Source organism: Parus major, chromosome 1A (assembly GCF_001522545.3).
Source record: "Parus major isolate Abel chromosome 1A, Parus_major1.1, whole genome shotgun sequence".
In the NCBI taxonomy this organism is placed as follows: Eukaryota; Metazoa; Chordata; class Aves; order Passeriformes; family Paridae; genus Parus; species Parus major.
Window position 1 is genome coordinate 33,296,513 of NC_031773.1, and position 61,448 is coordinate 33,357,960.

Genomic DNA, 61,448 nt, shown 5'->3' on the forward strand with positions numbered 1-61,448 from the left:
GAGGATGGCATACTCTCAAGGGCAGAAGACCCTCAGTAAGGCTAGAGTGCTTTAGCAAATAGTAAGGTGTGGTTTTATATGCAAAACCCTAGAATATTGTTGTGTGGTACAGGGATAATGAGGAGCTTGTGCAGGAGGCCAGTTTGGGTCTGACTTGAGGCTGCCTGCCAGTTTGGCCAGCAAACTGGGTTGCTTTTTTATGGTCATGAAGATTTGACCACGTGTTGTCAAATTCCCTGATACTCTGATCAGCTTTGCATTTTTAGACTTCGGAGTTTTTTCCCACATGTGCTCATGTATGTAGTTAAACAGTAAAAACTTTTATTATACACATGTATGTATATAAAAATCTTTCTGGTCAGAAAGAGGATGCAAAAGAATATAAGGGTATCATATTTTAATGCTGTGGTATAGATGCTTGCTTTGTTTATACTCTTAATGAGTAAACTTGGATAGTTGCATTGTGAATATGTCTAAACTTGCCTGTAGTAAATAATACCTATTTTGGTATTTAAATGCTAACAAATTAGGGATGAAAGAATTTTAACTTTGCATTTTGTAGCTGGATAATAAAGCTGATTTAGATGGAAAAAACAGTTAAGAGACTAGTTATCTGAAAACTACAGTATCTTAGAAATGTGTTAGTTACTGTCTTCAGATCTGTAACACAAAGGAAATTTTTTTTGTATGTGATAAATAATAAAAGCTAGCTTTTAGTGGCTACTTAAGGCCAGTTATTAAAAACAGCCTTTATATTGAAAAGACAGGTGTCTTATCATGGGAGGGGATGGACACGTGGTATTAATTTCTGCTCAGTAGGGCTGTCCTGGTCAGAAAAAACATAACCTGCATCTATTATAAAGTATGTCCACAATACCTGACAGCATTTTGCCAGTTCTGCTGTAAGGGGTCCTGGGAAAACATAACTTCTGTATATTGGTAAATATCAAACTCCAGAAAAACTTCAGGCCTTCTTATCTCACATCTCTTTAATGTGAACAGTGATACTGTGTATGTTTGTTTTTGTTTGTATTTTTTTACTACTTGTGAATTTTTAGTTATTTTTTGTAACTCTGTAATTACTCTGTAATTTTTAGTTACAAGGGATCATGTTGCTTAAATTTTAGTGCTGTGCCAGTTGTAGTGCCAAGAGCATTTGGGCCTGTAGAGTAAATGTGAATCCTGTGGTGAAAGAAACTTGTCCAATTCTGCCATAGGCAGTTTGCTATCTTAGAAGTATCAAAGTCTGCCTTTTTTGTTAATGTTCCAGTTTGTATGTTCAGACAGTTAATCAAGACCAGAAAGATTCTTGTTTGTTATTCTTCAATTCTACAAATTTATTAAGTGAGGATACTAAAATGTGCTTAGAGTTTTTTGGCCACAAATATGGTAACTTGAGTGAAAAAAAAACCCACTAAGAGGGAAGCTGGATAGTTTAGTTTTTTTTGTGGGTTTTTTTTTTTTCCCCAGAAGCAACAGTAAATGTTTTTCATGAAACTTTATTTACCTAACTGATTTTTTAAAATGTGTTTTTGGAAGTGTAAGTTAGTGTTTAACTCTTAAATTGGACAAAGTTTTGCAGAAAAAGCAAGTCTAACAGATGTGTGAAGAGCTTTAAGAAATTTTGCTTAACAACAACAAAAGGCATTTTCAAAACAACACTTGTAAAGGAAGTAAGTGGTTCTCTGCAGCTCAGAGGAGTATGACCATTAAGTTCCAAAAAAAGAAATAACATGTTAAGCTTGTCCCTTCTGGACATGAAGTTCCTTAAGTTCCTTTCATATGGGAATGTTTCACCCAATTTCACCTTTTAGCACAGAATGTGGAATTTCAGTCCTGATTTTATGATAAAAATATTTCAGACTTTATCAGCATTTATTCAGTATTTTCAGGTCTAGTTAAAATGTAGACTTTGGAAATGCATTGCTGTCTGATTTGGTTTTGGAGGGGGCCAGAACAACGGCGCTTACTTTATTTCTTAGCACATTTATCTGGAAGATTGGGAGTTACAGTAATTCAGAAAAAATAATTTCTCTTTATGCTTAATGTCCTTCCTGTAACTAAGGAAGCTGGAAGAGGTCGAAGCTGGTTCCTGATACCGGCAGAGCTGAGACTAGAGAAGTAACACTTCCTGTACTTTTTTTACTCTTCTGCATCTAGGAAGGAAGGGTGTTTTTAGGTACATTTCCACAGAACATGTATGAAGGAGAAAGGGTTGTTGGATCTTGTGCAACATCCACCAGGACACCTCTCTTCTGTCTACACTTGGAGTTGCTGGTTCAGATCATTCTTAATCATCTAAGCACACACCTTGCTGACAGATCAGTAACTGAATGAATTTCATGCTGGATGCAATACCAGCACGATGGGAGAAGAAAGTCTAGTAAACAACATCAGGTTTTCTCTTGTGTCTTTATTTATTTAAATTAAAACACTGATGCTATTGGGCCTGCCCTGCCCCCTCTCAATTATATGCAGACTCTGCTGCCTTAATAATTCTCTCCACTGATGAAGATCTGAAAGCCTGTATGATACAAACAATCTATTTCAAAGGAGTTTGTTGTCGCTATGGGAGCGCAGCAGAGCTGTGGACTGCTGCCCTCTCTGGTGTTTTGGCAATGCTGGCCTCAGAGAGATATGTTAGTGTACATACATCTGCTGTAAGTTTGGTGATTGTGTTCTTGCATCTGTCTACCAAGACTAGATTCTACTTCCCTGAAGTCATCATTCATATACTCAGATGACTAGAGTTACTGCACATTTAGCAGAGGACTTCCTTAATTGCCTTGTGGCATCAACCTTAATCCAGCTGTAAGATGTCATGTTTAGGCCTGTCTCAGCCAGTTCTGTGTGCCTGATTTCATTAGTTATGGTGATAGGAGGACTCAAACTGAGAACAGGGTAGATGAGGTGAAATATGAAACCCTTAATTTAATTGTGATAAGCTTGCCTTTGGAGAGAGATTTTTCTATTGAAGTTTATTGGGACAGTTCAGTTTACTAGGGATTAAATGTACTTGATTGACAATGACAAAACTCAGTTTACCTGTTTGTTGTTTTGTTTTTTTTAACATTATTTGTTTTAGTTACACTTTCACTGTATGAGCAGTAGTTGATAATATTTTTATATTTCCAAGACAGTGGATTTTTTGATCATGATTGCAGCTATCTTGGGTTAGCAAGCAAAACTCCACAAACAGGCTGCCAGCTTTGCAGCCTGTTTGTGGAGTCCAGCTTGGTTCTCTCTGGCTGCCATATATAGTTCCTTGAACTATTCTGTGTGGGATGCTTCTGTGAGTTTCTGGATACAAATTCATAGTAGATGCTGAAATATCTCTGATACCAAAACCTGGCAAAGCAGTTTCTGTTCTGGACCAGGGTGTGAGAGTCCAGTAAAGTGGGGAAAGTTGGCTCAGAGGGATGATTGCTGCTTGTGGATAGACTGGGCATTGCTCAGCAGGTGGTGAGCATCAGTGGTTACGCATCACTTGACTCGTGCATTATTTCATCTCTTTCTGTTGTCTTCTTTTTCATTATCACCATTATTATTTTTATATTTTACTCTTATTTCAGTTATTAAACTGTTCCAGTCTCAACCCACAGGTTTTACCTTTTCACCAATTCTCTTCCTCTGTTCCACAGGGTTTGGGGGGTGGAGTGAGCAAATACTTGTGTGGTACTTAGTTACCAGCTGGAGTTAAGCCACAATAGCCCTTTTTTTGTCACCCATCCTGGGGCTTGACAGGTCTAGAAAAAAACAACTCTGACTACAACATGCTAGAACAAAATCGTTACAAGCATTTGTTTTATATATTTGTTATTTGTTAATAGTCATTGGACACAATGTTGTTTTCATGCTCTCAGTTATTCTCCATGTTCTCAGAGCTCCATCATTTAACTCCTTACTTCCAGTGTGTCCTCCCTCTTGTGCTGTTTATCACCTGTGGGAACTGGACTGAGGTTGTTGTGTTGTGTTTTAACATAAGCAATCTGGTCTAGTGGAAGATATTCCTGCCCACAGCAGGGGGCTTGGAACTTTAAGGTTTCTTCTAACCCAAGGCATTCTGTGCATCAACCCATGAACCTGTGAGCACTGGCATGTAACAACAGAATTGCTGGTTGTGAAACTAATCTGTTACTTGTACTCAGCTCTGCTTTTGTCTTTGTACTTTGTAAGTGATCTGCTGGAAACTATCAATGATTACACCTTTTACCTTTCATCCTCTGAGTTAACCTATGGAGGAGACATGATCCCACATCTTTGCCTTCTCTGCCTGGCTAATGACAGTAGCTCTTGAAATTTTTTTTATATCCTTGGGATGTTGAAGCAAGCATGGCCCTATTGCCAGGAATCATGATTGTATGTCAGGTCTTGTTTAGAGTTAGACAACTATTTGCAGCTACTCATACCTTGTGACTGGCACTGTGGCTACTCAGACCTTGGTGGCAGGTCCTGGAGGTGCTCAGGCCCTTGCAATGGATGATGCACCTAAACCAGAGCACCAACCCCTGCCAGTGTCGGTGACCCCTTTCCACCAGAAGAAATGGACACAAGAGATTGTTTAGTAAAGGAGAACAAAGCAGGGCCATCCCAAGAATAGGAGGAAGAGGCAGAACAAGAGGGAACGACTCAATCCCTATCCTTGAGAGAGCTGTGGGATATGCAAAAAGATTTCAGCCATCACCCAGGTGATCACCTGACTGCTTGGATGCTGGGCTGATGACAGGGCTATGAGCCTGGAATGAGGGGGCAGGGGAACCAAGCAGCTGGGATCACCTTCTAAGGAAGGAGGCAGTGACAAGGCGATTGGCAAAGGGCCACAAGTCCTCAGCCTTTGGGAGCTGACTCCTGTGGAGTGTGAAGGAAAGACATCCCTTTGAGGAAGATTTTCCATGTCACCCAGAGCCACCACAGAGGTATCTAGTGCCTTTGTTATGATCCAGACGGTGTGCAGTCACCCACAGACCCAGAAGAATTCTAGTGCATGTGATCCTTGTGGCAGAAACTTGTCCAGAGTATGCCATTTCCATGTGCTGGGTTTGCAGGACTGTATGGATCCTGTGGCCTGGCATGTCAGGCCCACAGGAGTAGAAGGCTCTGGTGCTCAGGGTACCCCAATGCCATCCAGCTCTGCAGGAGCAGAACCTATTTCCATTTCTGGAGAAAGAAAAGGGGAACCCAGCAGCTGATTGAACTGGAGGCTGAAGTGAGCCTGACTGGTAAAGTGTGGCAAAAACACCCCCTATAGACATAGGCCCAGAGTCTCTGTGCATCCCTGGCATAGAGTATCTTAGCAGAAGGTATTTCAAGGACCCAAAAGGTGTGAGTTCAGTACCACTGCCTTGGAGGTGGAGGAAGCCTGCCTTGCCTGTTCTCTCAGAGGACTCTCCTGTTGGGCTTGCTGAAGGTCAGAGAACAGGTGCTGGTCACTACCACGGTGTTGCACTGAGACTCCATGGTTCCCATTCACAAGCTGATTTATCAACTGGAGAGTCAAGCAGTGATCAGCAGGATCATATGGCCAGTGTGGAAGTATAATGGAGAGTGGAGTCTGACAGTGAACTATGGCAGCCTGAATGAAGTCACACTGTGGCTGTGTGCAGCTGTACTGGACTCATTGATACGAGCTGCAGTCCAGAGTTGCCAAGTGCTTGGCCACAATTGACATTGCTAATGTGTTTCAATACCTCTGACAGCCCACAATTCTATTTCACTTAAAGGAATATCCAGTAGATCTGGAATCCAGCACCCCAGGGGTGGAAACATAGTGCTAATTCTATGGACTGATCCAGACTGCATTGGAATGGGATGAAGCTCTGGAATACCTGCAATACATTGATAATAACATCATGTGGGGCTATACAGTAGCTGAAGTTTTAGAGAAAGGGAAGAAAATAGTTCTAATTATTCCAAAAGCTGATTTTGCCATAAAACATAGTGAGGTCAAGGGACTTGCATGGAAGATTGAATTTTTAGGAGTAAAATGGCAAGATGGATGTTGTCAGATGCCTATGGATGTGATGAACAAAACAGCAGCAATGTCTCCACCAACTAACGAGCTTTCTTAGGTAATGTGGGTTTTTGGAGAACACACATATTCCAGATTGCAATCTAATTGTAAGTCTTCTTTGTCAAATGACCTGGAAGAAGAATGATCTCAAATGAGGCCTTGAGCAACAACAAGGTTTTGAGCAAATTAAATGGAACCTAGTTCATGCAACATCCCCCAGGCCAGTCTGGGTAGGGTAAGATGTAAAAATATGCTTTATACTGCAGCCAGGGCAAATGGCCCTACAGGCAGTGCCTGGCAGAAAGCACCAGGGGAGACTCTGGTCCTCTCTTTTGGAACTGGGAACACAGAGTATCTGAGGCCTCCTATACTCCAGCTGAAAGAGATACTGGAGTCTAATCAAGGGACTTGAGCTGCTTTGGAAGGGATTGGTGCTGAAGCACAGCTCCTCCAGCTCCCCAGCGACTGCCAGTGCTAGGCTGGATGTTCAAATGGAGGGTCTTCTCTACACATCATGCAGCTGGTGCTACATGAAATAAGTGGGTTGCTGTGACCTCAAACAGGAAGTCCCGGTTGCCCAAGAATCTTAGAAATTATCATGGACTATCTAGAACACAGAGATTTCAGAATATCACCATGGGAGGAGATAACATGTGCTAACAGGGCCTCATTGTATAATAAACTACCAGAAAATGAGATGCAATATACCTAGTTTATTGATGTGTCCTGCTATGTTATAGGAAAGCATCAGATGGAAGAGCATCATGCCCAATACATAAACTTGTGGAAGCTGGATGGAAGGGGCTGATCACTACTCAGGGACTGGCATTTGATTGCAGTTTTTTAACTATACTTATCCCACTGGTGTTACCTTTTTCTGATTTTTCTCACCCATCCCATGGAGTGGTTGAGGAGGCAGAAGTGAGTGAGCAACTTTGTGGTACTTAGTTGCAATGTGGGATTAAACTGTGATACTTATACGTTCTAATGTATTCAATTCTGGGAGTAGGGTTTGTAGATTTTTTTTATTTCTGCTTATATTGCAAGGGCAAAAGTATTGGAATGGAAAACAGTGGCCAGAAGTATTTTTTCCGCATAAGTTTAGAATATAATAAGAGTCATAAGACTTTTATAATGTTTGGATGTAGATGAAACTGGCACTTAGCTTTTCAGCAAGGATGTTGTGTAGGTGGTCAGTCAGACTTATCACAAATTCTGCTTCAATAGGTTCTAAATGTAATATTAATTATAATCAAGATATCTTTTTTATTTTAGGAGGCTGAATATGGTGGGCATGATCAGATTGATTTGTATGATGATGTAATTTCTCCATCTGCAAATAATGGAGATGCTCCAGAGGATCGTGATTACATGGATTCTCTTCCACCATCTGTTGGGGATGATGTAGGTAAAGGAGCTGCACCAAATGTTGTCTATACATATACTGGAAAGAGAATTGCCTTGTACATTGGAAATCTCACTTGGGTAAGTATCTTAATTGCTGTTTAGTTGTAGACGGGAATTTTAGTTATAAACCTAATTATTTGTAAAATTTTTTTGTTTTAAAATGTTTTATATGAAGTATTATGTTTTATATGAAGTATTATGAGTATCAAAAACCATTGATTTTGATAAAAATTGATTTTGTTTTTGTTGTTGGTTTGATTTTCTTTAATTTTTATTTGTGATTGTGGGGTCATTTTTCTTTTTACCTGAAATTTGGAGAACCTGTCATGATGTCTTAAAAATCAAGAAAGTCTTCAGTAAATATAAACTTTAGAGTATCTGTCATGTTTTAAATGTTATGAAAGAATATTTGTCCTACTATGTTCTTAAGGTTTTCAGAGAACCAAATGAAAGGAGTACAAGTTTAAACTATTAAATACTTCATACCTGTAAATACTTCAAGGTTACAAACAAAATTTTTAGTCAACTCTTGCTAAAGGTTTTAGTTTAAAAGGAGGTTGAAGGTTCTCTGGGATTTTCTTGAAATTACTTTTCACATTTTTCCAGGGCCTTTTCCTTCGGCAGTGACTCTTTCAGCATAACTCTTTTCAGGTATTTGTCTTGAGGCTTATTTCTCCATCCAAGAAGAACAGCTTTATGATAATTCACTGAACTGCAGTCGCCCTTAGGACAATTACCTGTATAGAACTAAAGCATTTTAAAATTGCAGCTAAGCAAACAGTGCAAAAGCTGGTCAGTAGCTGAATTAAATGGAGCTTTTATCTGTTTACATGAAATCAAGTTCTTCAGGGCCCACATATGCAAAATTCTGTTTTAAAAGATAAATAAGCATATGAGTTTTCATTTCTGATAATTTCTTACTGTAGGTGGCTTTTTTATTAGTTATTACAGTATTTCAGGAGCTAATAGGTAAGTAAAGGACCTGACTCTTATGTTGTCCCATTTTGAAGTACATGAATGGAATCAGTAAAACATGAATGAATTAGCTGAACTAATTGTTGAATTGTAAAATAAAAATGACTACTCCAAAAGTCAGAATATATTGACAGCCTGAGTAAAGTATTCCTCTGGATCAATTTCACACACACACACACACTTAAAAATCCATGGAAAATTTAGTTGCCCTTTGCCTGGTGTTTTAGATAAGCTCTCATAGTTAAATATTAAAAATATTTTTCAGTGGACAACAGATGAAGACTTAACTGAAGCAGTTCATTCATTGGGGGTAAATGACATTTTGGAGATAAAATTTTTTGAAAATCGTGCTAATGGCCAGTCTAAAGGGTAAGAACTTGTAATTTGTTTTTTCTGTATGTGGACTGAAATTTGGGAGGGGAAGGAATTCTCAGTTTTCATAATTGTCAGTCTTTGAACTGCTTATCTTAGCTTATTGATCCAGAAATGATTTGGCATATAATTTAATACTAATGACTTTAATTTCAGGTATAAGTTTTTGTGATGGTATTGTGTGTCTCATTATTTTGTGAGTTAAATCTTGCTGGTCATTTTCATTTAAGACTATTCCTAGATTTTTAATTGGCGTGGTAGTGATGCTTGTTTTTCTTCAGTGTAAATGCTGTTCCCCCAGCCTTCATTATTAAATCTTTCTTTACATCTGTATTGTCCATTAGCTGTTTAAATTAAGTGCCTGAGCCCATTTTTCAGTGACAACCTAAATTTCACTGCGTGAATGTGGCAGAAAGTCTCTCTAGCAGCAACGAGCATACAATGTATGCTTAATAACTTGGTCACATGAATTCATTATCTACTCTGTTGATACTTCACCAAAAAGCTGCCTTGTTATGATAAATTTTGATACGTCTTGTACTTGCTCTTTTGTTTCCTTCTTTTGTGTCATCCTAGGATAAGTTACTTTATCTGTTCTGAAAACTGGACTAAAACCTGTGAGACATTTTCTGTGTCTAGCTTGTCAAGTATCCTTTTGCATACTGTGTGTAATCTTTTTCCTGAGGTGTCAGGATGTCAGAAAATGAACAAATTGTGTAACTTTTTTTGTTTCCTCTCAGGTTTGCCCTTGTGGGTGTGGGATCGGAAGCATCCTCCAAAAAGTTGATGGATTTGTTGCCTAAAAGAGAATTGCATGGGCAGAATCCAGTTGTAACTCCGTGTAATAAACAGTTTCTGAGTCAATTTGAAATGCAGTCAAGGAAAAGTAAGCTTTACTTAAGTGCTGTCTTGGAAAAGCAGAAAAAGTAGAGTGGCAGTTTTTTAGTGCAGTGTCTTACAATTTCTACACAGTTTAAAATAGCCATAAAGTACTTAGAGTCCAGATGAATGAAGTTGTTATCTTTGTTTAATTAAACCACTTCATACACTGAAGAGTTGCTGCATTCTGAAAGAAGGTTGCAGCTTCATGCAGTTCTTGTCTTAACACGCTGGAGATGCTTTCTCAATTTCTTGTGGATGTAATTTAAAAAAAAAAAAAGCACCAAGAGCATTTAGAAATTTAACATTTGTAAACAAACTGGACTAAATTCTAATGTGTGGATGGTCTGTATTTATGATAGAATAGGGAAGAGAAGGTTCCATGTTGTAGCCTTTTGTGAGGTTCCATTTTAGCACGTCTTTTATTTCCCAGTGTGGCCTTGGACTTGTTTGAATGAAGGACTGGCAGTCTCTCCAGATCCTCTCCTTTAGTAAAGGGCATAATATTTTAGCAAAGAATGTTTTCCTCCCCAAATGCATTGGGTTTGGGTAAGGGGAGCAAGTTGGGGCTCATAAGGTCATGCTTTAGCACTGCATAAAACTTCAGATCAAGTGTTGAAGTAACTTAACCTGTTTTCATCTATGTAATGACACTTTTGCTTTTCCATTGCAGCCACACAGTCTGGCCAGATGTCTGGGGAAGGTAAAGCTGGTCCCCCAGGAGGAAGCTCACGAGCAGCATTTCCACCTAGTAATAGAGGTCGGGGCCGTTTTCCAGGTGCCATTCCAGGTGGAGACAGATTTCCTGGACCGGCAGGGCCAGGAGGGCCACCACCGCCTTTCCCAGGTAAAATTATGCATATATGGAGTTCCAGTCTTGTGTTTCAATGTGGCATACTTATTTGGGAAATGATAAAGATCAAGGCAATTCTTGATAATAAGCCACAATCAGTGTTCACAGCTAGACTGTAGAATTTGACTGTTCCTTTGTGGATATTCTACAGGGAGTTGTACCTAAGTAAATTTGGTAGCAAGACAAGAGCTTTTTTAAATACATTCTTTATACTATGTCAATATACATATTTAAGTATGAAAAAAATAAAAATAGATCATGTTAGCAGGTAAATTTGGCTTTAGTATAGTGTAGTTGAGATTTTCTGATTTGCTATATGTGCTGAGAATGCCTGTGTTGCAGTATAAAGTAACTAATTTCCTTATTGTACAAGTTTGCATGTGATGAGAAATTCAGCTTTGATTCATGCCCACTGACAGGTCAGTTAGTAGGCACTTTAAAACAGCAGAAAGTTGAAGAGGAGGTCTTCATGTTTAGTTAGGTATCTGATATAGAAAAAAATCTATTAAACAGTTAGGTTTGCACTGCAATGAAGTTGTTTTTAGAGCTGACATATTTTTTAGTAAATGTCATTCAGTAATAGATTGTCTACCAACAGTCCAGGGGATGTAGTCAAATTGGTAAAACAGTACCGAGAATCTAAAAGAAGGTTTCAATACAGCATCTACATTACTTTCTCTAATACAGCTTCTCCCATATTTTTAATATGTATTTTATCTTAAGCCCCTATGAAAAACTAGCTGCAGTAAGATGCAATGTTTTCTGGCTTTTGTAATCTTCTTGTGGGTTTTGGAAACAACAGCAGGTGATTAAGTGATTCGAGGAGGGCAGTTGTCAGTGTTAAAGATAATGTTGTTCTTTTTAGATATCTCTAGATATCTAGTATCAATAGATACAGATAAGTTAAAAATTTTCTAGTCTGCTGGACCCAAAGCAGGAACACTCATGTCTTGTACATGTTGCACGGTGTTCAGGGAGGGAGGGTTGGTTTATTTTGTCATTGTTTATAAGGACAAAAAAAAAAGAAGAATTTTGAATAATTTTGTTTCTTTGCATTTATTCACTCAATTTTATTTATTTGTTTTTTTGTTTCTTTTGTTTTTTTGCTTTTTTTGTTTGTTTTTGTTGTTTTTTATTTTTATTTTAGCTGGACAAACTCCCCCACGTCCACCCTTAGGTCCTCCTGGCCCACCAGGCCCACCAGGCCCTCCACCGCCTGGTCAGGTCCTCCCACCTCCATTAGCTGGACCTCCTAATCGTGGTGATCGTCCACCACCACCAGTTCTGTTTCCAGGACAGCCTTTTGGTCAGCCTCCACTTGGGCCACTTCCTCCAGGCCCTCCACCACCAGTTCCAGGCTATGGGCCACCACCAGGTCCACCACCACCTCAGCAGGGTCCACCTCCACCTCCGGGTCCATTTCCCCCTCGTCCGCCTGGCCCTCTCGGGCCACCCCTGACTCTTGCTCCTCCTCCACATCTCCCTGGGCCACCGCCAGGTGCTCCACCACCAGCACCACATGTGAATCCAGCTTTCTTCCCCCCACCTGCCAATAGTGGCATACCCACTTCAGACAGCCGTGGCCCACCTCCGACAGATCCATATGGCCGACCTCCACCATATGACAGAGGTGACTATGGGCCACCTGGAAGGTGAGTTCTTTTAGTCTAATGTGTTTGGGTAGCAGATTTTACTCCTCTTGTTGGAAGCATTTGATTTTTCCCTTTTAATGAAAATGTTAGGAACAATTAGAAGTAGGGCCAGAAAGGATCCCTCCAATCTTGTCATTTGCCCCTCTTAACTTCTCCAAGGGAATAAATCTGAGAAACATGTTTGCTGCAGGAAGAAAATCCTGAAATGCAACACCAGTAATCTCACTTCCCTTTTCAGCTCTGAACTGTTTGTCTTTTCTGTATTTGGCAGTGTCATCATTTCATGTGTTCTACATGTAAACTTATATATCACTTCTTATGCAGCAGCTTCTGGTTGTGCTTCTGTCTTAACTTGAAATTCTGACTTTTATCTGTATCATCGTGCTTTGCAGGCTGCCTTTTAAGAATGCTCTGGAGTTTTCTTTTTCAAATATGTGCATATGTTGAGGTCATACCAAGCTCATACCATATTCATCTTTCAGCAGCATTGCTTGTCCCTTTTTTTCTTCAGGATTTAATTAAAACTTAGTATTTGTCTTAAAAGCCAGATGTAAATTTACTGCAAGACTTTTATGTTCCTTTCCTATCAAGATGTTTCTGCTCATTTGGTGCAATCTTGCTGTGTTTGTAGCAGTGGCTTTTCCTGTGGTTAATCCTCTCTGCGACAGAGTTCTTAAGTCCCTGACTTGACTTGTCAAGTTTTTCACATCTTGTTTGAAACATCTTTTTCATCTGTGATTTCAAGCATCCCTGTCTTGCTGCTGTTTCTTGATTTTCACCATACTTGTATTTGTCAAAAATTTTGGCATAAATTGTAAGAGAGACGGTTTTACATAGTTAGATTTGTATTTTTTCAGTAGTAATTGTACTGCTAGCATAAGACACACTTTCCTGGCTTAAAATGTTTCCTGCAAAGATGCTGTGCTTTGGTTCTTTTTTTACCACAAAGTTTAATGCCCCCCAAGCATTTGTACATGTGATGTTCATACGAAAATAACTATAGAAATTCAAGCATTTGGCTTAATTGCCTGAAATATAAGACTAGAAGGTGTTGGGTGTTTTTTGATGGACAAAATCAAGGTTGTCTGCAGTTTATAGAATGTCTGGGGAGGGAAGGAGTGGGAATAGGACAGTATAACTTACTGTCCAGTATTTTCATTAATAATGTTGAAGCTATCATCCATAACTATTTAAATTGTCATTAATTATATATCATAGGCGTTTCACTGGAAATAACATGTCCATAAGAGAAAAATTACATATTCCATTCTATGGGAGGCACACGAAAAATAATACTCAAAACTCAGGGAGGTATGAATTTTTAGACATTTCCTCTTATGCTAAACTGGCTATAGGATCTTGTTCCACTTCTTGCAATTAAGAGGATAGCATTGCTTATTATTCTGCATTTTCTTTCTACCAGAAGAACTAACACTGTTCTAGAAATATCAAGCAGTGGGCCAGTTTGACAGTCTCAGCATTTTTCTCTTAACACATTTCTCCAAATTTTCTATGTGGCACAGAGACTGCCTAATAGGACACTGCAAAACTTTTGGGAAAATTTAGGTTTACTTCTGTTACTTTGCAAACCCTCTATAGGTAGCTGATAATTGAAGTGTAATGAGTATGAGGATTCTGCTTTATTGCTTCCTCCTTACTGTGACTAGTAGGGAGATTAAATTGGAGTACCTTGAACTTGACCAGAAATTTAAAAAAAAACCAAACAAAATTGCTGTAAAATGATGACATATCATTCAAAAAATTGAGTGTTTTAAAGATAACTACTACTATTTGTTTTTCAAAAGTTACAGCATTCTGGTCTTAGTTAAGATCTGGGAAACAGGATCATATAGTTCTGATTCCAGTACTGTTATGAAAATTTTCTCTAATTTTGCTCAAAGCTGCATTGCCTATGTACATGAATTTCCACATCCATTCAGCTGGGAATATCTATTTATGTACCTTCAAGGATTTTATAAAAATTGTAAATATTTGTCAAGCACAATATTAAGTGCTGCTGAATGTTTGAAATAGATGGGATGAAAAAAAAAAAGTCTGCTTATACAGCAATGTCTTAATTGTTTTTTTGGGATTTTTTTGTTTGGTTGGTTTGTTGGGATTTTCTGTTTGGTGTTTTTTTTTTAAGCTTTCAGGATTTTATACTGTAACGATGGTCCTTAACAAAAACCAAAACCAAACCCAGATCCTGCTTTCTTTTCTGTTTGTCACTGCTTAAAGTTGCAAACTTGGATTGTTGAAATTGCAATGATAGCTTCTGAGGTTTTCCTTAACCTTTTAAATACTAGTTTTATTGCTTGCAGAGAAATGGATGCTGCGAGGACACCTCTAAGTGAAGCAGAGTTTGAAGAAATCATGAATAGAAATAGAGCAATCTCAAGCAGTGCCATTTCAAGAGCTGTATCAGATGCCAGTGCTGGTTAGTAAAACTCAAATGTGTTTGCTATTCTACCCATCTGAAAAGAATTTATAGGTTTGTTTTTAAAGTAGGAATCTGAAAGGCCTTAAGCCACATTTTCCTGATAGGGTGCTGAATTTAGGTACAACTTATGACTGATCTTGTACTGTACTTCAGTTTCTAGGAAAACTTTCTGAGTACTGATCTGGACAGTATTTCAATATTTGATGCTACAGTAAATTATCTAGATGGGTGTTTAAGAGAAGATACTCAAAACAGTAATACTGTTACAGATAAAAATCTGTGTTTTAATTTGCATAATTTTCTGATCCTGGTCTTACATCGTTTTCAGGGGACTATGGAAGTGCTATAGAGACCTTGGTAACTGCAATTTCCTTAATCAAACAGTCCAAAGTATCTGCAGATGATCGCTGCAAAGTACTTATTAGCTCTCTTCAGGACTGCCTTCATGGAATTGAGTCCAAGTCTTATGGTTCTGGATCCAGGTAAAACTTTCCTCTTCCATCTGCTCTTACTTAAAAAAGAGAAGGTGTAGTACAGGACTAATTTAGACAGAAGAAACTAAAGCATGTAAGAAGTTAGTGATTTGCTTAGTTGCACAAGAAATATGTGGAGAAACCAAATAAGTCTTTCCTGAGCCTAGGAAAGCTGCCTTTTAATTAACCTTCTTTTCAAAATTGATCTGACTAGCTTCAGTTTAACTCTTGGTTTTATTTAGTGGTTTTGGCATACATTTCCCATATTCAGAATAGCAGCCATGGTGTAGTGATCATTTGACATGTGGTGCATTTCTCCCAGCTGATTTCAGTCATCCTCCATTCTGAGTACATGCTTCAACTTTTCCTTGCTACATTAGAAAGTGGGTGCCCCATACCACCTGTAACTGAGTTCTTAGCCACCACTGTTTGTACCAGGTATCTTTAATGCTATAAACAAAAATACAGATGAATCACAATGAACAGATCTTTCCCTCATATGTGTTTTGGGTCAAATTTATATTCATAAGTAGACTACAAAACTGGCATGAGGATGACAAGTGTTTTGAAGAAAAAATTAATGAAGTAATTTCTTTTAGAAGACGTGAGCGATCCAGAGAGAGGGACCACAGTAGGTCACGAGAAAAAAGTAGGCGCCACAAATCACGTAGTAGAGATCGTCATGATGACTATTACCGGGAAAGAAGCCGTGAGAGAGAGAGGCATCGTGATCGTGACAGAGATCGTGACAGAGAACGAGACAGAGAGAGGGAATATCGTCACCGTTAAAGAAGGTGAGCATTTCTCTCATGTTCTTCAACTTTACTCACTTACTAAAAGTAACCGTTCTAGGTATGAGATTATTTATACCATTCATGTCTGTATTTAAATGATCCTGCAGTATGTACTGAATCACTTTCTTCTTGCAGCACCTGACATGAACACAGGTAAGTAACAACAGGTAATTCACTGGTCTTGGGAGGGCGCAAGTATTTGTACAATTATATTCTACATTCAGCATGCCACCTCTTGTTTTGGCTGATAATAATGTTTCCAGTTTTTATGAAATGTGATTGAACCACTTCTTAAAAAGGCAGTAAGTCAGACTGTTCTCTTTGATCTTAAAAGATTATATTAATTTTATGGTTTTATTTCTTAATTGTATTTTAAAATACTAGTTCTGTAATTTAAAATATACTCGTGTAAGGACTACAGCATTTAGCCCTCCATAGATTGTGTTTGGATTATTTCAATGTCCACACAGTTATTGTCCATGCACAGGTACGGTGGTGATTTTGTGGGTTTTGGTATTTGTGGGTTTTGTTGTTTTGTTTTGTGTTGTTTTTGTTTTGTTGGTTTTAGGTTTTTTTTTCCCCTGGTGAGTTTTAGTCAAATTCAGGAAATATAACCAGATTTTTCTCTTTATTTTATGAAATGTGACCTGTCAGTATCTTCTGCCTTCTAGCTAAATCCAGGTATTAACCTTCAGTAAAATTTATTATCAGTTGTTGCCCACCACCCTGATTTTTCAGTCTGTCCCCCTTTTGGTAGTAAAGTAATTTTCTGAAGACTAGTAAACAAATACATGACACTAGTATTGATTCTTTTCTGGTTGTTCAATATCTAACACTCTCTTTTATTTCATGTATCTGAAGTCTTCTATGCATCAAATGTCTAGACAGCTAGAGTAGCATGCTAAACAATAATTCTTTTCAATGTACTGCTTTAAAATACATAGAAATGTTTACATTATATCATGTAGCATTTTGAGGGTTGGGAATTAAAGCCGCCCATAATTCCTTGTTTGACAACTGAAGAGAAACCAACCCTACCTAATAGTGATTCCCTAGTGGTCTTTTCCCTTTTTGAAAGAACTTCCACTACATCTACACTGAAATTGAAGCTTGTAGACGTGCCTGTCTGCCCAGCTTCCATTTCTTATATTTAACCTCAGATTTAGTTTCCAGATTTGCATGTGTTTTTTTATTCATGGAAGTTCATTTATAAATGTTACAGAGCAAAACTTATAGAAGTCAAATAAAATGTAGTATAGTTTTAAGTGAAAATACAGTTCTGTTTGTGTTAAATGTCAGTTTTTCAGTCAGGCTTTTTGTGTCACTGACACTCCTCTGGGAAAGAGCAAATTATGGTAGTACATGCTCTAGTGTGTTGTGAATTAAGTGGGATGTTGTCTCAGGTTCTTATACTAGCAGGGGACACAAAAAGAAGTAACTGACCTAGAGAAGGGGAGTCAAAAGCTTAAATAGGAAAGTAAAACATGGCAGCTGAAATAAAGTTGGCAGTGTATTTCTGTTAATGCCACTTTTTGCCATTAAAAATAGATTGAAATAAATATTTCTGGAATTTAGTAAAAATATCAACTCTGGTTCTTAATTGTAAGAAAGAGAACATAAAAGGACATATATAATAAAAGTAAATGTTATTTCTTTTGTTGAACTCGGTTTTTACCTTTTATAATAACTGCATATTTTTGATATTTGCAAATAGTTGTTACTAATAGAGGTAACCATTGAGCTGAGTAATGGATGCATTTCCAAAGTGATTTCCTTCTGGTGGAGATGAGCAAACCACACTAAAGATGGTTAATAGCCTGGATTGAAAGATAATTTTTTTAACCCCTGACATAGTGTTACTAATCCAGTTTTAATTTTTGTGCGTTTAGTGTTGTGCACATAGATACAGATTTACTGTGCCAACTACAGATTTCCTACTCTCTTACCCCAAGAACATATATCAAACAGCATTAGGTTGCATTTTATAATTTCTGAAGCACAATTTACACTGAGGCTGTGATTTCAGTCTCAGTTCAGGTGGGATTTATATTTGCAAGATCCTTCAGCTTTGTTGTGTGCTGGGACTTCTCTTTTCTTTCAAAAGGGTGTCTTGGTAAGATTCCCTTGTGTGAAGAAAATAGGTCCTAAGAACTTGATTTAAATGGCAAATTTAGTATACTACATGTGAATGAAAGCACTTGGTATTTTTTTAAGTTGTAAACATTGTGTCTTGTTGCTGTCTTAATGAAGAAGAGCTTTATTGTAGTTTTGTTTTTTATATATTGATACACGCACACACATAAAAGAAATGTAGTTATCTCCTGGTTTGTATGTTTCATTTTCACTAAGATGTATGTTCCCATACATTTTTTGTTTCATTTTTTACATTGAATAATAATCATAAACTGATTTAACACTCAGTCATTTAATAAATATCAACAGTGCTGAAACGAGTTATTCCCCATATTACTGTGTTTTGCCAGAAAACATGAAGTTGCTTCTGTGCCTACACCCTGTGAATGGCACCTATATTTCTCCTTATTGTGTATCTATAGTCATGACTGTGATACTGTACTGGCATTTTTTCCAAAGTGTTACACGTCTAGTTCAGAAGGATTCTAAGGGTCCATTGTGAAAACTTTTGTAAACAGTGAAATTCAGTTTGTACTGTATTATATTTATAGAGATGGGTTAAATTGGAATAACTTACAAAATATGTTTATAACAGTAAAACTCTAAAAAGTTTAGTTGTACCATATCAGGTGTTTACACTTCTGTTTGTACACTTCACAAGTTAAAATTAAATTGTTGCAAGATTTCTGTGCCTTCACTTGAGTAAGATTTCATGTACATTGACAGTCCATTCCCTTGAATTACTATACACTGAATGCTTCCTTGGAACATCTTGCCTTTGCTCATAGAAAGCCTGTAAATATAAAAGATAACAATGGATTTAAGACAAATGTCTAACCTGTATTACTCAAAAAAACTGAGAACCCAATAGAATGACATTTAGAAGAATTAACAGCAAAATTAACGTGTACAAACAGAATAGTAATGTAACTTCATCAGCATGAATCCTGACTTATTAGGCAGAATTTTTTAACTGATAATCAATAATGTATTTCTAGCTGATACATTGTCCCAATCTTAATCTGTCTGAATTTCTATAACTGCTGAATGTTAAGCTTTTCATTTTCTGTTTTTGTTACTGGGTTAATTGATTATTTCCTATTTAAACTGGATTTGGATTGAATTGCAAAGACAAAACCACAACATTGTAACAGTTGATATGTATGTAGACTTTGTATTCCATATTCCATGTTTATTCTCTGATTTTTCTGCTCTCAAACCACTGTAAGCAAAATAATTTGAAGTCTGAGACTCATATTCTTCAAAAGCTGCTCTCAGATCACTCTGAAATTACTTTCAGCTTTCAAGTGATTCAATGGTTGGAATTTTTTGTGTCAGTAGGAGGGGAAATGGTACTGATGGCTTACATAGTATTCATTATATTTTGCTTTTCTAAGTTGGAACGGTCCTGTAACTGTGCTAATAACCACTTAAACATCAAGTGAGGTATGAAATTAATTAGCCTTTTAAGAAACCTTGTAATGAATTGGCAAATGGCTATTTTTAATAGGCTATTTTAATAATAAGTTTCTAGTTAATAATAAGTAAATCATGTGGTAACATTGTTCAAGACCTGGGTATATACCTGTCTAGAATTACATCAGATATTAGTCTTAAGCTATTATGAATATTGTTTACCTAATCTCTCTTTTTTTTTTTTTAAACTGTGTTTTATGTGGGGCTGGCACTATTCTTCTGTATTTAGCAGATGCTTTGTGCATCTGACTCATTATTTGAAATCCAGAATATCATGATAGAGGCAAGGAGTGCCACTGGTTTATGTGCTTCTTAAAGTCTATTTTACCATTACTCTGGTGCTTTGCAGAAACATAGAGTTTGTCTAATAATGTTCAGAGTTGAATCTGATTTTCCTGAGGGTGAAACAAGGATTTAAAAAATAAACAGAATATCTTTTGCTACTTATTTTCAAATGCATAACTTTAATTACCTTTTTCCCTTGAATATGTTTCTGTAATTTTATTGACTTCTGAGGTGTCCTTAGACACACTTATATTTTTTTTTCCTCATATCCTGGGCTTTTTTATTTGTGAATTCATTAGTTTTGACAAATTTGATCTGTGTAAAAATTCCCCAAGAAACTTATAGGTGTATGAAACACAGAAGTGAAAATGTTGGTTTGATGCAGTGTTTTTCAAAGAATGAACAAAATTCACTTTTTTCTTTTGCTCATTGTGGTTTGAGAACTAAGATTTCTTTTTACAAAAAAAAGGAGACACGTGAGAGATCTTCATTTTTTTTTTCCTGTGGGAGTTCAATCTACCTTTTTGTCTCTTCCTCATATATTAATGTGAAGAATACTTTCCAGTAATTCATATCTTTTTAATTTGTAAACTCAAGATTGAATTTTCTTACCGCACCTCTCTGTTCATCAGTTAGTTTTGGTGAATAGACAGGCTGGGATAATAGAAGAAAGATACCTGACAAATGAAATTAGTTTAGGAGGATTTTCCCCCATGTAAAATTATTTATACAGTCATGAAATTGTTGGTGTGTTGATCTTAAATTATACACTAAGATTGAACAAAGACAGCAGGTAAGTACACTCTTAATAGGAGGGGGCAACAGTCAGCAAATGTGAGAAGGTGTTAGTGCCGATGAAATAGTCTGTACGTGTATGCAAAACAGAACAGAACCACATGTGTATCTCTGCTGATCTCTGATGCTGAAAGACAAATAGTTAAGCTTGAAATTCCTTCTTTTTCACTATGTTATAGCTCAAGCATCAGAATATTTGGGGTATTTTGTGATATTCTGGAATGTAGGTTAAACTAAAAAGAAATTTTTGGCTTTTAAGCTGATACTTCCTGTGGGATTTTTGCTTTGTGTGTTTTTCTTCATGTATAGAATAAAATAAAGGAGAATTACATGAAGTAATTCATAGGAGCTTCTAGGATATAATAACAAATGTATATTGTGCATTTTACTGAAATGTGAACATGTGAGATTGAAATTCAATCTCTGAAAATGAACTACTATAACAAAACTTGATGGGTATATGTATATACAGCTTTAAAATTGCTGTAGAATTTTCAAAATTTTAAAGGCTGTTTAAAGCTTTTATGTGAATATTTCGATAATTGGAATTAAAGGGAAAAAAATAGAGGTGCTATTGCAAGATGCTTTTGAGATGCATATATATATATAAGAAATCTATTGGGGTTTTGTTGTAAGAGTGTGTCTTTGTGGGGAAAAAAATGCTCAAGTTGCATCTTGCATAAATACGGAAATGTTTGATCACTCAAGTACGGAGATTTCATTCGTGAAATGTTCTGGCATAAACCCTGAACTTTTAAACCACAAAATTTCTATTCAACACCTAAGTCTGAAATTTGGATAGATTTGGTAAATTTTGGTAGAAATGCTGAGAAACTCATTGGTGTCTGGTGTTAAATTGTACAAGTCTAACACGTGCTTGGGACAGATAGCTTATGTATGAGCTTGAGGCAGATGGAAAGATGCCAAGAAATACTGACTAGAGATTTAATTTTTAAAAAGTTTTCTGTTGCTTCAATATTCTACTTGCTTGTAGAATACTGAAAAGGGGCTGAACACACAGGTATAATCCATACAGTTTTATTTCTTTTTGGAACCATAAGGATTTCCAGTTTTGCCAAGATACAGTGGCAGAATACTTGGAACCAAAATGTACGCCACTTTGGATTTTAGTTGGCCATGTTTCTAAAAATGAAGGCTCAGTGTGGTTCTGACCATCTTAAGAGCCCTATACCAAAAAGCATTAATCCTAAATTCACTTTATTGTGCATTCTTTAGAGTTCCTGTAGTTCTTTAAGTACCTTTACAAATATAGCAAATTGTTGCCAGGAACTGAAGATGGTAGTATCATATATCTATATAGGGCGCTTTGGATCTGTTAACTGTTGCTATAGACATAATTGAGATCCATAATCCTGGCTGCAGCAATTGTATGATGAGAGCAGCAAATTCTGATGTGCAGTCTCACAGCTGTCAGGTACTGACTTTTTCCACTAGAAAACTGAGATTCTCTCCTGTCTGTTTTTGCTCACTTAGCTCACAACTTTAAAACAATATTTTTCTTGTGGAAGTAGCACTTTGTCAGTCTCTCTGCTACTAATTAATTTCAAAAGTAACCTAACTCCTATGGAAACATTGGCCTCTGGGGAAGGAGCTTCCCCAAAAGTAGTTACTTGTTGATGCATTCCAGATCTGGGAACAAAATCTGTGAATAAGAGAAGAAATTTCACTCACTGATTTGGATTAGTTCATATGCATACTGTAGTGTATAGGGTCTACTTGGTTATACTTGGGATTTTTTTTAAGTTCTTGTTGACAGTCATTTTGAGGAAATGAAGAAGAAAAATTGCATATTTAGTTTTCCCAGCTTTTAAATTTTTGTACTAGTTGAAGAATATTTGACAGCTGTGTACTGTTGCACGTTTGTGAAATTGCTTCTCTAAATGTCTTGGTTTTCAAATGAATAATTTAATGTGTTGGGTTTTAAAAATAATTTGATTGAAACTACTTTGAAATTATTGAATGTTGAAATTGTGAATTATTAATGAAATTAAGATAGCTAATTGTTTTGTAATGGAATTCAACTGAAATCCAGTGTATGGAATTATACCATCCCAAGCATTTTGTGAACTCTTACAGTAATTACCTTTGAATTGTGTGGTTCCCTGATTTGCCAAAATAGATGAGAATAGGAAGTAGGGCTTGGGGGTTTTTCCAAGGGCAAGAAGGTGAGGAAACCTGCAAATCTACATTGTATTCACTGAAAAGTGGGTTCTTGTGCATAACTGCAAGTGTGTATTTTTTAGATGTGAACCCCATCCAGCTTGCCCCACTAGTCTTTTGAAGTACTGGTGCCAGATTCTGTGTACTTTTAAATGTTACTGAGCTCTGAGCCATCCACTTCATTATACTATCAATTAATTATTTAAATGTCAAACCAGCTTAAAACTTATGTAAGTGGGCAGGTAAAAATGTAAAAATCTAATTGTGGTAAAATTACTTTAAATTCTTGTTCAGTTACTCTTGCAGAATGCATACTTTAGGATGTGTTCTATATAAATTTTGCAGTCAGTCATAGAAGCAGTAGTTATTTTTTTTTATCATCAGTACTTTAACTGTGAAGTTTATATTCTTTCAACTTGGTTGTACAACAACATTAATCTTATTTTTAATTACTGTATTATAAAACAATGAGTACAAATGAATAGCTACTGCTTCTGGGTGTTTTGTGTTAGTTAACATCATGGTGAAGTAGATGCACGAGTTGTGTATGTATAGATAAGCCAACAATTTTCTGTGTGTTTTGGGGACTAGCAAAATCTACATCACAAATTTTGACACATTACAGCTGAAGGAAGAGGAACAGCGTGCAAGACAAGATACATTCTTCAAGGAAAGATGCTTGTCCAGCAGTTTGCTTCATGTGATTGAACTGAGCCTGTAAGGATTCATGGATAATATGAACAGGAATAGATCTGAATAAAGCAAATCTGCATACATGGTAACCAGTAGCTCTTTTACTTTTTTATGTTGCTTAACTGTTTTATTTGAGGGAAACCTGTGTGATTTAAACCTTATAGCTTTTGCAACTTTATTACTGGTTATATACATTTGGCAATTATAATGTGCAAGCAATTGAAAAAAAGTCAAGTAAATGCTTGTTTTTTATAGTAGTTTGTTCATGTTAAACTGTTCATATAATGTCTGTACACAGCACCACTGATTACAGTAGATGTAGTGTTGTAATAAACTGTTTAATGGGGCTGATGTGTAAAGCTGTTCAAGTTATTTGATGTTTACACCTCAGGGAAAGTCATGTGTTCAGCAATATTTAAAGATAATGTTACAATGAAAACATTGATGCTGTCTTCAAAAACATCGCAATAGTTCTTGCATATGCCTCAACTTAATCTTGCATTCAGCGAGTTAAACGTACTAATGTTGCGCTCTCCCACTCAATTTTGATACAAAAATAGGTGGTTGCGAAAAACCTTTAATTCTGTTTTGCTTTTTAGCAGTGTTTACCTAGGTGGCTTGTGAATTTGCTAATTGACTTATAAAACTGTAAAAACTGCAGCTCTCTGTGGTCAGTTGTTCTGAGGAGAGATAGTCCCAGGTCTGTGATTTTTAGCACACTAAAAATTTTGTCTCTCAAACAGCCTTGATCCTGATTGACACTACAGTTAATATAAACTGTTCATATGAACTTAAACTGCCCATAATAAGGGGTAGAAAGGTTAGGTTTAAAACACCCAAAATCCTGCAGTTGCTTACAGTTTTATAGTAATAGTGCTTGTGTGTCTTCCCTCTCTACCCCCAAGGCCGTAGCAGTCTGTACATAGTTGTATATTAGAAATGTGCCAGAAGAAATAAGATGTTACCATTTTTATGACTCCATGGGTTTGGTATTTTTTTAATACTTTGGGGTTTATTCACACATGCATATAAAAGAGAAGGTACATTTGTATGTCCTTGTTCACCAGTGGGCAATATTTAAATGTCTTAGCAAAAATGGCACTGATTACATTTGTCAGATGAGGTTTTGTAAATTTACCTAAAAACAAATGAACGGAGCACTCAGTGAAACTAGGCGTCAAATTAAAGAATTTGTTTTAAATTTCATCAAGTGTGAAACACAAGAAAAGAGAAATTACATTAATGCTGCAAAAGCTTCATTCCCATCAGCCTTGTGCAAAGGCTCACCTTTAGTCTGTTGTAAAGTGTTATGTAACAGACACGCTCCTGGAGTTGTCACTCGTTTAAATAGCTGCACTTAATGTTTTAAGTTAAGTTTCAAGACCTCAGATGGCTTTAAGAGGCAACTCTTAGAAGTCTCTTGATTTCTTTTTTACCAATTTTGAAGATTTTACAGCTGACTTAAAATGTTACCCTGTTCAGGAAAGCATTTAAATCTGTTTGGTTTTCCAGAGCGTATAAAACATGTGTTTACATTTCATAGATTTCAAGGAATGTAAACATATGCTTTAAGTCTTGTATTTGCATACATGAGTGATTTTTATGCTTTGCTGAGTTGGGACCGGTAGCTTATGCAAGTGCAAAAGTTTTGCATAAGCCTGAAATGCTCTAATATTTTTGGCACCTATTCACCCAGGTTTCCTGCAGCCAGGTTGATGGTGTTGGACTTGGCTACAGCTTCAGATTTACCCCTTTTTCTTTTTTCCTTAAATTGTGTACCTCAGTTCCTCAAGCATGGGATCACTGGTGTTTATTGAACTATTTGCTACAGAGAAGCTATTTCACGTGTTTGTTTAATCCTGTTTGAAAATGAAAACTGCCTTTAAAAATTTTGTAAACCTGAAAGTTGTATCAAGCAAGTCATGAATCACTTCCTGCTTTTTTTGTGAATAGGTATTGGTTACAAACAGTACTGTTGTAACTTTTTTTTCTTTACTTAAAAACATTGTTTACTACTGTGTGTAATAAGTTTAAGGAAGAAATTACCTGCCTGTAGCAGTTAAATGGGGAATATCTAATACTGGAAAAGCAGCAGGTAAGTAATATTCCATTGCGTAGATATATTAATTTTTAAAATAAAAAAAAAGCAACGTTACAAGCATTTCATGTAGGAACTCATATTTTAGTCCACATTGAAACAGATTTGAGACTGTTGCTCTTTTTACATAGAGTGTAATTTCTCACTCACATATTTCCATTGCTGGCAATGGAAATAGCAGGGAGAGAATAGCAGGGGGTGAATAACATAAGTTAAATTGAATGACCATTGTGACCTGAGAGATGAGATCCCTGTATGAAGCCCATTATTTCTGCCTGTTCTCCAAATTCTTAGTTCTAACTGGTAAATGTACTGTGTTGCAATTTAGATAATACTCTCTTGTTGTTGTGAGCTTCCTTTGTTAGATTTTTTTATAAAACAAAAAATGTACAGAAAAAAATCCAAAGACCCTGATAGACACCAAAAAGGAATATGCCTAATGTACATCATGTATAACTGGATCTGTAGAAGAATTTTTACCAAGTCTTGGTTTACTAAAGGTTCCTGCAATTTCCTGTGCACATGTAGGAAATGGTAGTTTGGAAACTTGCTGATTGGTGGTGATGCCATGATGGCTACTGCTGTTTAATATTCATTCAGTTGTATTTCATTTCCTTTTGTTGATGAAAGGATGAAATCATCTGTGAGGAAATACTTCTTTTTTAAAAAAAAAAAAAAGAGTTTATAGGTAACATTGAAAATATTAAATTAAGGCTATGTCCTTTATCTTGAAAGACAAAACTGACAAGTAGTGACTTAGGGGTGGTGGTGCTTTACCAACAGAACTTGTTTTAGTGGTAGAGGGTGTTTTTTTAAAAAGTAAATTTTTTACAGGACTATACGTTTTGACAAGTCAAAGTACTTAAGAAGAAGAAAATAGCATTTTGAAAACTGTATAGTCTTTTTTTTCCCTCATTCCCTTTTTGCTTTCTGTGCCAATAATTTTTGTTCTGATAACATTTTGAAAAATGTTTGTCAGAACTTCAAATTTTTATTTACAGTATGGCTTATAAGCTTGGATAGCTGTTGTTTTTTGTGTTAAACATGATATTTTTATTAAATTTAGACATCAGCTTTTTTCTTTATGAACTGAGTATGTTCTGGTTCGGTTCCTTTGAAATTGGTGAGGCTTAGTTTTTCTAACTGTATTTTTTTACCTGATTGTTTAGTTGCATACCTAAACCCTTGTAAATGTTTTTTTTTTCCTAGTTGTATGTGGATAATTGGAGATTTAAATGTTGTATATACTTGTCATCTGTGTTTCTAGTAAAATACATGGCATTCTTTGTAGAAATACCTAATTCCTGATTTTCTTTCCTTATCCACTTGCTCTTTATGTACAGGTTAAACAGACACTGCTCCCATTTTTACTTACAGAATTTTATACGTAGCCTGTTAAAATTGTCTTTGGTTCTTGTGTGAACTGAGATACAGCCTTAAATTTCCTAACACAGTGCTCGTTAAGATATTGTCAGTCACATAGATTTAAATTTAAAAGGTATGTGTTTAGGACTGGTATTCTTCAGAGATCTGATACTCTAAATTGCTTCTTCATTAAAATATAAACCCTTCAAGATTTTAGAGAAGGAAAGTGGAGGTTACTATCCATTTAAAAAAATTAATTTATTTGAATTATTTCCAAAATAACAGTTGTAACATAGAAAAGAAGCAATGTGGATTCAGTTGAGATTCAAATTATTTTGGTAATTCACTGCACAGGTCTTGAACATAATGGTTGCAGCATGCTGATGAATCATGATGTTTATGCAGAAACACTGTCTCTTGCAATTGTGATGCCTTGCAATTATTACTTCAGATTGGCTTGGGGTAGATGGGGGTGTTGAGGTTGGGGGTTTTTTGGTTTTGTAGTTGCTTCACCTTCCCTTTCCTCCCCATATCCCATTACGGTCTGACATCCCATGTATTTTTACATTTCCATTTAGCTTTAGAAGATAAATTTACTAAGGAGCAGTTTGGGGTATAGAAGTTCATCGAATTGATGTTCTTGTGGGATTTGTTTTCCCCCATGTTGGAGAAAATATGATAAAGCTCCTTATTCCATTTGTATATGATATGTTTGTTAATTCTTGAACCCTTTCTGTAGCCCCAGTGATTGCAGTGGGTTCTGGGATGATGCCTATGCCTGTGCTTAAGTCTTCTAAATACATTAATTTTACAGAAGTCTCTTGAAAATAGTAAGCAGTATACCTTTGATCCTGATAGAATGGAGCATTTAAGTTGTAAAAATTCTCATCTATTCACACCATGTAATGTGATTTTTACATTATTTCAGAAATAACACTTCAGAGTATATTCAACTAATAGACTTCAGCCTCACCCTCTTGTACACAGTATTTTGTAATAGAAAATATTTTAAACTGTGCATATTATTATCACATTATGGAACAGACATTCCTTTGATCTTCAGATGTAAGAAAATGAGGAATGTGTGTGCTTTTATAAATATAAGTGGTTGCAAATTCATATTCCTTACTACTGCAGTTGTCCTTTTTTAAAATAATAATGAAAGGAAAAAAAAAAAAAGTCAAGTGTTTTAAAGGTGAAATACATTCCTATTTGGTAAACTGTAACATTTTTATGATGATTACCAGCACTGCTGACTTTCTAAACAAAAGGCTGTATTGTCTTCCTGTACCATTCCATTTTCTGGTTCCCGCTTTGCACAAGGATAGATGAGTAAAATATTCAAGAAATGGTTTGAAATACAGGAGGGGGGCTGTACAAGTTGGAATGCAGACTTGAAATGCAAAATGTAAGGAAATGGATGCCTGTCAGAATGCCTGACTCCAAAGGATTTCATATACATAGTAAACAGTTCCCTGATGCTGGCAGGCCAAAGAGTCTGTTGAATACTGGAGTTTTTGGAGACCTTTATTTCTCCACAAGGTAAGATGGTATCCAAGCAAATGTGGATTTCAATACATTTTCAGCAGAGGTACTTAAATAATCTGTAAATTTAGAGATAATTTCATTTTTTTAGATGTTACATTTGAAATATTGCACAACTTTTAGCTTTCATAGGTTTTTTTTCCAGCCTTTAGGAGACTGTTAAGCAATTTGCTGTCCAACTTTTGTGTTGGTCTTAAACTGCAATAGTAGTTTACCTTGTATTGAAGAAATAAAGACCATTTTTATATTAAAAAATACTTTTGTCTGTCTTCATTTCAGCTTGTATAATTTCTTTGCAATTCTCATTATTGCCAGGCTTTTCAAATTTTTGGACATTAAAACTTGGAGGGTGGATATTCTAAGATAGTTACATCTAGATTCTGTGCTGTAATTGCTTCTGCATCTAGAAATAGTTTATACTAGCTCTTGTCCTTATCTGGACTTTTTGCAGCATTTACGACCAGTGAGAAGCTAACCTTTTTTTAAGCTAACCTTATTTTTCTGTAAAATACAGCGACCCAATGAAGTGTGTTAACTAAAGGGAATAAAATAAGTATGTGCATAAAACAATTTTAGTCTCTTAAAATTACATTTTCTGACTCAAACAGTGTAGTAGTGTTTGGAGCTGTGGGCCTTCTCTATAGGAGGCATTAAACCACTGATGATAGAAATTTTTAATCTGGTTTCTTACTTTGACTAAATCTGGCAAATGTTAATCATTGCAAAGCATGTGAATGTTAAACACAGTGGCTGTAAAACAGCTGTATGGCAGGTTGAACTGCTGTCAGGTTACTTCATGCAAAACATTGGTTTGCTAGCAGTGAGAGTATCCATCCTCTGATTTAAAACTACTTTTGATACTGGGGTTACATGGGCAAATGTTTCAACTGCTGAAGCAGAACATTGTGTTACATAAAACACATCGCTGTGTTACATACACAAAGCCACAATTGCCATACTGTGCCATTCTAGAGGTGAACTGCCATAATTCATAATACTTGTCAAAGGTCATTCACTGGCACAAAATGAGCTATATCCATTGTAGCAGCTTAGATTACTGGTATCATTTTCTGTGCTGTTGGCTCCAGTGATGAGCCAACAGCACAGTGATGAGCTGCCTGTGATGAGCCTCTGCCATTTGACAGTAGTAAGATTATTTAAGATCGCTGGTGTTTATTTGGGAAAAAATTATAGTTTCAAAAATAAGTCTGAAATTTAATCTGATTGGCTTGGTAAAACAAAACGTGACTGTATTTAAACCCAATGGGTAACTGTACAGGTCTCTGTAGAGGAAACAAAATATTCTTGAGAAAATTAACCTGAATTTCTTTGGGTAGTGCTCCAAACCTGCAATAATGGAAAGAACATTCACTTCCTCTGAAGGGCTCAGACATTGTTTGTCGAAATAGCAAGCAATAGGATAGCAAAACCAGCTTGGCCACTGAATTTGCTGTACTGTGTCAGAATTCACCATAACAATCTGAGTTTTTAACAAGATTTGTGTGTTGTAGCCTGGTTTCATTTACCACGTGAAAATTCAGACAGATGTAGAAATGGTGTTGGGCTGTGGCTGGTGGGGTTCGGGGGACTTCAGACTTCCTTCTGGGTTAAGATTCTTAACCAGGGGAAAATCATTGCAAACTCTTTGATTTTGAAAGTATCTTCCTGCAATTTTCCTCCAGGTTAGGGTGTTCAGCAGTTCCAATTGCTGAAATGTGAGACAAGTGTGTAAAGCATCCTGTCCCCCAAAACATGGGATGTGTACTCTAAGATAAACACAGTGAGGATTCAGTAGTACATGGATGAATTCGTTGTGGAGGTGTTCAAGCATAGGTCAACTAACCAGGACACAAGACCATCAAGGTATGCTTTGAAATGGTATTGGAGAATGGGGAACGTAATATAACAAGTATGGGGTTTGTTTTCTTCCATGAGAGTTCCCTAGGGAAAATATTATCCTTTGAGTTGCAGACATGGAAATAATTTGATAATGCTTACTAGGAAAATGTTCTTGCTCAGTTCTGCTTGTAAGAACTTTGCCTGCAACCTCATTCAGGGTCGTCTTCATAACTGTTGCAGATTGAAAGACCCAGAGGCCTAGGTGAGCTGGAGGGAGAGATCTTAGGCTTCAGAATCCAAGCTTCAGATTTTTGTCCTTGTTTGTTTCTCTCTGACTGGAGAGTCTCCAGTGCTTAGCAATATGGAAGCTGGTGCAGAAGCTTCCTCTCTGCCGCCTCAGCAAAGAGACCTAACTCTTCCCATCTATCATGTCCTCTGATGTTTGGAAACAAGATTAAAATGCCAAAATCACACCAGGATAAACCTGTTCTGAACATGGCTGTACTTGGCTGAGTAGCCTGACTGTGTGTGGCCCTTATTATTGACTTAGTTTTTTGAGAGGAGAGGGAGGTGGAAGGCATTTGTGAGGTTTGGCAGGGGAGCCAAAACTAGTCAGTCCTGTGAGCCTTCTGTTCTTACACTAACTACAATTGAAGGGAGATTACTGGACTGTAGGAGTTTTTTCTGTGAGGAAGCTGGAGTTCCTGTGCATATCTGCTGTGGGTTTTGCATGCCAGGCAATGGGATAGCTGAGTTCTCCAGAAGTTTTTACAGGAGAAGAAGTCTTCCCTTTTGCTGCTGCACCTTTTCTGCACCAGGCTCACTGAATGCACTACTGCAGTTTCTTCTCTCGCAAAGCTGGCATTTTGCTTTATTTGCTGTCAATACAAGAGGTACTGATCAGAGAGAGACTTTAGTTTTAAAATTTGTCTCTGTGAAAGTGAGACATCTTGATCACATTGACGGAAGCAGGCACTGAGTAAGGAGTTGGAAGTGTCTTTTATAACCCTTGTTTGGGCTGGAAAGAGATGCTCAGGTTTGGATTGTTAGTTTTGTTCTCTGCCGTTTAATTTTCCCGTGGTTCATCGTTCAGACAGTTTCATAATATTTCAAGTTGTCCAGGAAAAATGGTAAGCTGCAAAAAAGAGGAGCAGAAGAAAGCAAATCAAATATCCAAATAAGAAGAGCAAAGTCTATGAAGCTACAAAAAGTAAGTTTGTCCAATGCAGACAGTAAAGGAAGACAGAGGTATGTGTGTAGTTCATGATCACAAAGATGCATTTTTTACAAACATTATTACATGAAATTCAGGTGCAGGCACCTGAGTGTCTGCACCCTTAAATTTTGGACTATAACAAATCGTGACACACAGGGTGAGGAAAAACTGGTTTAATAATTTTGGGATCAGGACCTCTGTTTTGCATTGGGATTTAGCTGAGCTCTGTGGAAGGCCTGCAAGTACCATGCTTCTGGATATAAAGTAGTCAATTGAGAAAGGAATTTTGCCAAGTTAGCATTTTTTAAAGATAACCTCCTGGTCAGCATAACATATTTGTTAAAAGAATATAGTCTGCACACTCAACACCTCTGATAATGGGTTTAGCATATCCTAAAGTACTTAAAGCATGGCACTACTTTCTGCATGTATCTTCACTAACAACAGGGTTTACTCCAGACATAGTGAAGAATTTATGACTTGATGCTCATTCATGTTCTGAGTATAGGTAAGGCTGCAGCTACTCAGGAGATTTTGTTACACGATAGATGGACAGATGAACTGGAACTGTATAAGGAGGAAAACTTATCAATCACATTGAATTTTTAGCTGTTTTATCTCTTGGAAGATAGAAAAGCAAGTGATGGCTTCCGTAAAATGTAAGTAAATGGCTGGGAATGGGGAGATGATGCATCTACTCTGTGTCCAGGAAAAGTAACTTGCTGAAAGGTGTATAAGAAACAGACCACATAGAGACCAAAGTGAGAGTGAAGTGGAAATATATTTCCTTTCTTAGTCTGGAGAAGAAAGGAGGACTTTGTGAAAGGTGCAGAAGCAGTGCTGTGGAGTGACAGCTGGGGAAAGCAGCACATTTGTCAAAGATGCAGAGAGATGCAAAGATGTTGAGGGATGCAGAGAGATGCAAAGATGTTGAGGGATGCAGAGAGATGCAAAGATGTTGAGAGAGAGCTTGAGAGATGCAGTACTGTCCTTGGGATGAGGGAGGGAGAAGGGCTGGTGCAGTTAAGCTCTTCTGCTGGACAGATTTTTGAGTGTGAACTGAATCAGAGAAGTGACATAGTGTAACATTATGTAATATTATAGAAAACAGATGTGGTTCAGCTCACACTTCTTATGCTGAAACATAAAGAATATGGTGTTCAAGGAACTGATCAAAAATTTGCTAGTGTTTTTTTCTCCTTTCTTTCTGTTCCTGGAGAGATGGTGAAAAACAAATGCAGCCCAGTAGAAAGAGCTTTTTGCTGTAGATAGAATATTGCTATTCCTTTCAATTAATTCTGTCTGAATTTGCAGAAAATTTTTAGCACTTTGCTTCCCATCGGTCTGCTGGAAGTCTTGTAAATCCTGTACCCATGGTGTAAATTAAATTAAAAAGTAAAATTAATTTCTTCTCAAGCAAGGCTTCTCAGCTTTACATAAAGGACCCAATGTAAACAGATGGTTTTAAAAATTATATATTGCTGAACATTTTTTCCAAAACTACATGAATTAGCATTGGCAGTCATTAAGTGGATTTTTTCTTTTAACATGCATCTTAGTGGTGAAGATAGGCCTCTAGCTGTCCTGTAAGGATACATTCAAAATGGTGTAGATGGGATCAAGGAGTGTAAAAGGGCTCGTTCTGCCATCTAGTGTCATCAAAAAACCTCTGCTCCTCTTCACTTAATCTCATTAATTGTGTCTGCATTGTCGGTAGAACTAGGTGTAATAATACTCAACTGTCCTAATTTTAAGAAGATAGCAGTCACTTCTTAATCCCCTTTTCCACAAAATAAACAGGCTGTATTTTCCTTGCCTTGCCACCTCGTGAAAAAGTCCCTGTTTATTGTCTGAATGCCTTTTGAGTGCACTGCTCTTAAACTCCTGTGTCTGTTTCTGTATATGAGACGCTGGTACTGAAATACTTTAAGGCTTAGAAACCTTTCTTTGATGCTAAAGACATTGTAAAGAGATATGTCCACACAAGTAGATAAAATGTTGCCTGTAGTGGAATGTACCTCTAAACCCCTCTGAAGATGGGTGGGTCCCCTGTGGAACAGGTAGCATTTGCCTCTGAAGGAGCAGTGACTCTATGGAGTTACTGCATTTCAGAATGCTTATTCTTTTACTTAAAATTGATTTCTGAGGCTTGCTGGTGTCCCATTTCACTGTTAGCCATTTACTTCTTTTGACAGGCAGCTACCCTTGCCACCTTTTACAATCTGCAGACTGTGCTTCTCTTAAAAGATATATGGCTCTGCTAGGATGTGTTACAGCTCCACACTGGTGGGAGGGGATAGAAAGAGACCATTCATGCCAAACAGAATCCTTATTCATGGGTCAAGTTGTAAGGGACTTGGGCTCCCACCTCAAAAAGTTAATTGGAGCCTATATGTAATTAAACTGCAGTTCTCACTTTCCTGAAAGTGATTTAGCCTGGAATATTTGCAAGATGAAGGTTCACAGCCCCTGCTTTCTCAAAGATCTGTAGTGGAAGGGTATTGAAAATGGTGAATAGTGTAGAATGGCTAACAGAACCCTGCAGAAGAAATTGTTGGAAATAATGTCTAAATTGTTTTGTGGGTTCTTTTTTTAGTACACAAAGTACATGAATAAAAAGAGAGAAGGACGGTGTTTTATTAGCTGCTCCAAAAAGCTGTATTTTGAGCTTCTCTATGTAAGTATAAATTCTCCATAAAATTAAAGCTGTCTGCTGGTTGGCTTCCATCTCAGCCAGGAGTCCAGGAAGATTTTCCTGGTGTTAATTTCACTGTGGCAACAGTATGATACTTCAGAAAAATATCTTATTTTGTCATGTAGGATTCCTACTGTGCCCTCTTAATTCCAAGTTATCCCCTACCTGTTCCATTTAGTTAAGTAATTTATCACATTTTAAAATGAGTTTTATGCCTTTTATTCAAAAAGAATTTAGAAATAAAACTTAAACTTCTGTCATCTTTTTTTGAGTTATAATTACAGCAGTATCTAGTTCAGATTTTTAACTGTGAGGTACTTGGGTACATTACTGAAGAAGGGAAGGTTTCTAAAAATGCAACTCTTTGTTTAGGGGGAAAAGTAGCAACTTGCCGAAACCACATGAATCAAATTAAAATAGTAGTCTGTTAAAACGGTTAGGGTTAGTGAGAGAGACAGTGGTATACCATTCCTTGCTGGAGCCAGGTTTGTGCTACTTCCAGCTGCACTTGATCCTTGGAGCAGGTGGCCTCATCCCTCACTCAGTTTGTCCTTTCCAGGTTTGGAAGAATTTGAGGAAAGTCTTACATGACACTTCTGGAAGGTCAGCTCCTGTGAGATTGTATGTAATCCCCTTAAAAAGAGCAAAAATGTAACCATCTCTTTTGAACTTGTAAAATAAAAAAGAAAAAAAAAAAGAAAATCCCCACAATTTTGGAATTAAATATTGGGATAACCTAACCTGGGTGAAGATGGTGAGGAACCTGGTAATTCTGGCAAGAATCTGGAGTAGGAAGTTGTTCTTTATTTGTTGTGTAGGCCAGTATCCAGTGTTGTGTGTGCCATCTGAGGACAGCTGGCAGGTGAAGGGCTCAGCTCTGAGGAGCAGCCAGCTCCCTGTAGGTGGCTCTTTCCTTTCACAACACTGGCATATGAAAAAACTTGACCTAAACTGCACACTTAGACAGAGGCTGGGCTCAACAGTTACAGCATGGTTGCAGATGATGTACAGCAGCTTCCAAAAACAGGTTGGTAGAAGCAGATTTCAGCGCTTACGTTCAGGGTGCTCCCAGCCCTTTGCTACAGACAGGAACCTGCCTAATGTGGTCTAGTTCAGACAATTCCATCCATTTCCAGTCTCTCCCATGTCTTCTTGTTATGCAGATTGTTCTCTTTCCACATGTTCCAAGAAAGATTTTCCCTCCATAGCCACAATCTGCCTCTGAAATTCAGTGACTGCCTTGAAGCATTCTCCATTTGAGATTATTTCCTTTATTTCTGTTGGCACAGAGCACATGTCCAGCACCAGTTTCTCCAGTTCTGCCACTTCTTTTCTTAAATGTGTTTCTGTCTGATAATAATATTCAAGCCTGTGAGTATTCAGATAATAAATCCATTTATTTTCTATTCTTTTGGTGAACAAATCTTTGTATCAGGTTTAAAAAAGGAGTTAATTTCTTTTTCAATCAACCTGTATCTCTATTATTGGCCATACTTACAGGTAAAACAGGTTGGGAATGGTGTTGGGTGTGTTTTAGCCTTCCATATTTCATTGCAAGGTCGCTCAAGAAAGCAAAATAGCAAGAAAGACTGGAAAATGCTGCATGGGATAGGAAACTCAGCCTTGTCCTGGGGCAGGCAACTGCATCATTTAACTTCTTCTTTGATTTATCTGTCTGTCTGGGGTGTTTGCTCCTGCACTTCTTACAGGACGTCTATCCTGTTCCTCCCATGCTCCAGGGGTTACAAAAGGAAATTGCTGCCTGAGTTTCTTTTTAGCTAGATTATAGTAATCTCATTTTTGTGCTGATACTGCTTGCCCTTTTGTTATTTCCCTTCCCATCTTACTTAGCCCCTTAAGGCATTTAGTTAATGCTTTCTCTACCTTTATTTTGGCAAATTTGTTTAAGGAGGCTCTGGCCTTCTTTAGGGCACATGATGTTTACACCGATTTGCCCTGTTCATGCAAATTTGCCTTTCAGTTATTTTTTTTTTTTTCTAAAACAGGAGATAATACACTAGATATTAAGAAGAAATTTTTTGCTATGAGGGTGGTGAGGTACTGGAATGGGTTGCCCAAAGAAATTGTGGATGCCCTGCCCCTGGAAGTGTTCAAGGCCAAGTTGCATGGGACTCTGAGCAGTCTGGTCTGGTGGAAGGTGACCCTGCCCACAGTGGGGGCGAGGGTGAGAACTAGATGGTCTTTAAGGTTCTTCTCAACCCATTTTATTATATACTCTTTTAACAGGAAGGTGCACTTTTTTCCAGATGGGGTATTAGCAGAGTTTGTATGATAGTTTCTGATGAAGTTTTTGATATTTTTAAACCCTGTTCTCTTTCTGACAGATTAGCAAAGATTGGTTACGCCTCTGTCTTTAAAAACCAAAGTAGAAATGTTTGAGCCCACCCTTTCCAAAGGGGGATCTGTGGAATAGTCATGAACACATGAGAGGAAAAGGTTTCTTTAGATCAGGAACTGCACCATTCCCTGTTTTGTTCATCTTATTACTGGAATAAGGAGTCTTTCACAGAAACCAATTATTCATTAGAAGTTAGATTAACCACAGAAAATTTTTCTTTGAAGACAGAGCTTGACCGCTTGTAAAAATCTGGCCCAGCTTCCAGTCTTGCCAACTTGCTTTGATAAAAATAGCTATAACATTTCAGAGCTGAACAGTGCTGTTCACACAATCTAGTTCATACAAGGAACAGGGCAGGAAATTTTTGGTTTCTGGGAGTGGGTTAGGCATGATGTTCACTGACTTCTCTGCCAGGAGTCAGCACAGGCATTGGAGGGCCACGGGAAGGGGACGCTGTGAGAAATGGTTTGCAGGCAGGGTCTGGCTGCAGCTCCCCTGAGGAGTCCACCGAGTTCTCCCGTCCATCGCAGGGACAGACCGAGCTGGGCTGACCAGAGGGTGCAGCTGGGGCACGGAGCAAGTCCACAAATCAACAACCCCCTCGGACTCATCTGCTGCTGAGAGAGCTGGGTCAGCCTGGAGAAGGCTCCGGGGAGCCCTCCGAGCACACTTCCACTACCTAAGGGGGCCTGTAAGAGAGCTGGAGAGGAACTTTGTGCAGAGGCATGTAGCGACAGGCCGAGGGGGAATAGCTTTAAAACTGAAAGAGGATAGTTTTAAAATTGATATTGGGAAGAAATTCTTCCCTGTGAGGGTGCCGAGGCGCTGGAACAGGTTGCCAGAGCAGCTGCGGATGCCCCATCACCGGGCGGCCAGGCTGGCTGAGGCTTTGAGCACCCTGCTGTACAGGGTCGGAACCGGGCGCCCTTTCCGCTCCGTTCCGCGGAGCCTTTCCCGGGGGCCGGCCCGTTCCGCCCGGGACGGCGCGGCCCCGCCCCGGAAGCCGCGGGGGATGGCGGGCGCGGGGCGGCGGCGGCGGCGGCGGGAGCGGCGGCGGGGCCGGGCGGGGCGGGCGCGGGCGAAGGCGGCGGCGGGCGGCGCCCCCGGGCAATATGTTCAAGAGAATGGCAGAGTTCGGGCCTGACTCCGGCGGCAGGGTGAAGGTGCGGCCTCGGCGGCCGCCGGCGGGGCTCGGGCCGCGGGGGGCGGCGCGGCGGCGCCTCTCTGAACGCGGCGCGTCCGCTTGTGTTCCTTTTCTCTAAGGGCGTTACCATCGTGAAGCCGATCGTGTACGGGAACGTCGCGCGGTATTTTGGGAAGAAGAGAGAGGAGGACGGTCACACTCACCAGTGGACGGTGTACGTGAAGCCGTACCGGAACGAGGTACGGCAGAGCCGCTTCCCTTGGTCCGGGTTGGGAACGGCGGTCTGGGAAAGCGGGGAATTGCCGTCGCTGGAAGTCTGCAAAATGCCTGTGGATGTGGCACTTGGCGTCCTGGCTCAGTGGTGGCCTTAGGTTAAGGGTTGGACTCCGTGGTGGTAGAGGTCTTTCCCAGCCGAGCAGCCCCGGGACTTGGGGCTTTGAAAAGCCGGGATTTGAGGAAAGGGCTGTAAGCAGAGAGAACAGGTTGGTGGGTTCCCAAAAAGGAAAACCATGGGAAAGGCATGCCTCCATTTATGTTTTTTGGAGTCCTCTTTCCAGCTTAGGGAAAGACTGGAGAACATTCATGGGGACAAAATATGAACAGACCCACGTGCCAGAACTAATTTTTGGATTTACCGTTTTGCTTTCCTTCTGTGCTTAAAGTCAGAAGAAATACTGTTTAAAATCATAGGCATGTAGGATAGATGATTGAATAGTAGCTTGATGTGCTGAATAATCAGAAATAACAATGTTTCTGCTTTAGGACATGTCTGCATATGTGAAAAAAATTCAATTCAAGTTGCATGAAAGCTACGGTAATCCTTTAAGAGGTGGGTTTTACATTTGGGCAGTTGTTCCTAGAACTGGACTTTTGTTCCAGCTTTATCGTGGGATTAACACTTCTATGTTGCCTATTGCAGTTGTTACCAAACCACCGTATGAAATCACCGAAACAGGCTGGGGTGAATTTGAAATAATCATTAAGATATTTTTCATTGATCCAAATGAAAGACCTGTAAGTACAGTGAACTTTTAACAAAGCTTAAATAATTAATTATGGTGGTGCACAGCTCTAGGAAATTGCTGGTCAAAATAAGTCTCATTGGCCATGAAAGTAATGAAAGCGCGTTCTTGTAGAAAAGTATTTTAAGGCTTGGTCACATATTATACCTTACCTGGGTTGAGCACATGCTGAGGATTTTTCTTCCATATAGCTTCTAAGTTCTAGGATATTTTGGTATTTTATTTTTTTTCTGTCAGATCAAAATCAGTCAAAAAACAGCAGGGCTACTATGCTGGCTTGAGTCTCTGCCTAAGAAGACCAGGTTAAAATAACTCTGTAGTTGAATAAAGTATTGGAATTAATTTCTTTGTTCCATTCCTGTGTTCCCCTGTGTACCTTGTATGTCTAAACCTTTATGCAGGTTTAGGTAGGAAACTTGATTATTTTAGGGAGAAAGTATTTTTATTTCAGGAAGGATTGAATTCTTTCTGTCATATTAATAATCTTTTTTTTTATCCATTTTTTTGCTAAATGAGAGTGAAAATGAATTTTAATTTTTTTTGAATATGTGGCAATTGGTAACAATGGCTTTTCTGGGCACAGTAGCATCTTGACTTATATTAATTCCGTTCACAGCTTGAGTAAGCTGTCCTAAGGTTGGTTGGGTGTTTTTTGTTGGTTTTTTTTTTTTTTTTTGCTGCTGTTCATGAAAGGCTGTTTAGGAGCCTGTACTTTCTTCCTTTCCAGGAATTAGCAAGGGGAGTCAGGTACTGCTGTGTTCCACCACTGCTCCTGGGCCTGTTTGTGGAAGGGGGCTGTGTGTGCCCTGCCCAGGCCACGGGCCAGGCGCTCAGTAGCTCCTCAGGGCTGCACAGAGGGCTTCCAGTCCTCTCCCCACCCTGCCATTTGCAGTGCAGGGATGGAAGAGTATAAAGAGACATTTCAGTAGAAAGTGATTCACAGCCTCCCTGGTGCTTTGTTTCCTCAAGAATAGAGGATAAGGTCACAGAAAGCGCTTTCTAACTTACTAGTTGAGAAAATCGGTTTGAATTAAATCACCCATTTGGAAATGTTTCATAGAAGGTGGTATTAGTATATTTTGTATATCAGTCCTAAACCACTTTCCTAGACATTTTTCAAGTCTCAAGAGGTCTTTGGATAGTTGGCATGTTTTAACAGTCAGTTAAATTTGAAGTAATTCTAATGAAGTTATATGACACTTATATTTGCATTCCTAAAACATTTTAAAATCCTATACAGTTATTTTGTAGGAATAAATACTACTTGTTGATATCTAGAACAAAGTTCCTATTTCCCTACAGATTTCAAGCTAATAAAATTCTGTCTTTGCATAGGTAACTTTATATCACCTGCTGAAGCTTTTTCAGTCAGATACCAATGCCATCCTGGGGAAGAAAACCGTAGTTTCTGAATTCTATGATGAAATGGTATGAACATTCTTAATGTAATCCTCACTTTATTTTTAACAGTATTAGTGATACCATGTGTTTTTCTCCTTCATTAGATATTTCAAGATCCTACTGCAATGATGCAGCAGCTGTTAACAACATCCCGTCAGCTAACACTAGGTGCTTATAAACATGAAACAGAGTGTAAGTTGGACACTAAAATATTTTAATTTTAGAAATAACAATAGTTGGCTTTGCTTTTAGTGTGGTTTTTTATGAATTTGAAGCTCTTCGAAGTTAGGATTCCTATTTGCCGTATGTTTGCTTGGCTGTGTGGTTGTGTGAGCTACTTGTATTTCTTGCCTTAGTTCAGCCAGTTTTGAGGTGGATTTTTGTTATTTTGTTGCATGTTACAGTTTTTGTTTAGAAAATGTTTAATAATATGATTCATAAAAACATCCAAATTCAAACTTTTTTAATTTAAAATTTTTGGCTATGTCTCCAGAGAGCAGGTAGAAACTTTCAGTGTGGTTTCTTTGTATAAATATTTCCTTAAAAGGTGCTAATGAAGCAGATAATATTTGGTACTGCTCACAGTTATGTAATGTATGGGATATGAGTGATCTCTGCAGCCTTCATAGACTTGCTGGCTTTACCTTCTTTGTCCTAAAACTTGTGCATAAAAAAAACAGTAAAAAACAGTATACTTGATGTCAGATATTCATAAAAACATTACTGGAGCTTTCAGATCCCTAGAATTTACCTCCATTGAGACATAGAAAATGCTTACAGTAGATGGAGGAGGAGCCACAGAATGATGGAGGCCTGAAAGGACCTCTGGATGCATCTTGATGCATCTGGATGCACCTACAGCTGATTCTCCAGGACTGTGTCCAGATGGCTTCTCAATGTGTCCAAGGATAGGGATTCCACGACCTCCCTGGGCAGCCTGTGCCACCACTTGGTCACTTTACAGTCTAAGGGAACCTCCCATGTTTCAGTTTGTGCATGTGGCCTCATGTGCTGCCACTGGACATCACATATTCATAGTTCCCTGTAATTTCCCATGTATGTGCTGTCATCATGTCAGGTTTTATTTTCCTCACCAATCTTAAAAACAACCTGTAGAAAATTATTTTATTAATTGTATAACTATCTGCAAAACTGATGGGCTGAATGAGGCTGCAAAACAAGATGGGTTTTTTTTTTAAATCCAGATTCTTATGTGGATACCTTTTTATTACAACCATTGAATCTCTAAGGCTAACAGTAACAGGTTTTTTTTTTAGGACACGTGCTATCCAAATTACTGTTTAAATTTAAAAAAAGAAAAAAAAACAACAAATTTCATGGAACTTAAAATGTATATTTTTCTTTGTCACCATCACAGTTGCAGATCTTGAAGTGAAAACCAGGGAGAAGCTTGAAGCTGCCAAAAAGAAGACTAGTTTTGAAATTGCTGAGCTTAAAGAAAGACTAAAAGCAAGTCGTGAAACCATCAACTGTTTAAAGAATGAAATCAGAAAACTTGAGGAAGATGATCAGTCTAAAGATATGTGACAAGTGCTGGTTTGAGTGTGTACTGAAAATGGAAAGACTTCAGTCACGGAATTGTATGAGTTCTCTTCAGTTCTGTAACTGAGACTATGAGAATTTCACTGGCAAGTGATTGAAGTTTGTGGCAATCAACTCTATAAATGGAAGAAAAAAGAAAGAATGTATCCTTGTTTTATAGTTAAAATCTGTGGGTACTTAAGGATTTATTTCAAGTGGAAGTGGTCTTGAAGACCAGACTACTATTTGTTTGAAAACTGCATTTGAGTCATGTATGAAAACTTTGTATTAAGTCTTGTATTAGTTCAATGTGATTTTACAAAATGCTGGTGTTTACTTTTTTTACTTTTTTTTTTTCTACTGATTGTTTAGAAATGCATCTTTAAAGCTAAAAATAAAATACGCAGTTTTTTATTTTAATGTTTTTTGTCTCTGTCCAGCTGTGGGCTTCAAGAACAACTGTAAGTAGTATACAGCAGTTTAAGGCAGAGGTTGAAATATAAAGGTATGCAAGTTGTTTAAGCCTGGTTACAGTGATTTTTGGCATGTCTCTCTTTTATCAGCACAGTGAAAACTCTTTCTGAAAACAGGATTTTAAATAACTTGTATATCTACAGGTAAGACTTTCTAGCCCCAAAGCTGCTTTAACACATATAAATGCATCAATGCTACAAACTCTGCTCAGAAGCAGCAAATTATTCCACTACTGTTTTGTAGGATTTTGTTTCATATTTGTACTGTACTACAGTCATTTCATCAAAGGTTATCTCTGCCACTTGCTCCTCTCAATCTTCACCTGCTCCAGCCTGGTGTCCCTCCCACAAGAAACAGTCTTCCATGAATTCCTCCAATGGGAGAGCATCTCATGGGCTACATTTCTTCACGAAGCATGAAATCCCCCATGGGGTCACAAGTCCTGCCAGCAAACCTGTGCCAGTGTGGGCTCCAGTGTCCAGTGAGGACACAGGAGCCTGTCCAGTGCAGGCTTCCCATGGGATCACAGTCTCCTTTTGGCATCCCTTTGCTCTGGTGTGTGGTCCTCCACAGGCTGCAGGTGGATCTCTGCTCCAGCACCTGGAACATCTCCTTCCTCACTGACCATGGTGTCTGCAGGGCTGTTCCTCACATATTCTCACTCCTATCTCCGTTCCTGTTCCCCCTGCCCAAGCTGTTTTTTTCTTTTTCCCCTTTTTAAACCAGCAACCTGGTGGGCTCAGCCTTGGCCAGTGGCAGGTCCATCCTGGTGCCGTCTGGCATTGGCTCTGTTGGACACAAGGGAAGCTTCTGGCAGCTTCTCACAGAAGCCACCCCTTTAACCCCTCACTACCAAAACCTTGCCACATAATTCCTAAGTCACTAGCAAGTATTCTCCTGAAAAATCAGTACGTGATTTTTTAGAGAGAATGAAGCACTCATTTCTTCATATGTGAAACAACTGATGATTGCTGGGCTTTTATATGGTTTGGGAAACTGAAGTGAAAGTTCCATCACTCAATTTGTAGACTTAGGGTTTTCATTAAGAACAGCAACTTGGCATACTTGGTTTATGGTATTACGAATGCACCTAGGTTGAGGGACAGCTTGTACCATGGTGTCCACACAGATCCTAGCAATGCAGAATATCCAAATTTGTCAATTTTTGGCTACCTAAGTGCTTTGGTTTCTTTGTTCAGTAGCCTTTTTCCTGCTTCCTTTTAAGCAGTAGCTGAGGAAGAAGGCAGTTTTCAGAGCTGTGCACTGAGAATAAGATTTGCATGAGCCGCAGTATATTGTGCATGCTGAAACAAAAATGGAAGTGGAAAACACAATTTTTGGTGTGTACAACATTATTGTTTTCATGTTTGTCAGTTAAAATAGTAGTAGTGATGACGAGCCTAAATGGAATATTAAAGAGATTTTGCGGGAGCTGTGACTAACATCAACAGGTCTGCTGAAACAGACTTGGACAGACCAAAAATAATGGAGATGTTCCTTTTGAATCCAACTTTTTTTGTGGGAGCCTGAAATTTTTTTTTTGTTTACATCCAACAAACTGGCTAGTGTCCTAGGATACAGGAGCAATGATCTTGGCTCCACTGCTAGTAGCCACCAGCATGCTAGACCACTTTGGAGTTTGTGGTCTTTTTCTCCTCACTTTTTCTTTCAACTTTTTGTAATTTTTTTTCTTATCCTTTGCACTCTCTGCAAAGATCCTGGAAGAGTCATTAAGCTCCTTTCTCGATAAGAAGATAGTCCAAATCTGCTAATAACACAGCTCTCTGTGCTGAGTAGTCACTGTCAATAGACAACAGGAAGAGCACCTTCTGCTTTACAAAGTTGCATGTTAGGATCTGTGTTTTCATTAGAAAACACTTTTTTTTTGTGATGCTGGGAGAGCAACTGAGCCAGTGACTAAACTATTAGACAGTGACTAAATTCTGGGAGGAGTTAATGACAATTAATCATAGACTGTCACAGAGTATCCTGAGTTGGATGGGACCCACAAGGATGGAGTCCAGCTCCTGGCCCTGCACAGGCCATTCCCAAGAGCTGCACGGATCTCAGCTAATAGAGAGGTTATGTTTGTTCCCATGTGCTCTGCAGTTAGAAGTTACTGATGCAAACACCTGAGAGCGTGTGTGTACACAGCAAATTTACAGTGAGTACCAATCTTCTAGGGCGTATCATTTTTAAAGTTATTAGAACTGAAATGGTGTGGGGCACCTAAGAGCACAGTGGCCTTTGACCTCCATTGTCTTGAAGAAAAAGACAAACCCAAATGCTACATTCTACTTTGTTTTTAGCAGCCCTACGAAGATGCAATTCCAGAAAAAATGTTCCAAATGTTTGTGCTTGCCAGGGTGCAAACTTAAATGCTGTTTATATGGCTGAGACTGACCTTAGCCTGGATTCATCCTGAGTTATCACTGGGAAACACAGTTGTATTTAAATCTTGCTTTGCAAATGAGGCGGAAAAAATCTCACTCTGCTAGAGGTACAGTTTGATATCACTGAATTGCACAGTGATTTGTTCAGTTGCCTACACTAAAGCTTTAGCCACTGCTTGAAGTAACCTTTTTCTAGGTAAAGGTAAACATGGTTTATCTCAGTTTACATGCTTACTGTTATGAGTTTTACCAGTGAGCATCAATATCAAGTAACTACTAGTTAATGTCATTGCCACTTCCACTATAAAGACTTTGGCATTTTAAATGTTTTAGCTAAGACAAATTAATACTCACCACAGTAATTTCAGACAAAGGCTCATTACTCAGTACCCAGTATTACACATCACTAGTCCTTTTCTTTACCTAGCTCCATCTCAGTTCTTTCCTTTGGGTTTGGCACACTGTCAGGCTGTGAAGTACCATAATGCACCATAATCTTTTCTTACCAAAAGTGCCATTATCTGACAGGACATGTGTAGATACAATTGAAGAATTTTTGTAGTCCATAGAGATGGAACGGGAAGCAACATTAAAGCACTATGTTAATTTTCTTTCTAGACAGAGGCTGGTAATAACACCAACCTTTTGCTGCTTATGCATTTCATCCATATAAAATTCATCAACGTGTGTTTGCGTCTTAACGAGAATACAGATTTAAGAGCATCTCAGGTTGTTTTCAGACATGATGCTTTCCAAACACCAGGTGGCAGGTATGTTCAAAATATTCTCCAGTCTGTACAGCAGCTTAATTACTGAGATTTTGGCAGACCTGTGATATCTTTGGTTGATATCATTTGCTTTGAGATTTGGTCATCTGATGATGACATGATGATGATATGAGAGCACCTGTATTTGTTTCTGTAGAGGTGACCAAATTATCTCTTGCATGTTACAGAACTGTTCAGCAGCCTTGTCAACAAATCAAGTGTCCAGTGGCAGGAAGCACAAAATAAAGCATGAATGTTAACAATTTTTCTTCATTTGGGAAGGGAAGGAACTTTCAAAATACAAATCTCTGGGGTTTTTTTTTTCCCTTTTTCAAGCCAAGATTACGTGACAATATGAGTGCACAAAACATAACTTAGGCACTCTACTGAACTGTGTACTTTGCTTGCACTCAGTTGCAGGTCCAAAATGGCAGGATTTTACACCAGTAAAAGTAATTACTTTTTATAACCTAATGTTGATAAAATTAATAAACTTCTTTGACTACTTACTGCTTAATGAATACTACAAATGAACCTTTGGCTTCCAAGTGTGTTGGAACTTTTAATTTTCCTGCATACCACAGGGAAGAACAGTTTCACTGAAGAGGGGGAAGATCAGAGAATTAGGATGGTAGAAAATAATAGCAACAATAAGAAATTCATGTTATATATGTATATACATACATACATACATACATACATATATATATATATATATTTAGTTGGGATTTATTCACTTACGATACATTCATACTATTTCCATTTAAAAAATGTTTTAAGGTAGCACATGAAGTTATGTAAGTTTCTAGTGGAACAGCCTTGCCTATGCAAATAGCTAATGCTCATCCAAAATTAATATATATATCTTGATTTTCATAGGAAAATTCTCTTGAATGTCAGTGATTAGGCCACAAAAAGTACTTCATTAACATTGCAATATACAGTATTTGTCCTACTCTGCCCCTAATAATGACTGTATTTTTAAGGTCTTCATTTGTTAAATGAGAAGCTGGCATTTCTTGTTCCCACACTTGTGGGGAATTCTGTACTTTGGGACAGAAAACATATTTCATCTGATCTACTGCTGGTTTCTGCTTTGCAAATACTTTCACCTGAAGTGACCAATAGCTTTTTTTCTTCTTAACGTCTTAATTCTGCAATGTTGGGCAAATCTCGCTTTTTTTTTTCAGTCTGCAAACCAGCTTTTTTCAAATTGCACATGCTATTTAACCTCTGATCTAGAATGTTAATAAAATTTCTTTCTGTTTTTTAAAGTAAGAATTAATCCAGTTTTTGATTTTTTTTTAATTGCTGTCCTGAGTAGACTGATAACTGTGTCCCACCTAAAGCTCCATGCAGGTCCCAAGTCACCTGAACCCTGAGTAGGTAAAAAGGAGAATGTTGAGAAGTCATGTTTGAGGAGCTTGCAGTTGACTTTGGTGTTATTTCCTGGTTTCTTTATGGAAGTTTATGTAGTAGGTAAAGCATTTATTTGGTAAGCTAAGTATTCCTGAGTGAAACTGAATCCGCATCACACAGTTTTAGTTCTTCACCATGAGATCATGTCCCGTGCTGCTGCCCACAGTGAGCTGTAGACAGTCAGCTCTGCAGGATTTCTCTAGGACTGGACAGGGAACAGGCAGGAAAAACTGTAATCTCATGTAGTGACTAGGGCATTAGAGAAAACAAATTGAGTACTTTTTTTCAAGCTGAAAAAAAGAACCATCTCAGGGGAGAGTTGCAGCCTTAGTAAATAAATATGTCTAAATTAGGTGGAATTATTTTCCCATTACTTTTGGAAGTTATAAAACTTTTTATGATTGTAGAATAAATATGTGTATATATATATATATATATGTAGGACAACTGGAACTGTTTTTTTTCCTTCTTGCTGCAGGTTAAGTATGTTTACATGGTGAAGAAAGACACAGGACTAAACTAGACAGACTGAACTCCAGCACCTACTACATAGTGTTTAAAATTACCAAAGCATCTGCTGCTTTGCAAAGCTTTGTGGTTGCTCTGAATCTTCTTTTTATAGTCTTTATCAGCAACAGCCATCAGGTGCAGTGTTGGATGAAGATGGGCATTGCCTTGGATCACGACAGAAAATCGTGCGCCATGCCTGGCTGATTTGGTGTGGCTCAGCTGCCAGGCCTGCAAGTCACCAACCACAAGGCTGCTCCTCTTGGGTGTACAAGAGTACTGTGTACTCTTGGAGCGTCTCATCCCTGGTTGGTCTGCTAGTCCTGCATCCTGACAGACTCACTTAATGTTATTTAATAGTCAGGAGTCTACACTTTCAAAAAGCGAACACTGTCTAGCTGAATTTAAACTAAACTGTGTTGTGAGTTTTGCTCATTTTTTATTAGTAAATGAGAAATGAGTCATAGTCCTTGTGCATTTGCTGAGAATAAAGAAATACACTTCTAGGGCTGTGAATTCTTTCTAGTACTCTTTTTCCCCTCAAGGATAAAAGACAGAAACAAAACCATTACTTTTTGGAACAGGCTGACACAATATGTGTATTTTAAAATGGAAAAGCAGTAAAACTCTTCATGGATTCATTGTCTGAAAGTACTTTATTCATAGTTTAATCTGACCCCATATGGTACTAAACATTTGCAATTGCTCTGCCTCTGTGTTTGGAGATGGAAATGCTTGGTACTTTACTAAATAAATCTGACTTCCCATCCTTGTGAACTGAGTGAATTTCAATCAGACCTCCGGTGAATGAAAGTAATAAATCAATAAATGAAGAACCCACATTTTAACAGTAGAAGGGACACTTTAGTAATCTTTTATATTTCATGATGGTTAAGACTTTACAGCATTCCTTTACAAGTACTAAGCTAAGGCTTTTGGAAATCTGAAGATACCCTACGCATAAATTTAAACAAGCCGCTTGTCAGTTTGTCACCTAGCCATTGCTACTGCATGGCCTCTTGTTGACTTTGTAGTAAAATTATTTTTTGCACTGTATTTTGCATGTTTGCCAAAAGATTTGCCCTTTAAAAGTTTTGCCATTCTCCTCAGTTCTATGCTACAGCTACTTCACCACTCAGTAAATACTAGACAAATGATCTGTAAGACAAAAAGCAGTGTAACTCGGCTTTGCTGCTGCTGTTACTTCCTGAGCTTTATCTGTAGAGTACTAGTTTCAATCTTACTTAAATCTAGAGACAGTTTGTGTGACAGCTCTGGGTACACAATGATGATCACATAGCTGTGCACACTCAAGTATGTTGAACTTGGTTAGCAGCCATTATATACCTGCATCACTTCTCTGTGGCCTTGTGCAAAAATGCCCCTAAGAAACCAAAACACTGTGGCTGAACCTCTGTCCTAGTATCCCTGATACAAAAAATAAAGTTTGCTGCTCTGCTGTATTTTAATAGTAATAGTGTTTTGTAAATGCCATGTAATGCTAAATCATTGATGTTTCACATCAGATGCTTGTTATCATTGCAGCTTTGGTTGGAATTTCTGTCTAAAAAACTCCCACCACCACATAAATTAACTCAGTTATTTGGGTTCATCCTGATCTCTTTACTGCTCCATAGTCTTAGGAGCAGTAGTCCAGGTTTTTTGAGGACTGACTGTGGTTTACTCTACTGGGGTTAGAATTGCATCCAAACTAACTTCAGTGAAGACACTTTGTAATTGCGAAGCAGAACTGGATTTGAAATAACATTCTCATGATCAAAGATTCCAAGAAGCTTTTGTAGTAATTGGAGAATAACAACTGTATAAAATATGTTTGCTTCTCATATTTAAATGAAGCATAAAGATAAAATGCATGAGAGGCATATTAAATGAACACACAGATACTTTATCTGATAAGACCAAAGCAATTGAGTGGGATTTTAATTTAGGCATTTGACTGACTTTGTGAAAAAAGAAATGTTTTTGAAGTAATGCTGGCCTTGTTCCACAATATCTGAAAGGTTCAGTCAGTTGTGGATTGCTCCACTGGGCTATTCCCTTCACTGATGATATATTATTATTTATATTGTATCCTGAGAATACTGTGTATGTAAAATGCACAGGCAGAGTTCCAGGCCTGAAGGCCTGCGATCTGAATGGGCAGTATAGGATGGGTGGTGTAATAAACTGCAGTTCTTTACTCCAACTGTAAGCAATGTCTTTCAGCTCTAAAATTATACCCTTCATCCACTTTGATCTGAAGAAGCATTCAGTACAGTTCTCATCCTGTGACAACGCAACTCAGTCTGACTATAGTGGGTAAGAGAAGCAACTGCTGTCTAGGAATTCACCATCTTTAACAAATCAGACTTATTTTAAAAAAAGTAGTGTTCCAGGAAGTTACTTGCATGAAAAACGTTGTTATGGTATTAAAAAAGGAGAGATGGAAAAGAGTTGAGCAAAAATATCTGAAAATCTGCCATTTGTAGCATACAGGCTGTTTGACGGTTGAAGTGGGTACATGTTTGGTACAGAATTAAGTAGCCTTGAGAAAAAAAAAACAAACTGAAGAACAAAAACTCTAAGCATTTTGCTTCATACTTTGACAAAATAATCCTGTACCCTTCAATTTTGAAAGCAGAACAAAAACCCAAATACTTCAGGCTGCTTCACAGAGGTCTGCACTGACAAGTGCATCATTTAAAACCAGGATATGCAGTCTACCCTGAGCTCTGACACAAACAGCAACTAATTGAACATCTCAGGAAAGGCCAAGAGTTTGAGAGAGAGAAGAGAGAGAGGGAAAAGCCCATCAAAGATCATCTATGATCCACAGTTACCAGTTTGGCTCTCCTGATATAAAGAAGCTTTCTGCTTTCATGAGGGGCACAAGTTTTCTCGGCAGTGCAATGAATTTCTTCAAGAGACAGGCTCATAAACTTCACCTTTTCTCACTTCACCTTGAAGGTCTGTTTCTTTGGGGTTCTTTAATGTAAGCACAAGACTTTTTTTAAAAAAAATGCTTCATTAGAACAAAAACTGTTCTGCCATCTTTCCCTCCTCCTGCAAGCAGTGAAGCAGTGGGGAATAACAAAGACAATTGGGCAAATCTCTATTAATAGTTAGTCCCACCTGAACCAAACTGCTTCAGGAAAAATCTTATGAGCAAGACTTCCTTGGTCTCCATCCATTAGACTCTTCTCCATACTTGTTTCTGATGAGGGAATAATGTTGGTATATATTTTGATTTTGTCCCTAAATTGCCTTAAAATGCAAGCTATTATATGCTACTGAAAGGGAAATCTAATTATTTCTGCTTGAAATAATTATTGCTTAAAATATCATTACGTTAACAACTCTGCTTTTATTTCCCTTGTTTAAGGCAATTATGTAGTTTGTTTCTACTGGCTTATGTGTGAACCTAGGCAGTCCCAAAAGTGAGAAATAATATGCTGGCTGCAAAATGAGGCAGTGTATAAGCAGCTTTACATTCCATTACCAATAAGTCTGCTTTGCCACAAGTCACCTTTTCTTCTTCTATGCCTCTTCGAGTGAATATGCCCAAAGTCGTTTCCATAGACTTTTACATTGGCTGTCTCAGCTCTAACTATAAAAGTTATTTTTTTCAAGGGCTTTGAGTGGTTCATCACTTTGGATGGCCTATGAACTTCACTTGGTGGTTTCTGCCCACATGTTAATAAGGTTCTTTTTTTCCTAAAGGAGCCTACTCCTTATATGATGGGGAGAAAGGAAAAAAAACCCTGGCATTTATGCTTTTCTTCTCTTAAAACATCAGGGTATGATCAGTACTTCAGCAACAGCTTCATAAACCAAGCCTTTCCCTGAGCAGGGGTGAGAACCTTCCAGGGGAGGAGAGGTGGTATCTTCCAGAGTATCCAATTTTCACCTGTCTGTATAAATCACAACACTTAGTTATCTACTTATGTCCAGATGTGATTTTGGAGTCTGGGACAATGACACATGAATGAAGGAGAGTGAAGCCTGCTCTACCAGTGTTCAGAACAGCTGACCTTGCACTTCCTCTGACCACTGCTTTCACTAACAAATTATGATTAAGAGGCAGAAGCGTAATCCTGCCAGTGTGAGCTTGGGTTCTCTCTGCAGATTTGCTGCTGAGTAGGCAGAATTGTTTTGGAAGACAGAGAGTGTGTTTTATTGTTTCTCAACATGATAATTTGACTTCTTCAGAGAAGCTTTTATGTTTTTCCTGAAGTACTATCCATCCCAGAGAAACTGCTTATCACCATGAGTCCAATTTATGTCTCTATTTATCTAAAAGTTAATTTGAAGTAATGTATTTTTTTTTTTCCTACTCCAGATAGGAAAAACATAGGATTAAAACAATCACCATTATATTGGATTTTGCTAAATCAGTTCTATCGCTGCTAGGAGAAAAAAATTCAGGTTGCAACTTTGAATGTTCCTTTAAACTTCTTCCTGAGCATACCAAAGGGCAATTTTCTAGGAAAAGCCATGGTATCACTCTCATTGCACAGGACATTCTAATTTGTGTGTAAGAAAAAGGAGTTTCAGAAAGGCAAACCCACAACTCTGGTATGTAATGTAGATTAGAAGTTAACATTGAAGACTTTTCCAAAGACAGTTAAATTATTCTGCCAACCTTAATGTCCCTTAGCTATGCAAATGACCAAGTAGATCAGCGATTATCTGCCTGTGACAATGCAGGTCTTTCCACTACAGCTGAGGATATCTTTCTGAGAAGGTACTTGCTGCCCCTAAAGGCACCAGGTTGCCTGAGGTTCATTTCAACAATCTTTGAACATGAAAAAAGTTTATTTAAATGTAGTCCTGGAACCTGAAATGCTTCATTCACCCACCCATGAAAAGCTGTTTGTAAGCTGATGCAAAATGCATACAGTAAAAGTTATCCTAGTAAAAGTTTCATCAGTTTGCCAGTTTTCTTCCCTCACTGTCTCAGATACTACATGTTGACATGTTATCACCAGATTTTCTGCTACTGCCCTGCATTTACTGTTTGGAAACCATAGCAGGACGTATTCTTGTAACAAATCAAACCCAAGGAGAAAGTTCTGTTTTCTCTCTAGTAGTCACCATTCATAACTTAAACACTGTGAAAAGACTGAAAAAAACATTGATTGATTCAAATCATTAAAAATTAATGCCTTGATTTTTGACCAAAGGCAAAAACTTCACACACTGGTGCTTAATCATACTGTGCATCAAGTACAAGCATGCAGTTTTCCATACAAATTCCATAAGGTGTTTAATCTGCTATTGCAAAAATACTTATTTGCATACAATCACACCCTGCTGTGGTTTTAAATGTTTTCTGAGAATACATTTGGAGACTATTATCTTAACCTCATTGCCTTTCTACCCACATACAGACTAACAGACATGCAAACCCTTTAATTTCTATTCAGGCCTGACTAATTAAGTTGAAGCACATTTGTTCTTTAAAACTATAGGACTCAGCTTATTCTGTAAGTGTTGCTGATGTATACACAGTTGTTAAGTTGCTGAGCTGTGGCAGGATCTTCAGCTTATAAATAAAAGTTCTTATTACAGGAGAAAAGAGAGAGTGATGGGCAGTTTTAGGTGTTGCTGTAGCCTGAATTGTTTGTTCATGCCATGCTTGCCAGGTGTTGAACAGAAGCAGTCAGCCACAAACAGCATTATCTTACCTTTCAAAGGTCTTAACCCAAGTACTAAGAAGCACTGACCCTAGTTAGACATATCAGGGTGAAGAACATCTTTTCACTGACTTTTGTGTTGGAGACAGGTTTGATCCAGATGTAGAGAATACATACCTATACAAACACATCATGTGACATGGCAGCACATGCTATGCCAGGTTAACTCTTGCCCATCGTTCAGCATCTGACAAATGAACTGTGTCATCTGTTTAAAGAAGACATTAGAAGTAAAAAACCAAAATCCTTAAAAATGGACAACCGTACCACTTACTGACTCCTGCTGTAGCTGCACTCTGACAATCAACTCCTCTTCTTGACATTTTACAAAGTATTTTAATACTTTGTCAAGCCTCTAGACAGAAGTTCTAGTCAGCCACTAGCTGACTCTTGCTTTGTTTATGCCAAATCCAAAGGGTTTTAGCCCCACAATGTTCTTGAATTGAGTTTTAATGTGTAGTTGTTAACCTGCAGAAAATATATTCCACTTCTGTCATGAATATGCCATCTAAAATAACGTATAATCAGGGCACAAGCACGTGGTAAGAACCCATCCTAAGAAGCCAGAAGCCATAGGTTGCAATGGGCCTCTGGAGGCCACTTAGGACAGGCCACTGCTCAAAGTGGGGCCAGTCAGCCCAGATTGCTCAGGGACATGTCTAGTCAGCCTCTGGGTATCTCCCTGGAAGGAGGTCACATGCCTCTCTTGGCAACTTCGTATGATATTTGACCACCTTCATGACAGAAAGAGACAGAGAGATAGAGAGACTGAAAGACACAAAGAGAGCAATAAAGAGAAAGAAATTAATCTCTGAATCTAAGCAGAACTTAGCAGGACATGTTCATTCCCTCCCAGCTTATCACTGTGCACCTCTAAGAAGAATCTGGCACATTTTTCCATGTGGGCAGCAGCAGTAAGTTCTTCCTGTAGCTGCCTCCTTAAGGCAATACACCATTTTTCCAGCCCCCTGACCATCTCGGTGTCTCTGTCCTATATTAGCTGCCAAATGGCCATACTGCATCAGACAGTATCCCTAGACACAAGTATCCCTAACCTGCTTCTGGACTTAATGATCAGGACTAAACAGCCAAGAGTGGAAAGAACAGGTCATGTGAAACACAACCTTTTATAATATATATTTAGCTTTTTGTAAATCATTGGCTAGGGAAAACCAGAACCAAAGGCCACTGTATTCCATTCCATTTACTAGGCGCTAATGCAATGCTTTGCATTTATTTCCTTTATTGGTTTTGCCTGCATTACTTTACAGTTAGAAACCAAATTTCTACTTCTAGTCTAACACCCATGCTGTTCAGCAGAAGGAGATCCTTTTGAAACTCCTCGCTGTCAGCTTCTTAGTGCCCTAGTGCACAGGATTTTGCATCAGCAGCAAACTGTGCTGCTGCTTTTACTCAAGTCTCTTTCCAAGACCATTTCTGAGTATGCTAACTAGCGCAGGTCCCAGCATGAATCCCTGTGGGAGTCCAATCTACTCTCCCACACTGTAAAAAATGACTATTTATTGCTACCTTGTTAACTCTTCCCTTCCAGTAGTTACTAATTCACGAAGAGACTTCTTTCCTAGCCTGTGACAGCTAGTACTCTTTAGCAGCGCTGCTGAGAGACTGTGCCAGAGGCTATTTTGAAATCACTACAATGAATGGATCACCCTGGTTTATCAGTTTGTTGATTTCGTCAAAGAACCTCATAATTATGACAAAGCTCCTCTATCTACAAAAACCCATGTTGATTTTTCCACAGTGTGACGTATTTGTCTGTATGCTAAAGCCTCACCCCACCTCTCTGTCACTGGTTAGCTTCTGTGACCTGATACAAATCTTGCTGACTATTCCAACAAGAGGGCTCTGATGCTGAATACCTATGTTCCTTAAATCTGAAATTACTGTCTCAAAAACTCTCACTCAGCTGTTTTCCAGCTATTTCCTGTGCTTACATTCAACAAATTCTTTCTTCAGTGATGTCCCCAGAACATGTCTGACCATTTTCACATGTACCTCCCAGCAAGATAATTCTACTCCTAGAAGTCCAGCCCAGATGATCAATAAACAGTTTCACTGGATTGATTTCAGAGCCTAAGGAAGATGTAATAACTCTATGATGGCTGTAGCACACTCTATGTGCAAAATACTAATTTGTATGTTCACAGATTGAGGATGAAATGAAACCCATGTCCCCTACAAGCAAATTTCAGCCTTTCTAATCACTGAAGTACAGGAAAAATGACAGGATGGCTTCTCCTAGCCTTGAATATGCAAATTCTGCATAAAAGGTGTCTAACAAAAAAAAGTTCACTGACATGAACTCCAAGTGGAGCAAGCAGCTCCTCACAACTCTGTTATTTTGAGGATTTTGAGGGACGTACTTCTAAGTTTTGCATCTGTACTTGCCTGCCTGCTCTGCCTCTGCACTGAAACACTGAAACACTTGCTGTGTTGGCAAAACGGAGTATTTGTCAGTGTCCTGGTTATGAACTCACAGTGTGGGCTTAATTGAACATTCCTAAATTAGCACTGTCATGGCTGAGTCAAAGGTGCACAGTCCACCCACAAGTTTTCCAGTAGCAGTTACAATATTAGCTCATGGGACACCACTAGCACAACTGACACAAGCCCAGCATCTGTCAAGATTATTTAGCACTATTCTCCAGTCACTGTGACTTCAGTCACATAAATGTCACTTCACAGTGAAAAGTTTAGCCAGCATCTTTTTCAGAGTGGATCCCAAGTGATCCTGTTTGTCTACTTGCTTCCATCACATACCACATAGGAAACCTGGACAGAGTTTGCTTCCCTGTAAGCAAAATTAAATTCTATTGCTTCCCTTGCAAAAGAAGCACAGACATAATTCCACTAATGCTAATGAAGTATCAACTAACAGAATGATAAATGCCCTAAAAATATCTAAGTATTTACTCGCTAAATGAATAAGGCAAAGGGCACTTGCTGCACACATAGATTTAGAATAACCATTTCCTCCTGTGAGAGGCATTCCATTCTGTCCTCCAAAAGACACAAAATTGAAAAATGCTGTATGATAGGCAACCTTATTCTATCATACTTGGTGCCCACAAGGAAGTAAAAACCACAGCTGTACAAGTTGCCTAATTTTTAAGTCTGCCTTTGTGATGGTGTTCTTTGGAAACTGTTTTGTACTTAGCACACAGTCAAGTGTACACAGTTCTGAGGCCCTTAATTAGATTTATATCCTGCTTGTTTATTACAGGCATAATAACCTGGAAACAGAAGTGTGTACATTCAACAAACTGATGGTTCTCCAGGGAAACAATCACCAAGAAGTTACAGGAACTGCATATGACAGACAGCCTTTTCTAGGAAAATGAAACCAGTTCAGTTTGGTTACACAGAACATTAACTTGTGAGGAGAACTGAGTTAGTGTGTATACTTGTGAGGCCCAAAAAGCAGCTTCACTTGCAATGATGTTTTTCAGGCTTTCAATATTCAAATGATAAAGGACCAAACATCTAGCACCTCTAAGAACAAACTACATAATAGCTTAGACAGCAAGCTCAGACTAAAATGAGGTCAGAGGAGATATGTAAGTTTAAAATGACGTTTTTGCGACTTGTATTATCTTTAAAAGTCTACTGACCAGCTGTCACAACAATTACCCTGTCCTTCATAGAACTCATGGATCCTTTTACCTTGTCAGCAGTTTATTTGTACAAGGACAAGACAATTTATAAAACTGAGGAAAACCAAATTATAATACAAATAACCACTAGAAGACTTCCTGAATGACCAGGTCTGCTCCACTTTTCCCTGTAAGAGCAGAAAGTTTGTCATATTCCAGCAGTCATTTCAGGAAAAAAATCACTATGTAAATTAAAATGTCCAGCTGCAAGACACCTTTTTTTACTATTGGATTTATTATTTCTTTTTCACTTTTAAGTGAAATCACAACTGTCTTAGGTTGCAATGCAAGATGTAACCAAAAGTATGTATTCTATTACCATCTGTCTAAACCAGATGTGGCAGTGTTCTTTATCTCTTCCATGACCCATCCCTCATAACTCCAGGGGGATATCTTCTGTTAATGGGCTAGCTGTTAAAACCAGGTGTGGCAGTGCTCTTTATCTCTTCCAGAACCCATCCTCCCTCCAGGATGATATCTTCTGCTAATGGGCCATTGAATCCCACTGCATGGCTGATAAAATTACATCATCCCGTTGTGAGATGCTCCACCCAGGGGGAGGAACCAAGCATTCCTACCTGGATATAATCTGAGACTTGGAACATCACAGGCAGCCTTTTTCCACTGGATTCCCAGAGGAAAACCAGACAGCTTTACATCACCACTGGACCTTCAGAGGAAAACTACACCCTTCTACAGGACCATTGCTTCAGCAGAACCACATCTGTCACTGCAGGAGGACTGCAGCCACCATTTAATTGGACTGTTATCAACACCCTGACCAACAGGGTGTCAGGTTGTACTATGACTCTGTCAGTGTTTTTGTACTACTGCATTTTATTTTAATTTTCCTATTAAGTTGTAGGGTTTTTTTATTAATATTTATATATACTAATAAAGAACTGTTATTCCTACTCAAATTTTTTACCTGAGAGACCTTTTATTTAAAAATTATAATAATTCAGAAAGAGGAGGTTTATATTTTCCATTTCCAAAAAAGCTCTTGCCTTCCTTAGCAGACATCTACCTTTTCAAACCAAAACAACAACTAAACACAATACTCAATGAAGCAGTAAACTACTGGTTTAAACCAGCTCAACCTTGCACTTCCTTCTGAAAAAAAACCCAACTATTAACTGTACTGTGGAGGTGTGCATTCATAAGAAGGGCAGGATCTGGCCATAAGTAGGTGCTGTATGGCCCTTACTGAATGCAGGGGGTTTGTTTGGTTGTGAAAACAAAAACTTGATGTGATGTACAAAGGGTTATTCTACTTAACATGCCACACATGAGGGGATGCAGAATATGATGTGGCTGGAGTTATTCTGTTCAGCTAGCACACTAAGTCCAACTCTCTCTCTCTAAATTTGTTTTCCCACTTCTGAAATGTTGTCATAGTCTGAATGGGTTTTTCTTTTTGGAAAAAAGAAAATTTTTGGAAAATGTGAGTCAGAATACAATTACTGTAGGTAGCCTCCTATAGCAGAGAAAGCACACAAGCTTCTGTACTGCATTTCACCCAGAAAAATGCTTTCACTGCAGTCATAAACCAGGAAAGTGTTTATAGTACAGCCCTCACCTATAGCTGTATTAGGTGGTGCCTACAGGAATATCAAAGGCCTTCTGTATTACAAATCAAAGTGACTGCAAAGTTCTGTGATTTGCCATGAGGTTGTTGCTATAATTTTAGGAGAAACTGTATATTCTCCTACGTTTACTGCAAGAGTAGAAGTTTTAGTTGAAACATCAAGGATCTGAGTCCATATTCATCTCCAAAAACACATCCAGGCTTTGTGCGGGTGTAGACATATCTCATATTTCATCAGAAAATGCTTCTCTCATGAGAAGACAAACTTCACATGACATGCGAAAGGTTCCAAAGTTCTTGAAAAATAGAGATATAAGTCTCCACTTCATGGCTTTGAGAAGTTTGTTGCCATGCATCTCTGACCAGCATATGAAAGGAAGCAGCAGAAACAACGCAGAATTTGGCGTTCTATTCCCCAAGAGTCCTGTCTTTGACAGGTCCAGATATTAAGAAAGAATACAATATAAATAAAAACCCACTGTATTAATCAGATAAATCATAGACTCAATTAGGTTGGAAATGACCTCTAAGATCACTGTAACCAATCACCACCTTGTCAACTAGACCATAGCAGAAAGTGCAGGTGCTTTTTAAACACCTTTAGCAATGGTGACTCCACCCTGGCCAGCTCATTCCAATGATTAGCTATCCTTTTCATGAAGAAATTCTTCCTGATGTCCAACTTGAACCTCCCCTGGTGGAACTTGAGGCCATTTCCTCTTGTCCTGTTGCCAGTTGCATGGGAAAAGAGGATGACCCCCACCTTACTACAGCCTCTTTTCAGGTGGTTGTGGAGAACAATAAGGTCTCTCCTGAGCCTCCTTTTTCCAGGCTAAACAGCTCCCTCAGCTGCCCCTCACATGACTCACCCTCTAGACCATTGCCCAGCTCTGTTGCCCTCCTCTGGACACACTCCAGCACCTCAATGCCTTTCTTGCAGTGAGGGGCCCAGAACTGGCACAGGACTCGAGATGAGGCCTCACCAGTTCTCAGTACAGGGGAAAAAATCTGCTGTTAAAATGTATGTGACAGGACTGTGCTCCTGCTTACAGAACTGAATAATGCCTAAATCAACATAGGCCAAGGGCAAAAGCACTTGACTCGCAGAGTCCAAATTTTGTTATAAAAGCCACCAAAAGATGTCGGTATCAGCCTGTAAGACTTCAGGGACTGGAACAAAAGTGGTCTGTGAATCAATACTGAAATACATTAGGACAGTGCAATAAGAACTTCTGGAAATACGATCTACTATATATCTGATGCAGTTCAAATTTATTTCCTCTTAAAATACTAAGAAACTTTCCAAAATACTTATATGACCTAATTTTTAAATTCTGTTGCCTCAGAAAGACATGCATTTAGCACACCCAGTAGTAGTTGTATAATACCATATAAAAGATACTGAAGCAAACAATTTGGAAAGTTTAGGCACTAAAATGGAAAAGATTTAAAAAAAGTAGCAGCTTCTAATTTTTTAAAAGAGAGAATGTGAGTTATAGTGAAACAACACAGAAGGCTTTGGACTTCAAAGTTGACATAAAAAAAGTTTAGCGAGATCTAATAGAAATGAAGATGCCATCAAAGGACTTAAAGCAATAAAAGATAATAATTTACAGAAGTTTGTAAGCAACTACGTAATCTTTGAAAGACTTGTAATTGATGCAGCATCTGGACAGAGCTGCAATAACTTCAGTTTGGGATGACAGAAATGATTGCAGATATGAGCAGCAACAAATATGTCATGGATCCAGAACATCTATGAAGTGAGAACATGAAGGAACAACAACAGAACAGAAATTTCCACCAGGAATGCAGCACAGCAAGGTCTCAAGAAGCAGGAAAATCCCTCGGAGAAAAATCTATAAAAGCCACAAAGTGCAGCTCCAGTATCTAAATACTGAATTGGTCTGTCAGTAAATTTGGGTGAGTTGGGTAAGGTAACACTCAGGTAAACAGTAAGGATGACCAGTTTCACACATGAACAAATATACCACTTCACCTTTGATGAAGATGTTCAACTTGACTGTCAAAGAGGCATTGTGATATCCTAATTTAATACAAATCCTGCCATAATTTAAGTGTACCCGTTCAAATGAACTGGTAAAGGCGTGGTGAGAGCTAGAGGGAGGACAAAATAAATAAATGACCCAGGAGAGACACACTGAAACTTTGTTTCTTGCTCATCCAGACACTGCTGAAAACACTAGGGAAAAATTTCAAGGCACAATACTTAGTTGAATGTGCACTCACAGATCAAGATCGACAACTGCACCTCAACAGACTTTAAGGCCAGTCCTGTGACCTGAAGGCCACAAGGAATCCTGCAGATGTTTAAGAATAGCCTATTGCTTTGAAGCCCATTGGTATATTATGATTATGGCATACGAGCACATACTGTATGTCAGATGACAGTGTTTGCTACATGACTTCACCTATTACATGACTCAGATATAGGAAAATCCCATTTACTCTGTTCAATCCATCTCATCCTCTGGGTCCTGACTCACATGCACAGGAGCCAACATCTGTGGAGATACAAATGCTAAACCACAGCAGTGCTCTCTCCACTCTTTTCCTTCTAGGTATTATCAACTTTCTAGCATGTCCATCTGAAGAAAACTGCTGCATAGACTTCAGCTTTTTCAACTCTCACACAACCTACAGATTAAATGAATATTAGGATTGTGGAGTACTATGATTCATTTCTTTTCAACATTTCTGCTACAAAGCAGTAACTGTCCAGGGAAGGGAAGAAAGTGAGCAACTGTGAGAGCAAGATTTTCTATTCTCCTTATCATGAGGTGACTGAAACAGTCAAAAGAGGAGTTGCACAAACCCTGAGAAACTCAGAGACATGGACAGACCTGTACATGAAGCAGCTTGGTGCAAGGCATTGTTTGGTGAGGAGTTCAGAAGTTAGATTATGGCCAAAGCAGGTGGATAACAAGAAGAGACAAAGCTGAATTTGATGCAGTTTGTTGGCTGCTCTGTGATCAGTGTGTTTCTGTGTACGATGGGACAAAACCTACACGTTCAAGTGTAATCATAGATCACAGTGTCTTCTGGTCCAAGACCTGTCACACGTATTGCTCTGTAAAGAGGGAAGAGACACGGTGACACAGAGGTAGCAAGAGCAAGAACAAACCTGTGGGGTTTTTTGCACTGGCTAACAGGAGTGTTAACCGTTTCCATAAACCTGCACAGGTGTGGCGCCTCCTCTGGTTCTTGTTTCCCACATCAATTGTGCTGTATCTTTGTTTTCAATGCGCACAGCGCCTGCCTTTGC

General features: G+C 38.3%; 2 protein-coding genes across 2 annotated transcripts; both read left to right on the top strand.

Moving 5' to 3' along the window:
- The first annotated feature begins 5,455 nt into the window (after nt 1-5,455).
- Nucleotides 5,456-28,669, top strand: CPSF6 (cleavage and polyadenylation specific factor 6). Its single transcript, XM_015626988.2, has 11 exons — nt 5,456-5,605; nt 7,286-7,495; nt 8,658-8,761; nt 9,505-9,650; nt 10,317-10,490; nt 11,644-12,148; nt 13,367-13,459; nt 14,470-14,585; nt 14,917-15,070; nt 15,661-15,855; nt 23,351-28,669. The coding sequence occupies exons 1-10, from the start codon at nt 5,456-5,458 to the stop codon at nt 15,848-15,850; spliced, it is 1,842 nt and encodes a 613-aa protein (XP_015482474.1). The 3' UTR covers nt 15,851-15,855; nt 23,351-28,669.
- Nucleotides 28,670-37,595: 8,926 nt separating this feature from the next.
- Nucleotides 37,596-42,064, top strand: YEATS4 (YEATS domain containing 4). Its single transcript, XM_015628146.2, has 7 exons — nt 37,596-37,698; nt 37,799-37,918; nt 38,442-38,508; nt 38,599-38,693; nt 40,037-40,129; nt 40,207-40,294; nt 41,481-42,064. Exons 1-7 carry the CDS (start codon nt 37,648-37,650, stop codon nt 41,648-41,650), a joined length of 684 nt encoding a protein of 227 aa, XP_015483632.1. The 5' UTR covers nt 37,596-37,647; the 3' UTR covers nt 41,651-42,064.
- The last annotated feature ends 19,384 nt before the right edge of the window (nt 42,065-61,448 follow it).

Coding starts and splice junctions, on each gene's coding strand:
- CPSF6 (XM_015626988.2), top strand. CDS start 5,456: ATGGTTCCCATTCACAAGCTGATTTATCAACTGGAGAGTCAAGCAGTG. Junction 7,496..8,657: donor ACATTGGAAATCTCACTTGG/GTAAGTATCTTA, acceptor AATATTTTTCAG/TGGACAACAGATGAAGACTT. Junction 9,651..10,316: donor TGAAATGCAGTCAAGGAAAA/GTAAGCTTTACT, acceptor TTTCCATTGCAG/CCACACAGTCTGGCCAGATG.
- YEATS4 (XM_015628146.2), top strand. CDS start 37,648: ATGTTCAAGAGAATGGCAGAGTTCGGGCCTGACTCCGGCGGCAGGGTG. Junction 38,509..38,598: donor CTACGGTAATCCTTTAAGAG/GTGGGTTTTACA, acceptor TGCCTATTGCAG/TTGTTACCAAACCACCGTAT. Junction 40,295..41,480: donor TTATAAACATGAAACAGAGT/GTAAGTTGGACA, acceptor TCACCATCACAG/TTGCAGATCTTGAAGTGAAA.